Source organism: Alligator mississippiensis, chromosome 4, assembly GCF_030867095.1.
Source record: "Alligator mississippiensis isolate rAllMis1 chromosome 4, rAllMis1, whole genome shotgun sequence".
Classification (NCBI taxonomy): domain Eukaryota; kingdom Metazoa; phylum Chordata; order Crocodylia; family Alligatoridae; genus Alligator; species Alligator mississippiensis.
This window is the reverse complement of record NC_081827.1, coordinates 32,000,986-32,073,074: the sequence shown is the minus strand read 5'-3', so window position 1 is coordinate 32,073,074 and position 72,089 is coordinate 32,000,986. Positions and strand designations below refer to the sequence as shown.

General features: G+C 45.4%; 1 long non-coding RNA gene across 1 annotated transcript; it reads left to right on the top strand.

The window, feature by feature from the left end:
• The first annotated feature begins 44,313 nt into the window (after positions 1-44,313).
• LOC132249809 (uncharacterized) lies at positions 44,314-53,237 on the top strand. The gene is made up of 3 exons (XR_009461308.1): positions 44,314-44,396; positions 47,993-48,044; positions 51,886-53,237. It is a non-coding gene; the product is annotated as an uncharacterized LOC132249809 (long non-coding RNA).
• The last annotated feature ends 18,852 nt before the right edge of the window (positions 53,238-72,089 follow it).

Below are 72,089 nucleotides of genomic sequence, written 5' to 3'. Positions count from 1 at the left end.
TCACTACGATGCTGAGGTACATGCAGCGTCCCGCAGGAGCATGCGGGGGGGGGGCTTCACGTGCTCAGTGATGAACCCAGAAGTGGACCGGAAGTACTTCAGTCCACTTCCTGGTCTGCTGGGGAACACACACAGCACCCCCCTGGCTTGGCAACCTGCCACAGGGGAACCCCAGCGTGCTCCCTGGTGGACATGGAAATGGACAGAAAGTGCTTCTGGTCCACTTCTGGGTCTGCTACCGAGGGTGCTGGGGATCGCCCTGCACTTCTGTGGGATGCTCTATGTGCCCCAGAATCACAGCACTCACGAGCCACTTGGTATGTAGAAAAAACATTTAAAGTTGTGTCTATGTCCGAGTGTCCGGTTCTCTCTGAATTGATTCGGAGGGTTCCAATTCAATTCGGAGATTAAAGGGTCCTCTGATCCAATTTGGATTCAGAGATTCAGCCGCTGAATCAGGCCAAATTGAATCAAGGACTGTAGCTTCACACAGCCCTATTGGATAACAGGAGCTTGTGCTCTGTTTCCTGCTTCCATTCTTCCTTTAATTTATTTCTTTATATTACCATCCTGCAAAGTGAGTCACTTGCATAAAATTTGTGGTGTTTATTGTTATATGAGGTCCTTGCTTTATTGCTGCCTTATTTACCTGCAGATCCTGCATTTTATACACATTCACTTGCAGTCTGATTTTCTTTGCTTCATTTGGTAGTTGGGTATTCAGAACTTCTATCTCATTCATATTTTCACTTATGAGAGCTATATCATCAGCATATTTGAAGACATTATCCTTCCCCATTCAGCAGACCTCCTCCTCTTGTGTTATTTATGCTCCTGATTATTTTTTCCAGTTCCAGGTTCAATAGAATCAAAGACAAACTATCTCCCTATCTCAACTGGCTTCTAATTGTGAAGAGGTCAGATTTTCTTCGATAGGCACTTATTTAGTTTCTTGATTCATGCATACTGGGTACATCTACAGGTGTAATTAGCAAGGAGCAATAGACTGTGGCACAGTTCACGCCAGGGTCAGCAGCTCCCAGGCATAGTATATACACACACACCCAGGACTACAGCAGTTAGAACCAGGGCAGAGAAGCTCCAGGCTCCAGATTGTGGCATCGGGCAACAGAGGGGCTCACTGGGAATGAGGGTGCTACAGTGTGGGGAATAGCTGGCAGGCAGCCCCCTGCACTGTAGCAACCTTATACCACAGCCAGCCCAAGTCATCATCTACATGTGCAATGAGGTAGTGTAAATTACTGTCCCGTAGGATAATACTTGTTCCCAGAAAGTACTGTACTATCCTATGACAGAGTTAATTAATTTACTGTACCCTAATATGGATGCATGTCTACACAGTGATTCTTTACTGTGGAGCTAATTAGTCTACTCTGAAGTAACGTGCACATGTAGATGAACCCACAAACTTTAATCAGTTCAATTAGTTTCCTGGGAACTCCTAATTCAGCTAATACAGACCACAAACCTTCTTTCTATTCTTTCTGGAAGTCAATGAGGAGAATATGTATGCTTTGATTATATTCCCATTTTTCTGTTATTTGTCTTAGGCCCCTCTCCATGTGATAAATTGCATTCCTTGGGCTTTTGACAAGTGGTCATTGAAGTCTCACTTTTAGCTGTCATGTAGGCTGAAGAGCATTTCAGAGGCTTTTCTCTTTAAAGTACTCATTTGAGCAGCAGAAAGACCTTACTCATAGGTTGGGTCAGGGTAGGAGTGACAAGGCTTTTGTGTTGGTCAAAAGAGAAGAAGTTTGTGAGTATGGCACAGGTTAAAGGGAGAAAAAAAATGTGTGGGGGGGAGAGGGTGGCAGGTAATTCATCTCCTGGTCAACTTGCATGGATGTTTCCATGTTCAGTATTTTATTTAAGACCCAACTAGACAAATTCTTGGCTGGAATGATATAACTGAGAATGGGCTTGCTTTGAGTAGGGGATTTTACTAGATGATCTCCTTAGGTCCCTTCCAACTCTAATTTTCTATGATCATATGGGTGCATCTACACATTGCCCTACAGCAATGTAATGATGTGCTATGTCACTGTACAGCACACTATGGCGATGTAGAAGCAAAATCTAACCATGAGCTGTGTGCACAGCACAGTAACCACCCATATTGCATCATGCTTCAGTACTTCCAAAAGGAAATACTAAAGCATGGCACAGTAGGAACATCACCGTACAGCAAGATGTAGACACATACGATGTGCGGGTAAAGGCACAATGGGATCTAATGCATGATCTACACACTTGTGCCTTCTGCCATGCCATACATGCACAGCAAGAGGCATGACTGTGGGATCACATACTAGGTCCCATCAAGCCTTACTGAGGGGCTCCTGCCATGAGGGTGCCCCACACAGGCCTAGAAGCTTGTGGCTGCCATGAATCTTCCAGGCCCAAGGGTTTCATACACCCTGGAACTTTGGGGATCACAGCTACTGCGATCCCCCAGGCCCACAGGTTTCATGCTGGGCATGGTGTAGCCCTGCGGCTGGTAAATGTACAAATTAAAGATGACCCTCTTCCTCCCAACTCTGGTGGTTTCTCCATGTATGCAGACCCCCCAGATGGTTACAGACAAGTCCTGAAGGGGTGCAGGAGCAGTCAGGAAGCGGGAGGGGGCACAGCTCACCAGGTCACTGGGCCAGGCTGCCCCTAAGGATACATCTGGCAACAGAACCTAACAGATGGGACTCATCCATCCAAAAGGCAGGAGGTTCAGGGGGGAGCGCTTTTGTTCCCTGTGGCCCCACTTCTGGCCTGGGTCACACTTTGGGGGATAAGAGCCACCTTGGTGGGTATCCCCACCAAGCCCCCTAGTTCCATCTTGCTAGGTGACCTGATCCCCAGATGTGGCCAGGGGTCATGGGCCCAGGGTCCCCAAAGAGGAAGACTGGGCCCCAGGGGCAGAGAGTCCCATAATGGAGAGTCAGGAAACCACATCCTCCACTATGCTAATGCATTTCACCCCACTGCCTCTCCTCCCCCTGGCCCAGCAGCCACCTCACAGCCCTCTCAGGCACAGAGTAGGTCCAGATTCACACATCTGTCCAGCTCCTACAGGGAGAAGTCCTTGGTCTTCACTCCCTAGTCCAGGACCTACTGTGTATAACCCCCTACCCTGTGTCACTCTGCCAAGGTTCTGTGCTTCTTAATTTGAGAACCTGTGGCATGTCCCCAGAACCACCCCCCACATCATTCTAACTGCCCCTTCCAGGTTCATTTGCCCCTTTCCCAAACTCCTCTCCTCACCCTTACCAGTTTGCTAGTTTGGGAAAAGGGACCAAGTTCTGCAATGGGTAATGTTTAACAGGTTTTCTTTGTTAAACAAAAGAACAGTTTGGCATCTGCAACATTTGAACCTGAGGCACATCACTTTCTTGCACTGCATTGCCACCCACCCCAGTATGTACCCCCGGGGTGAGTGGGGGAGGGGAGGAAAAGGGGAACAGTGTCCATAAAGCTTTGGTTATGGGCAACAATGCCCAGAATGCAGGACCAGAGGATCCCAGAAAAGAACAAAACCATGGCTTGTTCCAAGAACAAGGTCCCTCAAAGCCCTTTGGCCCTGCTCATCTGAGGAGGGATCCTGGTCCTCAAAATTAGGAGATAATTCGCCAGGGCTTTACAGATCTGGACTGCCTGACACTGTGTAGTGCCAGAGCCCCCAACAGCAGCAGGGTGTTCACCCTCTCTCCTATCCCTGAGCCACATAAGCTAGAGCTACAATACCTGGTCCATGTGCTTGACCTCCTCAGCCTGGACTTTGCTGAAGACTTTCCCCCAGTCTCACAGTTTTTATGGAGGATACATGCAGTGGCAATAAGTTGTGGAAGGTTCTCCTTGTCTACTCTGAGGTGTGTGCTAAGAACCTGCCAGCATGCTTTGAGGCAGGCAAAGGCAACCTCCACCATCATCTGGCACTTGCTCAAACAAACAGTAGCTGAAGTGCTCCTTCTGGCAGTCCAACTGGCCACCATAGGGGTTCATCAGCCATGTCATGGGGTAAGCCAGGTCCCCAGTGATAAGGGGGGAATGATGATGATTTCACAGAGGATGAAATCAGGGATCCCAGGACCATAACTCCTGCTCTCCATCAGCCCAGGTAACAGTGAATTTTGGAACATGCAGGCATCATGGGCACTGCCTGTCCAGCCAGTGAAGATGTGTTTGAAGTGGCTCTGGTGATTGATGATACCCTGCAGGATAATGGAGGAAAAGCCCTTGCAGTTGATGAATGCCAGCCTGGCCTTGGCTGACCTGAGGATTGGGATGAGGGTACCATCCATGGCACTGATGCAGTTGGGAAAGCCCATGTGGCTGAAGCCAGTGACCACCTCCTGTGGGTTGATGAGGAAGGTAAAGAAGTTGGCCAGTATGTTCTGAATAACCACACATACATCCTGGATGACCTCTCTGGCCATAGACTTGCCTAATGCTGACCTGGTTGGCAATGTAGCAGTAATTGCCAAGAGTAGCCAGCTTCATGATCCTCCAGAGTGAAGGATGGCTGTATGCTGATGTCCTGCATCAGATTGGGGGGGAGGGGACAGCTGGGTGACAATGTCCAGGAAGGTCACCCAATGCATGCAGAAGGTCTGGAGACACTATTCATCCCACATGCCCAAGACAATCTGATCCCACCAGCCAGTGCTGGTGACATAGGCCCAGAACCAGTGCTCGATGGTCTGGAGGTGGTGCCAGAGCATCCATGGTGTCCTGGATAGCCTTGTCCTCATAGGCCATGTGAAAGTCAGTGGCACAGTCCAGGATGCTTGGCAGGTTCAGGGTATAGTAGAACGCCCCATATGGGGTGGCCAACTGCCAGGTTGGGGACATCAAGGTGTATACCATGCTGACAAACTGCTGTATCATGTTCAAGTGGATGTGCATGATGTTCCACAGGCTCCAATGAGAATCTAGGAGACTGACATGAAGAACATGCCACAAGTCCTGGGTCTCCATGTTTGGATGCAGATAGAAGGATGCCATGGCAGGGTGTAGGCAGTTCAGGACAGAGAGGCCAGTACAATTCACAAATGAGAGCAATCTGAGTCTCTCCTGAAGGTCTCTAGCTGTGCATCAGGAAATCTTCCAGTTGAAGGGTCAGGGGCTGGCAGCATGCCTGCCCATGCCTTCAGCCAATACAACTGGTCCAGTCAGTCAGCCTTCTCTGTGATGCTCCTCCCACCCCCTCCACAGCCAGTAGACCCAAAACTAAGGATGGGGTTTGGGAAAATCCCCACAGGGCTTCCTTCCACCAAGACAACCGCCACCCAGGGTTTAAGCTGGGGGTTTAAACCCCGCTGCCCCCACCCCCCACTATGCCAGCCCCAAGCCAGGGTGTGGCCATGATCCTTCCTCCCCCACTCTCTGCTTGAGTGGGAAAGGAACTAAATCCTTGCAGGGGCTGTCCTCCCAGCCCAGGAAAACCCTGGATGGAGTCCAGGGCCAGGGAAGTGGTTTAACCACCCCCCGACACACACAACTTCCTGTCTCAGCATGCAAGTCCCAGGCCAGGGAATAGCCACACCCACTGTTCTCCACTGAATCAAAGGAGAAACCCTGGCAGGGGGCTGCCCTCTTTTCTCCTTGAACAGAGGGGGGGGGCAGAAGCCTGGCAGGGGCTACCTCCCCCCCAGACCCAGGCTGGGGTCCTGTGGGCCATGGAGGGGGTTTAAATCCCCCCCCCACCTCAGTATGCAGGCCTGTCAGGATGTGGCCATGACCCCCACTCTCTGCTTGAGTGGGGAATGAGGCATGAGGCAGAGGGGGGGCAAAGGTCTGTCAGGGACTCCCCCCTCACAAGGAGAACCTGGGCTGGGGAAACTCCCTTCTTGAGAGCATGGAGGCAAAAAGGGATCTTGGAGTCATCATTGATCCCAAGATGAACATGGGCCGACAATGCGAGGTCACGGTCAGCAGGGCTAACTGGACCTTATCGTGTATCCACAGGTGCATCTCAAGTAGGTCCAAGGAGGTGATCCTCCCCCTCTACGCGACACTGGTCAGGCCACATCTGGAGTACTGTGTCCAGTTCTGGGTGCCCCACTTCAAGAGGGATGTGGACAACATTGAGAAGATCCAGAGGAGGGCCACCCGCATGATCCAGGGACAGCAGGGCAGACCCTACAATGACAGCCTATGGGACCTGAACCTGTTCAGCCTTCACAAGAGAAGGCTGAGGGGGGACCTTGTGACCATCTGTAAACTCACTAGGGGGGACCAGAAGGGTTTGGGGGAGACCTTGTTTCCCCTAGCGCCCCCCGGGATAACAAGGAATAACAGCCACAAGTTGTTGGAGAGTAGGTTTAGATTAGACATCCGTAGGAATTACTTCACAGTTAGGGTGGCTAGGATCTGGAACCAACTTCCAAGGGAAGTGGTGCTGGATCCTACCCTGGGGGTCTTTAAGAAGCGGCTTGATGCCTACCTGGCTGGGGTCATTTGAGCAGTTTTCTTCCTGCCCAGGCGGGGGGTCGGACCTGAAGATCTACAAGGTCCCTTCCAACCCTACTTCTATGATTCTATGATTCTGTGATCAGGAAGAGGGTTTAACCCACTCCCCAACTCAGCCTGCTGTCTCTGGGTGGGGCATGGCCACAGACCCCACTCTCTACTCAAGTGAGGAGTGGGGTGTGGGGACAAAACCATAGCAGGAGCTGCTTTTCCCTCTCTCCCTTGAGTGGGGGGTGGGGGCAGAAGCCTGGCAGAGGCTGCCCCCCCTAAAGACCTGGTTTAAACCCCTCTCCCTCTCCTCCACTTCAGCCTATGGTCCTGGGGCTAGCATCTGGCCATGTCCATCCACCCGCTCCACTTGAGTGGTCAGCAGGGAAAAGCCAGGCAGGGGCTCCTGTGCCGAGGCAGGGAAACCCCAAATAGGGTCCCATGCTGGTGGGGGATGGGGTTTAAACCCTCTTCCCTTCCCTCCTCTTCAGTGTGCTGGGCACTGGACCCATGAGTAGAGCAAAGCCAGGCAGGAGATGCCAAGCCTCTGCCAAGCAGACCCCAGCTCAGGTCCCAGGGGTGTTTAAAACCCCTCTCTCACTGACATGGTACCCCATTTGGGTACCAGCAGCCCCTCCCAGGTTTTTCCCTGCTCCCTGCTCAAGTGGAACCATCCCTGGACTGGAATGCTGAGGTGGAGGGGATAGAGAAGGGGTTTAATACCTCTCCACCCTCCTTCCCCTCTGGCCATGCCTCCACCCCGTCCACTCGATCAGGGAGCAGGAAAAAGTCTGGCAGGGACCACTGCACCCTTGCCAGGAAAGCATCCCAAGCTGGTGGGAGAGGGGGTTAAACCTACCTCCCTTCCCTCCACCTCAGCATGCCAGCTGGGCCGGCATCTGGCCATGCTCCCTCCCCCTCCACTCAAGTAGGAAAAAGCCTGGCAGGGGCTGCTCCATCCCTACCAGGCAGACCTGGCTATGGTCCCAAGCTGGGTTTTCCAGCCCCACCCATTTCTCAACCAGGGTGGCCATCATAGAGGACATTCCGATTTTCTGTGTAATTTCTGTCCCTAGCCATAGAATAAAAGCCAACTTCTGTTTCTTAATTTTTTTCAATCTTCATTTTTCTAATCACTAGCACTTCTTTTATTATCATAACCATTATCTAAGTATTTAATTTTATAGTAGCATCCAGTCACAATGAGAAAAGCACAGTGCTTGCCTCATCTCTGTTCAAAATGTTATATTTTACTTAAGCAGCCAACTCTTTGAAAAGAGAAATATTCATTGGATTTATTTTAATCTCAATAAATTATGCTACTATATAAATAAATACGTAATAATTAGGTCTAACCTACAGAAACACTAGAAATGAAAGATATGGGAAAAAATCCACTATGCTATTAATATGCTGAATAAGAAGCAATCGTACTTTGTGCCCTCATTTCCATAAATCACAAGAAGGGTAATCTCATAAGCAAAATGCTTCTAGTCTTTTTTCCTCCATTCTTCTTTTCACTTCCATTTAAAAAAAAACAACATTCTTTTCTTGTCACTGAGCTAGTTTCATTTTCATTGTGAGGCTGCTTGACCTCATTATGCAGATGCTGACTCAGGTTACTAAGCAAATGACATCATCCAGGATTCTGAACAAAAGTTAACAATTGCTCTATCCCATCAAAGAGTTGTAAGGAGTTGATATTTGCATTTAAAGTCCTTTAAAACACAAATCTGAATCATTAACTCTAAGTCAGCAGAGTCAAATCCAGCCTGAATTCCCTCTTTAATTACCTGGATAAATGCAGTTCGGGCTCTTCCATATACCCACATTCATTCGTAAATCAAAGAAGCTTTTTTCCCTTTCTTTCCCCCAGTCCATAAGGCAATTGAGCTCTTTGAAGTTTGTTACTTTAAAATCTAAGTTACCAGTTAGTTGTAACAATATATTATCAATAACATGGAGAAACACTGTATGCTATAATAGCTTGCAGAGTTGCATGTCCGCTTGAAACTAGATTTACATGTAACCCAGGTCCTGCATCATCATATATTAAAACATATTCATTATGATTTACTTATAAGCTTTACTTACCACAATCAAGGCCCACTTTTTAATGTGTGGAGTCAAGTAACTCCAAACTTCTAAAAGGGTCTGTAAAGAGAAAGATTTACTTGGTAAATACCTTTTACTGGGTGAACTGAATAGTTGGCAGATAGTTTAGGCAAGCTCTTGGGAATAAAATATTCTTCCTCTGATATGCTTCATTCCTAGACCTGAGGAAGGGCATTTTGTGTCTGAAAGCTTTATAGACATCTCTACCAACTTCATCCAATAAAAGATGTTACCAAACAAATGTTGCTTCTCCAAACTAAAGAGCAAAGTCCAGCAGTAAAAAAATGCAGTCTTTAGTAATCAAAAGTTTCCATTGAATAAAAGCAGGTCATGTTCCTATATCAATGCTGTTATTTTTCTAAAATATTTTGTAATGTAGTTCAACCAGTTTACAACCACCTGTATGGAGTCATAACTGTATACCCTTATATATTTGAAATATTTCTTCTTAGAGCTTGTCTACATGAAAAAGTTAAACAGGTATAACTCAAGATGTGAATTTAAACAAACATAAGTAAATGGATCAAAAAGACTGTATGAGCATATTTATCTTGATATAAAACTTACTTTTTAAAGTGAAATACACTACTCTTACACTAAGTTAAGAACATTGATGTATCCTAGGGGTAGGAATTTATTTTGGCTGGAGGGCTGCTTAACAAGTTTTGGTGAGGTATTGAGGGCTGCAAGGATAGCCCTGCCCCTTAACAGGTGCCCTACCCCCCACCATCCTGGGACAGAAGTCCCTTACCTTGCCTCCAAAAGTACTTTTTTTGGGAACCAGAAAAAAATCAATTATATACTAAAAACTAAACATCTACAATAACATAATTTAATTTTATTTCAAAAAAATATTTTGTCCTGTTTTATGTGTTTGCATCGCGTATATAGAGGTGGTTGCATAATAGCTCAAAATAAAGTCTTGTTCTTATATATTGAGGGTGGGGGGATGTGGGAGGGTGGGCCAGGGTGTGTGGGGGGTGGATTTGAGAGGTTTGTAGGGAGTGTGTTTGTGGGGATGTGTGAGGGTGTGGGTGGGTAGGTATGGGGCTTGTGGGGGCTGTGGGTATGTGGGGAAGGTTGTGGGTGTATGGAGGGGGAAGGTGGTTGGGAGTGTATGTAGGAGGGGTGAGGGGCTGTGCATAGGGGGTGAGGGTGCATGTGTATGATGAGGTGTGCATGTGAGCCCCCCCTACAAACACCCCCCCCCCCACATTGTGTCCAGCACCTGCTGCCCGGGGCAGCAGCAGGTGGAGCTCCCCAGTGATGCATGGTCTCAGTGATCCCCAGGACTGCATGTGGCCAGGCCACCATCTCCATCATATGGGGTGCATATGCCTAAGCCCCACACCACTAGAGTTGAGCCCTATGTAATGAAGTCAGCAGTGCAGGTCATGGGGCTCAGCAGGGGCAGCAGGGAGAGGGATGGAGCCAACCTGGCTCCATAGCATGAAGCTCCCTGCCATTCCCCATGACATGTGGATAGAAGTGAGTGGGCTGGGCTGCCAGCTCCATTGCACTTGGCTCTCCCCAGAGGCCCGTGGCTTGGGCACAGAATGCAGGTACTGCATGTGAACCGCATGTAATGGAGCCAGGTGGATACCGTGCCCCCACCGGCCTGGGCTCCACACTCCTGCTGCCCCACCTTGGGTCCCTGCTGGCATGGGCGCAGGCTCTGTACTCCCACCCAGCTGTCACTTACTCCCACCCGCCACCGCCACTCCTCCCCACATGCCTGCTACCGCCATCACTTCCCCTGGCCCCTCACACCACCGCCATTCCCTTGCTGCTGCCCTATCTTCCCACCCACCACCAGCCCCTGCCCACATGCCACTGCTGCCCTTCCCTTGCCCACTGCTTATCCCTTGCCCATGGGGCCAAGGTCAAAGCCATCTTGCAGATGAGGGTGGGAGTCAGCCCCATGGGACGCCCATGCCCGCTACAGGGCCAGGAAGTCCGAGTGAGGGTGATCCCCTGCCCTCCATTAATGCTGACTTTCTGAAGGAACATCTTGAGAAGCTGGATACCTTCAAGTCAGCCGGCCCTGACAATCTTCACCCCAGGGTACTCAAGGAGCTGGCGAGCATCATAGCCCAGCCTCTAGCACGGATCTTTGAAAACTCTTGGCACCCTGGTGTAGTGCCCGAAGACTGGAAGAAGGCCAATGTGGTGCCTATCTTCAAGAAAGGGAGGAAAGTGGATCCGGCTAACTATAGGCCCATCAGCCTGACTTCTATCCTGGGGAAGATCTTAGAAAAATTTATTAAAGAGGCCATCCTTAATGGACTGGCCGACGTCAACATCTTAAGGGATAGCCAGCACGGGTTTGTTGCGGGTAGGTCTTGCTTGACCAATCTCATTTCCTTCTACGACCAGGTGACCTATCACCTGGACAAGGGAGAAGAGATTGATGTCATATATCTTGACTTCAAAAAAGCCTTCGATCTGGTGTCCCATGATCGCCTCTTGGAGAAACTGGCCAATTGTCACCTTGGGTCCTCCACGATCCACTGGCTGGAAAATTGGCTCTGCGGTCGGACCCAGAGGGTAGTAATTGATGGAAGTCACTCATCATGGTGTCCTGTGACCAGTGGGGTCCCCCAAGGCTCTGTCCTTGGACCCATACTGTTCAACATCTTCATTAATGATGTGGACACTGGAATCAGAAGCGGACTGGCCAAGTTCGCCGATGACACCAAACTTTGGGGCAAAGCATCCACACCAGAAGACAGGCGGGTGATCCAGGCTGACCTGGACAGGCTCAGCAAGTGGGCAGATGAGAATCTGATGGTGTTCAACCCCGATAAATGCAAGGTTCTCCACCTTGGGAAGAAAAACCCGCAGCATCCTTATAGGCTCGGCAGTGCTATGCTGGCTAGCACTATGGAAGAAAGAGACTTGGGGGTCATCATTGACCACAAGATGAACATGAGCCTGCAATGCGATGCTATGACTAGTAAAGCGACCAAAACGCTGGCTTTCATCCATAGATGTTTCTCAAGCAAATCCCGGGACGTCATTCTCCCCCTGTACTAGGCCTTAGTGAGGCCACAGCTGGAGTACTGTGTCCAGTTTTGGGCTCCACAATTCAAAAAGGATGTGGAGAAGCTTGAGAGAGTCCAGAGAAGAGCTACACGCATGATCAGAGGTCAGGGAAGCAGACCGTACGATGACAGTCTGAGAGCCCTGGGGCTCTTTAGCCTGGAAAAGCGCAGGCTCAGGGGTGATCTGATGGCCACCTACAAGTTTATCAGGGGTGACCACCAGTATCTGGGGGAACGTTTGTTCACCAGAGCGCCCCAAGGGATGACGAGGTCGAATGGTCACAAACCACTACAAGATCGTTTCAGGCTGGACATAAGGAAGAATTTCTTTACTGTCCGAGCCCCCAAGGTCTGGAACAGCCTGCCACCGGAGGTGGTTCAAGCGCCTTCATTGAACACCTTCAAGAGCAAACTGTATGCTTATCTTGCTGGGATCCTATGACCCCAGCTGACTTCCTGCCCTTTGGGCAGGGGGCTGGACTTGATGATCTTCCGAGGTCCCTTCCAGCCCTAAGGTCTATGAAATCTATGAAGCACAGCAGGAGCAACCTGGGGCTGGGCTGGATACAGTGAATTGATAGGCACCCGCCTATGGGCCAAATTAAATTGCCTGGTGGGTTGGATCTGGCCTGTGGGCCATATTTTGCACACCCCAATGTATACTGTATCCGTTTAACTATGTCAGTGTAAAAGAACGTCCAAGATATGCGAATGAAATGTTCTCATGCATATAAGCCCTAGTATTATTATTATTACTATTATTACTACTATCATTATTATTATTAACTGATGCAATCTAGAGTGGCCAACAAAATAAATGGTAAAAACAAGCATGATCTAACTACTATACAACCATATCAATATGCACATTTCAGGTTGTGGCCACACAAGATTAGTACTGCTGAATAATTTACCCTGGATTTCGCTCCATAGTAAGTTTATTTTATACTAAGTAGTATATATATAACTAGTTTGCTGTTTTCAGGCTATGCTATTACAGGACTTGGTTGGCAGGGGAGCCAGTTTGCGGTGCACTGTGATGATCCACCTGATTGCCTTGTCTATGTCTTCCTGCGGTTTATCTCAGCTCTCATGTGCCACACCTTTATTAATTTCAGTGTTATTAGTCAGGAGGTATTATTACCGCAGTAAGACACTGGCAATCTATCGAGCTTCCTTTCCATGATACAACCTAGTCGATGGCTCACACAACCGACACCACAGATTTTTCGTCATCAGTCAAATCTCAGTTTTATTGGGGTTGAACAATTCTCTTTATTATCCTTTCTTCTTTTACATTCACAACTATATATAAACCACATAGGTATCAAGACTCTTTTTTCTAATGGTCTTTTATAAACAACTCTTATGAAATTTCTTCTTTGGTAATACACTACACTATAAATAAACTATGGAACAGTTTCTTTAACTACACAAAAAAAAATTACTTCCAGTTTCTTCCTTTCTTTCTTTTTATATAATATTTTTTCTTGTTAATCCCTTTAGGCAACTCCCGTATTCTTTCTGTTAGGGTGGCGAAGTAGCCTCCACTCTGGCTCTCTCTTCATGTTCCCCTCAAACCCCTTCTTAAGAACAGTTTGTCCCCATCAAAGTAAAACACTGAAACCAAATCAGAGTACCTCAACTTGTTTTTGTTTGTTTGTGTCTTTCTTTCTTTCAGGAGCATCCTCAGCTCTTTCTTTCTCCTGACTTCTCTCCATCCCCACACATCTCTTTTTTCTTTCGCGTGGTTGGGGAGTCAATTTGCCTGCTCCAGAGACTCCCAGCCTCCTTCCCCAGTCGTGTCTTCTCTCTCTCGCTGGGTCAATCCCCGGGATCTGTCCAGCCCAGCTGTTTTCTTCCAGCTTTCACTCCCAGTGTCCTCTCTCACTCCCATCTCCTCCTCCAGGCTGCACCACCCTTACCCGGGCTTTTTTATCTGCAGGGAACCGCTGCTTCTGAAGCACCATTCTCCCTGCTCAAACTCCTTTCCTGTTTTCTCCATTTGGTTTTTTGTTATTACCTCTTCACATTGGCAAACAGCTACCCTGGGATGAAATTAACTAGGAGAGTAGACACAGCATTGAAGCACCCATACAACCTTATTACACAGTTACTTCTCGTTTCAGGGGGGGAGGGGGCGGTGAAGAGGGAATAACTTACAGAAATGTTAATGTGTATGCAGTCTATCTGTTCCACTTTTATCCCAGTGTAAAATCAAATTACTCAAAAGTAAATGTATTGTATGTCCACATCCAGAAATACTGTCCTTATTGTTTAAAATAAGATGCCATATTAGCTAACTAGGATGGAGGCTTTCCTGTTTTAGATCATGGAATCAAGTAACCTCAGCCAGTCATGAAGATAAATTAAATTAAAAATGAAACCCCATCTGAGACTAATAGTGAAAAAAATATTTTAGGTAATATGACTCATATTTAGATTCTTTTTAAAATTATTCAACTTTGCTCAGCCACCAGCAAATGTCAGATGCTTAGAATTAAAAAAAAAAAAAAAAGAAAATTAGGGCTGGAAGAGACCTCAGGAGGTCATCTAGTCTAACCCGTAACTCAAGACAGGATCTTCCTTACCTAAACGATCCTAAACAGGTTATAGTCTAACTGCTATCATCAGGGTGGCCATCATAGAGGACATTCTGATTTTCTGCTACTCTGTCCTCTATCCTCTAATGATACAAAACCTGACGCCTTTATGTCCTCTATTTCTCTCTTCAAGAGAAAAGTAGAGGACATAAAGGCATCCAGGCATGCCCTGGAAAAGGGACTGCACAGTGAAATCTCAAAGTCAGCAGACAATGCTAAATGCTTCCAAGTAGTCAAATTCCAAGCTGATTAGGAGCTGCAGAAACATTGTACAGACTAAATGAGTGGGCAAAAATGGGCAGAGCAATATTGACAAGTGCAAAATAATGCACAGGGGAAAAACAACCTGCCTTACACATGTACAGTGCTAGGCTTTGGACTAGTTATTATGACCCAGGAAAGAAACCTAGGAGTCATTGTAGATGGTTCTCTAAATGTATAAGCTCAATGTGCAGCAGTGACTAAAAAAGTCAATAAAACAGTAAGCATCATTAAAAAAGGAATTGAAAAGAAAACTGAAAACATCATCATGACACTATATAAATCAATGGTAAATCCCCATCTTTAATACGGTGGTGCAGTTCTGGTCTCCTCATTTCAAAAAGTATTTAGTGGAAGGAAAAAGGAAGAGAAAATGTCAAGAAACGTGATCATGGATATGGAGCAGCTGCCATAGCAGAGGAAATTGAAGAGACTAGGATTCTTCAGTTTGGAATGGAGAAGGCTGAGTGAAGAGCAATATGAAGTCTGTGGGTGGATAAAGTGACTAGGAAACTGTTATTCAACAAGCCCCAGGACATAAGAACTTGGAGGTATCCACTGAAATTACCTGAAGGCAGGTTTAGAACAGGAGAAATATATATATATATATTTTTATGCAGTGCATTGTTAAATTATGGAACTTGCGGATAGTAAAAACAGTTTCAAAAAGAGATTAGATAAATTCATGGAGGAAAGTTCCACTAATAGATATTAAACAGAAGTCAGGCTTATATCCTCTGATATCCCTAGACTAATGATTTTGGATATCAGGGAGGGTATAACAAGGGATGAATCACCTTAGACTTGTTCTGTTTATATTCTCTCTCTCTAAAACATTGTCAGGGACAGGATATTGGGTAGATGGACCTGACCTAACATGTCACTGCTTTTGTTCTTATATTCTATTCTTAAAAACTTTAAGAACACCCATCACTCACAACTACCAGCCATAACGACTGAAATATCAAAAGCGGCTTTTATCTTATCACAGGTAAAGCAGGAAGATGTGGCATTGAATTGTCCATGTCCTGCCATGGCAGGGCCCCCCACACCACCCCACTGAAAGCAAAATCAGCGTGACATCCAAGTGTGAATCTAATATTAAATTACAAGATTGAAAATAATATGCTATGTTTATACCACTGTTTTTTCTTGGTGTTAAACCCAGATATAACATTGTTTGAAAATAGGATGACACAGTCCATCAACACAATTGTAACAATTTACCTGTAGTTATATACCTCGTAAAAATTATAATGTATTTGACCATGATGTAATCAGGAGGATCTCAATGTAAGCTTATGTTCTCTGATACACTTCTGGAGATCAGAATGTATTTCTTTTTTAATTTAAAGTGAGAATATTTATTGACAAATACTGATAGCTCACATAGGTCATGAAAATAATAATCCCCATGTTAATGTGTGCAAGGCTATGCTATATTTGTGAGATTTTAATGAAAAAGAAAATATACTATGTTACCTAATATCCAAATAACACAAATCAAGAAAGCAGAATATCTGTGTGGAGAACACTATGACCGTAATGAGTTTTAAAACTATAGAAACAAGTAACTAAAGACTGCAGGTAAAAAAAAAATCAGCTATAAATGTCTGTGGCCATGTCTACACAAGACACTGACTGTGCAGTTGTTACTGTGCAGCAGTTATTTATTACTTGCATACACAAGTACTAAATTACTGTGTAGTAACCAGAACTACTGCACAGTAGTGTCCCCAACTGACTTTCTGGTGATGCTGACTGAGCTGTAACTCCTTGCTACTGCACAGTAATGTCACATCACACTTCATGCCACATGGTGCTACTGCACAGTAGTAACAAGTTACTGAGAAGTAGTAATGAACTACTGCACAGTCAGCGTCTCCTGTAAATACAGCCTGTGTTTATTTAAATGAACTTTAAATTAAAATTTAATTCAGTCCCCTACATCAAGCTGCTCCACTGCTATACCCACAAAGATGCATCACCATCACTTGATCATAGCTTATTGATGTACCATTTTGCCATTGTTGAATGATAGCATCTGTACGTTGGCTGTCAAAACTGACATAAAAAGTGACAGAACTAGATCTAACAGTGACAAGCATTAACTTCAGTGGAAAACCCCTTGTTTTCAAAGGTAGAAAAATCATAGAGAGTGGGTGCATCTACACATGAACTTTACTGCAGAGTAAACTAATTAGCTTTGCAGTGAAGCATCACAGTCTACACCTGTGCCAGGGTTAGGGTGCAGTAGTTTAATTAAATCCATTCTAAAATACTACTGTTGGGAATAGTACTATCTTACAGTGAAGTGCTTAAGTGCAATCAAACATGTAGACTGTGACAGTGGCTAGCTGGGGCATGAAGGTGCTAAAATATGGGGGCTGCCTGCCAGCTAGCCCCACACTGTAGCACCCTTGTGTCCCAGCCAGCCCCTCTGCCACCCAACACTGCCACCTACAGCCTGGGACTGACACCCCGGTCCCCCTGCCAGTCCACCCTGGTTCAAACTGCTGTAGTCCCAAGCACACATGTAAATGCTGCACCCAGGAGCAGCTGACTCCCACACAAACTGTTATAGGGCCACAACACAAACTACGCTGGAGTTTATTTTATCACATTCATTATTTGTGTAAATGCACTCAGTAAGTACTGTTTCACTCCCTTGGATTCATCAGATCTAGATTCTATTTCAGGTACATTTATCAACTCATTCTGTATTATTGGGCAAATTACAACAAACCTTTGTGTCCTTCCTGCTCTTCCCCTCATCTGTTTCATGTATTTCGATTGTAAACTTTTGGGGGCAGGAGGACTCTTTCTTATGATGTATCTGTACGGGACCTTGTTGAGGCTTGTTAAATGGACAATCATACACTGCAGAGGGAGGAACTTAACATGCAAGATCTGCCTTTTACCTCCTCCCCACCATGCTCATGAGTCATATTTAGGTTGTCTTGGCTGCTTCTTGTACCGCACCGGATGGCAGAAATCATATGGTCATTCCTAACAACAGCAAACAGCATCACTTGTATAATTAGTCAGGTGGTATCAGGTAACATATGAACAGGAAGCTTAGGTTTGCAAAATACAACTAATGCTATCCAAAAGGAATAAAGGAATTGTTTCAAGGTCTGTTTTGATTAACAAGATTTTCTTCCTGTTATAGCAGCAATATGTGTTTCATTCAGTTTTACTTGTTAGATTTTATCTTTCCTCTGGCAATTGGTCTGTCATTTTTCTTTAAGGGTATTACTAACCTTTCAATCTCAACATATATCAAATCTTTAAAAAAAATACAGGCTAAACTTCCACTAAGCTCATCACTTCACATGGATTTCCTTCTTTATTTGATTCATGTGCACGTGCATTAGTTAAAAAAAATATTGTGTACAAATTAATGTGTCTTTACTTCAAGAAGGATACCAAATTACTAGAGGGAGTTTGAAAAAAAAAATCATATGTGGCTGAAAAACAAGCCATACAATGTGAAAATTAATCACCTCAACTGATCCAACTTAGTAAAGTGAAAGTTGATGGGTGACTTGCTTGTTCATCTAGGTACTTACACATTAAAAAAAATGATATCTGATAGTGGAGAGATTTTCAGCCTGGCTGACAAAAGCATAACAAGATCCCATAGCTAAAAGGAGAAGTTAGACAAACTCAACCTTGAAATAAGATTCAATTTTCTAGTTGTGAAGGTAATTAAATATTGGAAGAGCTTATCAGGGGAGGTGGCAGACTTACAATTGCCTGGAGTCTAATACAAAATTAGGTATCTTTTTAAAATATATACTTTAATCAAGCTTCTAGGAGAAATTCCATTGCTTGCGTGTCTAAAGTAGTTCAAGTGGTTATGGTGGTTCCCTCTGTTTTGGAATCGGTAGATCTGTGACTCCACGTGTTTATCCCCTTCCTTTAAGGGTCTTGTTCAGAACAAAATTATTTATGGTGTTCTTGACATTTTGATAGCACTTGAAGATCTGAATTCCGACTGCAATTGCAATCAGTTTTTTGTGCTTGAGGGGTTTTCTTGCTCACCTGTGGGAGATAGAAAAAAAAAATTCCCCCCATCATGGACAGTTAGATATATTCTGGGCTGTCTCTTCTCTTTCTTTGAAGCAGAGATTATTGGCAGCTGGAGATGAGATGATGAGGTCAAGTACTGCTCTTTCATATAAAATAGAATAGTCTTTCTAGATGCCTATCTGGTATTGTTTTGCTTAGATTCTCATGGTCAGAGCAAGAATATTGGGAAGGATTTTATGTCAGTTTAAACTGGCAAGAATAGTATATTCTTGCTTTTCTCTGCATCATGAAGAATAGTTCATGTACTATTTTCACCTGGGCACACTTCTATTAATTGTCTGATCCTCCAATGACTTTGAACATTGGTGCCACCTTGGTCTCTTGTCTTCTTCCTGTAGCACACAGTTTAGTGTCTCAAGGACAAAAGGCTTTAGTTTAATTCTTTGTTTTTATAGGGAATCGCTTGATGAAATGTGTGGCCTTTAATGTAAAGAAAGTTATAAACTTCAGAAGAATATTTTTGAAAGATGTCTGTGTGAAGTCCTTGAAAATTGGAAAGTGAATGTGTTTTCATGCTGGAAAGCATATATCCAATGCCATATTCACCTCAAACATGATTATACTATAATTAGGAGGGGAAAAAACATTATTTCATAGATTTCATAGACATTAGGGCTGGAAGGGACCTCGGAAGATCATCGAGTCCAGCCCCCTGCCCAAAGGGCAGGAAGCCAGCTGGAGTCATAGGATCCCAGTAAGATAAGCATACAGTTTGCTCTTGAAGGTGTTCAATGTAGGCGCTTGAACCACCTCCGGTGGCAGGCTGTTCCAGACCTTGGGGGCTCGGACAGTAAAGGAATTCTTCAGCCTGAAATGGTCTTGTAGTAGTTTATGACCGTTCAACCTAGTCGTCATCCCTTGGGGCACTCTGGTGAACAAATGTTCCCCCAGATACTGGTGGTCACCCCTGATAAACTTATAGGTGGCCATCAGATCGCCCCTGAGCCTGCACTTTTCCAGGCTAAAGAGCCCCATAGCTCTCAGCCTGTCATCATAAGGTCTGTTTTCCTGACCTCTGATCATGTGCATGGCTCTTCTCTGGACTCTCTCAAGATTCTCCACATCCTTTTTTAATTGTGGAGCCCAAAACTGGACGCAGTACTCCAGCTGCGGCCTCACTAAGACCAAGTACAGGGGGAGAATGACGTCCCGGGATTTGCTTGAGAAGCATCTATGGATGCAAGCCAGAGTTTTGGTCGCTTTACTAGCCGCAGCATCACACTGCAGGCTCATGTTCATCTTGTGGTCAATGATGACCCCCAAGTCTCTTTCTTCCATAGTGCTAGCCAGCATAGCACTGCCAAGCCTATAAGGATGCTGCGGGTTTTTCTTCCCAAGGTGGAGAACCTTGCATTTATCGGGGTTGAACACCATCAGATTCTCATCCACCCACTTGCTGAGCCTGTCCAGGTCAGCCTGGATCACCCGCCTGTCTTCTGGTGTGGATGCTTTGCCCCAAAGTTTGGTGTCATCGGCGAACTTGGCCAGTCCGCTTCTGACTCCAGTGTCCACATCATTAATGAAGATGTTGAACAATATGGGTCCAAGGAAAGAGCCTTGGGGGACCCCACTGGTCACAGGACACCATGATGAGTGACTTCCATCAATTACTACCCTCTGGGTCCGACCGCAGAGCCAGTTTTCCAGCCAGTGGATCGTGGTGGACCCAAGGCGACAATTGGCCAGTTTCACCAAGAGGTGATCATGGCATACCACATTGAAAGCTTTTTTGAAGTCAAAATATATGACATCAATCTCTTCTCCCTTGTCCAGGTGATAGGTCACCTGGTTGTAGAAGGAAATGAGATTGATCAATCAAGACCTACCCGCAACAAACCCATGCTGGCTATCCCTTAAGATGTTGGCATCGGCCAGTCCATTAAGGATGGCCTCTTTAATAAACTTTTCTGAGATCTTCCCTGGGATAGAAGTCAGGCTGATGGGCCTATAGTTAGCCAGATCCACTTTCCTCCCTTTCTTGAAGATAGGCACCACATTGGCCTTCTTCCAGTCTTCGGGCACTACACCAGAGCACCCCAAGGGAAAGTATTTATGCTAGTTTTTGATCTAGGAAAGGCATATAATCAGGTCCCAGGAAAATTAGTACAGTATGTTGAAATTTGCACCAGAACGATATGTCCATCTTATCCAGTAGGATGAAGAAACCTTCACAGTCAAAACTAAATAGAACTATAGTAGATAATTCAATAGTATGACAAAATTTACTATTGAGTTATCTACCATAGTTCCATTTACTTTTGTTTTACAAATCAAAGCACGCAACTCATATTTTAATATCAGTAGTCTTACCTTACAAGTACAGATATTCTTGATTGTTCTGCAACCTTTCTGTGGACCACCTGAGTGGAGCTTGTGGACCAGTGGCAGTCCGCAGAACACAGTTTGAGAACCTCTACGCTAAATGAAGCTGAATTAAATCTTCCCATTTGAAATGTCCCATTTCTTTGAAAGGGCTGCAAATGCACATCTGACTGCACCTTCAGTTTTTCATGGATCTAGTCTTAACTATGCTTCTTATAACTCAAGTCTGCTGAAGAGTGTATGGTCACTGTTTAGAGAAAAATTGTAAAATATTTCAATCTGTGATCACTAGAAATAGATCTGTACTTGTAAGGTAAGACTACTAATATTAAAATATGAGTTGTGTGCTTTGATTTGAAAAAAAAAATTATTAAGTGGTCACCAAGACTCTCAGCAATTTTCAAGTTACCCATGAAAAAAAAAGTTTGAGAACCATTGATCTAGGGTTTAGGTTGGAGTAGTCTGGCTACATTTGCATCATTCTCTGCTCATTCACACATAACAGTTAGAATGTAGCAGCTGCTCTAAATATACATGTGTCCACCCACAGACAGATCTAGGATTTTGAAAGGGGGGATGCAGGTAGTGTGATCTATCATCACATGTAACACAACATATATTTTTCTCCTTTTAAAGGAAAAAAATAGACGCTTTATTAATACATTTGGGGCCCAGAACTATATCATTCAGTTTAAGTTCAAATAAAAAAACAAATACAACTTTTGTTGGAATGTGTACTAAACCTGCTATCTTATTGTAACAGGGAACCCCTGCCCCTGTTATTAGGACGGAACAAAAGGATAGAAAACTCAGAGGTAGGAAGGGCAGCAAGGAATAGCTGGGCAGGTGGACTGAGCCAAGGCCTAAAAAGGCCAGGAGGTTAATGAAGCAATTAGCTGCACCTGGTCCCTGGGTGCTGAGGATCCGGTCACATGTCTGGAAGAAAGTTGGGCTTTGGTATGTTAGCCTAGTCTCTGACAATACACAAAGATCTTTTCCTGCATGTAGTAGCAAAAGGAGCTCCCAGGACAGACGGGCTGCTGGAGACAGATAAGCAGGCAACTAAGCCATATAGGGGAGTTAGGTAAGGTGATTTCAAGGAAGGTATGGCTTGTGGACAATATTAATCCTGACTGAGAGAGTCTCCTTGTTTTTGAAGCAGCTTTCTTGTGTTTATGTTCCATTTTGAACTTGAGACTGGAGGACTGGGTTGTGGTGCAGAGGAAGAGGAGGCCATGAGTTGAGGTGACTAGGTGGCACTCCCTACTATAAGTACCAGAAGCTAGCCCCAAACAAGACAGGCTGAGGATGGGAGCTGAGTTCTTAAGAGAGTGGGCCAAGGCTGAGGGTGCAGCCAGAAAGAAGGGCGCCAAAGATGTGACACCTAAAGCCCTGACAGGTGCTTGGAAGCCTGATGGAGTACTACCTTTGAGAGGCAGTGCTTGAGGGGAAAACACAGGCCCCCAGGTTGGGCAGACCTAGCTAAGAAGGCAGACCTGACTGGCAAGTGGACCAGTGAGACTACCCTGGCCCCAGGGACTGCCTCCCCAACCAACCAGATGAACATCAAAGTTGTAGCAGGTAAAGCTGGAGGTAAGGTGAGGGATGAGAAAGAGCCAGTAGACAGGGGGGGTAGGAGGTACCAGGGTAGCAGACCGCCAAAGGTGCAGTATTTTGGTGCATCAGCTGAGAAACCTTTGAAGAGTGATTCAGTTTATCTAGTTAGTAAAGAAGGATCACTGAGCCAAATGAGGACTGACAGGCTTGAAAAGGACTGTTAGAAGTGGCTTGAGAAGCCACTTAGAGGAATAAAACTATGATATGAACATGGAACAGCTAGTATGGCTGTTGGCTTAACAGCAGACTAGTGCTAATGAACAACATAAATGGCAAGACAAGAAGACCCAGAAGTGGGAGGCAAATATGGAAGAGATGATGTGCAATTTCAACAGGCTCTGCAAACACTAGTGTTGGAGAACCAGAAGGCAGTTGCAAAGATGCTCACCCAAAGTGCAGGGAGTGCTAGGCCAAATATTGCACCTTTGGGGGTCTGCCACCAGCACCTGCTGCCCCCCCCTGCCTCCCCATGTGTTCTGACCCACCCACCAGCTTCTTCCCAACCCCTACCTTACCTCCAGTTTTTTGCCTGCCATAACTTTGATGTTCTCTTGGTTTGTTGGGGAGGTGGTCCTGGGGCCAGGATTAACCTCACTGGTCCACTTAACAATTAGGTCTGCCTTCCCAGCTAAGTCCATGCCCACCTAGAGCTTATGCTCTTCCCTCAAGCACTGCCCCTTTAAAGAAGTGCACCATCAGGCTTCTGCGCACCTATCAGGATTTCAGCTGTCACACTCTTGGCCCACTTTTTCTCTGGCTGCACCCTCAGGCTTGATCCACTGTCTAAGGCCTCAGCTCCCAGGCAGCATCCCTGACTTGGCAGCAGCACTTCTGAGGGGTCCATTATATATATAGTTTAAATAAAACGCAAAAAAATAGACAAAAATAGTCCAAAGACATTGTGTTATTAAGTCCTGTTGTCATTATAGTCAAATGGTTAACTGTACATCTCTTTTTTTCAGATTTGTTAAACAAAATCTAGTCTTTTTGAGCATCTGGACAGTACACCCAACACTTATCTGTCAATCATCTCTGTACTTCAGTTAATGTGACTAAGTTAATATTATCATAGCCAAGTTAAGATTTTGATCTAGAACTAGAAGCAGATCTGCAGGGCTGTGAAACAGGAGAGAGACATTACCAGGAATAGCTAATAGACAGCAACATTGCAAAAGGAAGGATAACTTGATAAATGGAACATCAATACCATTTAAAAAGAAGAGTCCTTAACACCTGTGGAGTAAAGAGTAGCAGGAATCCAGCACACCAGCTGAAATTTTTAACAAGTTCTTTGCCTCTGTATTCTTGGACAGGGACCAGGACAGCTCTCCCACCACAGGTAGGGGCAATCTTGGGGATAGCACTGCCAGGCCTCAGGCCTGTGCAGAAGTAGTTAGGGATCTTCTGGAAGGGCTGGTTGTTTTTAAATCTGTGAGCCCTGATGCCCTCCACCCACGGGTGTGAGAGAGCTGGCGGGGGTCATTGCTGTGCCCTTGGCCCAGCAGTACGAGTAATTGTGGTCCATGGACCAGGTGCCCAGAGGTTGGAAACTAGCTAATGTGGTCCCCATTTATAAGAAAGGGAGAAAGGAGGACCCAAGTAACTATAGGCCCATAAGCCTCACATTGGTCTTGGGGAAAATCCTTGAAAAAATTATCAAGGATCACATCTGTGAGGGGCCAGCAGGCGAGATCATGCGCAGGGGAAATCAAAATGGGTTCATCAAAGGCAGGTCTTGCCAGACCAACCTGATGGCCTTTTATGACCAGGTAACTAAATCCCTGGATGATGGTGTCCCCATGGACGTAGTCTTTCTGGACTTTAAGAAGGCTTTTAACACTGTCTCTCACCCCATTCTCTTTAATAAATTAAGCAACTGTGGCATTGATACCTACACAGTTGGACGGGTCAGAAATTGGCTGATGGGACGCACCCAGAGAGTGGTGTTGGATGGGTCATACTCGACCTGGTGGGATGTGAAGAGTGGGGTCCCCCAGGGCTCGGTCCTGGGGCCTACACTGTTCAACATCTTCATCAGCGACTTGGACAAGGGGGTGGAAAACACGTTGTCCAAGTTTGCCTATGACACCAAGACATGGGGAGAGGTAGGCACACTTGAAGGGAGAGAGAGGCTGCAATTAGATTTAGACAGACTACAGAAGTGGGCGGATGGTAATAGGATGGGCTTCAATGTGGATAAGTGCAGGGTACTACAGCTTGGGAGAAGGAATCCACAGCATACATACAAGCTGGGGAACTTTCCCCTTGAGAGCACAGAGGCAGAACGGGATCTTAGAGTCATTATTGACTCCAAGATGAACATGAGCCACCAATACCAAACCGCAGCCAGCAAAGCCAACAGCACCTTGTTGTGCATCCAAAGATGCATCTCAAGCCGGTCCAGGGAGATGATACTTCCCCTCTATGCGACATTGGTCCAGCCTCAATTGGAGTATGGCATCCAGTTCTGAGCACTGCGCTTTAAGAAAGATGTGGCCTGCCTTGAGAGGGTTCAGAGGAGGGCCACCCACTTGGTTGGAGGGCAACAGGGCAGGCCCTATGAGGAGAGGCTGAGGGACCTGAACCTGTTCAGCCTCAGCAAACGGAGGCTGAGAGGGGATTTGGTGGCTGCTTACAAACTTGTTAGGGGAGATCAGCAGCAAATAGGAAGGGTCCTATTCCCCCCAGCAGCACCTGGGGTGATGAGGAACAATGGCCAGAAACTGCTGGAGAATAGGTTAAGGTTAGAGATTAGGAGACACTATTTCACTGTTAGGGTGGCTAGGATCTGGAACCAACTTCCTAGGGAAGTGGTCCTCGCTCCTACCTTGGGTAAATCCAAAAAGAGGCTGGATAAACACCTGTCTGGGGTTGTGTGATCCCAGTGTGTGCTCTGGCCAGTGGCGGGGGGTCAGACTAGATTATCTATTTAGGTCCCTTCTGACCCCTAACTACTATGAAATTGTGAAACATTATAATAAGCCACAATCAGTCAACTCTTTTACTGCTGCCTCCAAGAGAGTTGGTTTTCGACTCTGGGTGGAACAGAAATCAGAGTGGTTCAACTGCACCCTGTCTGGATCTGCCCCTGGTCCACCCCCTGGATAATCTTGAACCACAATAGAAGTTATTACTGGAAGGAAACTTAGAAAAATGAAAGAATTTGAAAACTTTGGACTAATGTTTGCTGACAAAATGTCATCCTTTACAGTGATGCCCAGCATCTCAGGAAAATAAGGCTTATTGTAAATGATAAAGCCTAACACTAATTTGCTGTTATTAAACATGGCAATAAAGTTGGAATTTTGCCCCATTCTAATGTGCTGACTGGTCAGCCACAAGAGAAGAAAGTATCTTTTTTTTCTGTGATAAAGAGCATGATGCTGAGGGAGTCAAATAGTTGGTCACTGACACAGAAAATAAAATTAGGAAGTGGAAGAACTTATTTGAGTTTATGTAGTTAAGGACACATTGAGAGGGTCTAGGCCAGTGTGCCGCAACCCAAAGGTTGGTTGCAAGAATATTTCAAAGGTTCACAAGCAAGTGCCAGAAAAACACGTAAAAGCATGGAATTCCCCTTGTAGTATGGCAGTGTTCCAGCCTGCAAGGGGTTTCCTGGGGCATGGTCAGCATGCAGCCAGGCAGGGTTGTGGGAGCAGCCCCAGCCTAATGAAGGTAAGTGTATGGGGAGCAGGGGTTGGAGGTCCAGGGCTTGGGGACTGTCAGGGTGGGAGGGGGTGTGTGTGCACATGACTGGAGGGGATGGGTGTGGTGGGGTGAAAGGAGCCTGCCGGCACTGAGGGAAGGTGGCTGGGTGCCGAGGCTGCAGCAGGGCAGGGGGGTTGGGAGATGGGTAGGGCCGGGGGGTTGGGACAAGCCATCGATCTTTGCAAATGGGTCACAGTACAAAAAAGGTGGAGAACCATTGGTCTAGGTGATACTGGTATGAATATGTCCTAACAACTATAATGGCGGTATTGTTTATTGTTCTTGCAATGCCATAGAAGAAAGACCAACAAGGGGGGAAAAAGGAGAAGGATATTGGTGGGCATCAAGGATATAATCTGCACAGACTTGTACACAGCCATGAAGTCGTGGCATAAGGCTACAAAAGTCAATAATCCCAAAATAGGAATGACAAGAAAGTAGATAATATATTGTAGAACAGGCAAAATTACCTCATGGTCTCTCGTGGCTTCAACTCCATGAAAATGTGAAATTAGAGTGCTCTGAAACCCCATCCGTACATCAAAGTCATCAAAATATGATGTAATTTTCAGCAGATCTCAATAATTGCTGTCCTACCTACTTGCAGTCTAGAATTTTCTGTGACTTCAGCCCTGGTGTAAGAAGGATGAGATCTTGATGAGTTCTTAATTTATGGCACAAGGTACCTTTAAAATTTAATTCTTAAATTCCCTCAGTTTGTCCTCATCTCTCCTCCTTCAATATTGGCAATCCATACAGGTATTGCAACACAATGAAAGAGAATAAGGAATAAGTAAAGGAACAGCTACAAAGCATGCTATATTGTCACATTTAATTGTTTTGAATAAATAAGGGAAATAACCACAAAAGAAAAAAAACTTTCTTTTCCACAGAAATTGTATCCAATAACTTGAGTAGTACTCTGGCTAGTCATATTTAATACTGCAACATTTATGTATGGGCTAGCCTGGCTAGAATAGTTTTCTCTGTATGAAATATATACTTGTTCTATGAGAAATAATGGAAGTCTACAAAAAAACCCCCACTGATCTCACTTCCCTTAGTGGTAATGGAAGACTTGCTATAACTATAAATGAAGGCGAATTAAGTCCTCAGTGAAATTGTTTAGATATGTCAATCAATAATAATAGTTTTAAGATTCCCAGTCCAGTGCTCCAACTACTGCCTTTCTTTATATGACAGGAACTTGATCCGCAAAAGTTTGTTCTATTATAGGGAGAAAAAGAACAGCACTTTAGAAGATTTTCAAAGTTCCTTTAAACATTAATTTTACTCATTTTTAAACCCTACTTCTATTCTACTCTTCATTTCATAAGCCTTTCAAGTCGTTAAAATATCTTGTATCCTAATTTCATGAATTAGTTTAGAATCTGCATTAAGTTCTGAGTACCTGCTTATGCTGAGAAAATTAACAGCACAGAACAAGTCATTGGATGATTATTATTTTCATGTAAAAATGGTGCTTTCTTCTTTAAAGGCATTTTACCATTGCAACCTAGCTCCTACGTGACGTTTGTGGTACTCTCATTACTGAGTTAGATACAGCACAGGAAAACCTAGGCATCTAAGAACAGTAACATCAGAAAGTAGTTTTATGGGGAACAGTCTAAGCTAATCAAGAGTGAAATGCAGAGGAAAGGGACAGGATTTAGGCATTAAGTTGGAGACCTCAACTTCTGTGTTTTTATCTTTCTCCAAGCAAGTACCTTTTCCAATTCACAATCCTTAGCCAATCATCTTCAAAAGTTAGTTACCTAAACAGTGTTTGAAAAAAAAAAACAAGTGGCCAGAGATTCCCAACCCAAATACATCCAGGTGATTGATGTTGACTAGAGAAATATGTGTTCAAATCCTTCCTCTGCCTGATTTAAAGCAGTAAATTGAACTCTCCATCTTCCACGTGAAGACCCTGAGGAATGCTTTAATCTATTGGGACATCTGAAGTAAAGTCCTGTCACTCTCCTGTAGGAGCCATTCCACATTATAGAAATTAAACTGATGAGCCAGGACTTAACTTTAGTCTCCTACACAACAAGCAAGTGATCTAAATATTACACTAAGGAGTCAAGTCACCTTGGATCCCATAAAAACTTACCTTGCAAAGAAGAGCATACTTTCAGTGAGAGAAGCACGATAAAATAGCACAAACCTGTTGGTTAGAGCTGACATATGGTAGACCTGGACCCAAATCTCTGATCAAAATCAGGCATATCCTATAAAAATTATAGTCACTAGCCTAATGACCCTCACATATCAAAAGATGTTCTAGGCTTTATTCAGAGCACATGTATGGGATCAGGTCCCACTGGTGATAGAATTAAGAAACACGTATTTCAAGATTTCACTTCTGGACCCTGGGATTCAGCTTGAAATAGGACTCACAACAGTGCATGACCTATGGGGAAATGCGAGCATTCAGGCAGTTTTACATGTGCCTATTGTGGCAGGACAGGCCCTGGGGTGGCTGTAGTGTAGAGTCCCCTTGGGGTCACTCTAATCCTGCCCACACTCCCAGTCCTCTATATTACCTTCCCTATTTATTTTGCTTGCCATGCCTTGTTATTCTTTTGTATATTGACTGGAGGGCTGTCCCTTGGGTTCTCTCACCAATGTCTAACCAACTTCTTGGGATTTCTGGGTCCTCTGCTCACTAACCCACAACTTTCCACCCACAGGTGTTTCTTGTGCCCTGGCAGATCTCCTGGTACCTGGCTGACACTACTGTGAGCCACTACTCTGAGCCTTACTAGGCCAGATTAGGCCTTAGGAATCTTAATCGGGGCCTCCAGCCTCCACCATAGCCACATCCATGACTCAGATGATACTCCATCACTGTTTACCTTCCTGTATAGACTTCATCTTTCTTAGCTTTAGCCTACAGGTTCCTTTGGCTGTATACTGGTAGCCTAGACCCACTTGTTCTAGCCTGACCTTCTAGTCTCAGGCTCTCATCAACCTCAAGCCACTCCTGTTACCCCCTCTGGGTTCAGACTCTGGCCCTCTCAACCTCTGCCTTCCTGTGCTTTGCTCTCAGGGTCAGACTCTGTCCCCTCAGCCTCCACCTGCCTGTGCCTCAAACCCTTGCTCCTGGCAGGGCTTAAAACCTGGCATGTCCCTCAGGCACACCTGTGGCTTCTTTCTACCCCTACAGCTACCAACCAGTCCTCTGGCATAGAACTAAAAAAAAAATGCAAGCAAACATTTTAAACTCAGACATTTGAGCCACCCTTCTGGGTCATCATACCACTGCCAAGACACTTCCCTAGTCACTGGCTTTCTTAGTCCTGGTGGTACCAGATATGACCTGCAGTTCCCACTCCTTGCTAGCCTGAGCTGGCATAGTGCTAAACATAGTGGAAACAGGGCTGCACTGCCCATTCTGCCTCAGGAACCCAGATGTATATCCTCTGGTCCCCTTGCTTTCCAGTCAGGTACTCTCCTGACCAGCGGCAGGTGCATCCCCTCAGCCTCCAGATCAGCCTATTGCTGTTTCCCTGGTCAAGCTGCTAGCCACACAGTAGGCACTTGCAGCCCATGGACCCCTGGGTGCCTACCCCTCCTGCAGCTAGCCCAGATTCAGCTGCCTCCCCCTTCCTGAGGACATACCTGGAACAGCTTCTCCTTTAAAGAAGCAGGAAATCCTGGCTCCCTGTTACACTATCTATAGAAGTTTCAGCACCTACACAATTGGGTAGCATTTGAGCAGAATATTTGAGTATATTCATGGCACTTAAATGGAAGCAGATAAACGGATCCAGGTATTGTTTTACATTTCTTTAGTACTTTGGAACTGGATGACACAAGCATGAGTTCTCTGTACAGGCTGAGGGGGAAAAAGAGAATCATTGAATATACTAATTCAAACATGTTTCAGACATTGTTGCAATATGCTTTAAAGACTGCTGCTTCACTCTTGTAGATGTGATTGTCTACTTCAGTTGACTTTGAGACGTTAATGTAGTCTACTCAATACAGATTCAGTGTAATAACACTTTCATGTCCTGCATTGTAGGTGAAACTTTCCATGGGACTTCAGCTTTCATCAATCTTAATTAATTGTTTAATTTTGACCCAGCCTTGTGCTTGTAATTTCATAGAAATCTAGCAATCAATGCCTTGCATTTCAATACATTTTTTTTTTTAATATTAACATTTAAACAAAACCCTATGCTTGGCCCTTGCTTCCCTTCACAAGTGAAAGGTTGCTTTTACTTACATCATGCATGTTTTACATACCAAAATAACCTCACTTAGTAAATTCTGGTAAATTCCCAGATCGTGTATGTTAACAAAATAGCTAGACTGAAAAAAATAGTGGAATATTCCTATGACAGAAAGCATGGGGTCTGTACAGTGTACATTATTATTTTCCCTTGTTATGAAGTGCACAGAATGCAAGAAAAAAATGCACAAGTGCAGACACGCACACACGCAGAGTTTCTGCTTTGACCAGTTAATTAAAAAGTGGATCCATCCAAAAGAAAGTGTAATCTAATGCCTGCATCCCAGAACACTGGACAGAGATACCTCAAATGAGTTAGCTTACTGGTGAAGAGTGCATAAGTGAATGGAGATCAACAACTTTTGGCATTCTGGACTTGAGAGGGGAGAAAGCCAGAAGAGACTTCCAGAGGTACTGCAGAATAGCACTCCTTGTAAGGTGGAGAAGAGCTTTTACAATTTCACCTGAAGATGTGAACTAATTTAGTTTGGGAAAGGACTAAATCAATCTATCAAACATCTGTTTACTTTCAGAGTGCAGCCCTGGTGTTAGGAAAGCCCAGCCACTTGCCCCAGCCCTGGGCTATGCTGTTCCTACCCTGCCAACCCTAACTGGGCTATACTTAACCCCCTGATCCTATGCCCCAACAGACAGTCCCCCCTCCATCCTCCTTCCCCTCCATCCTTCCTCATGTGTAAGTTGCATGCAAAAAATAGCAGTATGTACCCCAAGTTTATTTTTTTCATAACAGAAAAAAAATCCTGCTGTTCACTGAATATTTTAAAGCAACACATTTTCTGTAATCATGTGGATGGGGGATAAAAAAACTTTGTTTTACTCTCCTTATAGTATTTCCAAAGTGTTTTTGTTTTTTCTGGTTCTCACTGTCAGTGTTGTGATACCTGTGGTCAGCTGATATTTAGCATAATAAGATCATGACTAGAAATACCAAAAAAGACCTGACAACATTGTTCCCACTCTCATCCATCTTGTTGTTTAATACCTAGAAAAGTCCATCCTTTAATACATACATTATATTTGGATGGTATTAAAATGTTCTGATTTTTAGTCAGTCTGGACTTCTTTTGTTTCCATATTGGTCTGGTAATGGGATTATTCAATACTATTGATTCTTTTTTTCCTGCTACATGCATAACATTTTCCTAACACACAAAAAGTGTACTGGCTTTCTTCTTGTACTTCATATTCTCATATCAGAGTAGAAACAGAGGCACTGAAAAGAGCATTCCTTTGCAATTTGGTGTTAATGTTGTACTGTTGGATGAGGTAAAGATGTCACATTTTTCTGCATATTCTTTAGGTAGTCCTTTTTCATTTCCTGTGTAGTAATGTATGATGGGTATGCTAAAAAAGGAAGAAAGAAATGAGCAAGGACTTTGGTGTAGTCCTAGGCTACATGTAATGAATGGCATGGGTTTTTCTTCTTATTTTGTACATCATTTGTTCTTTATACAAGGTTTTTATTTCTAAACCTCTTGTATTCATCCAAATGATATTATGTAGTGCAGGAAAGGAATGCATGGAGTAATGGAAGAGTTGTAAAGGATCACATTAAAATGGTTGCATTTGATGACTAGAAACTGGTATTTAGAGGTTTGCTTTTGGGAATTGGCTTATAAATAAAGTACATATGCATCCAAGTAATGGTCCAGGGCACAGCAAGGGTTAATTGGTTTCTAAAAAGCCTGCCTGTGACAGTTTTGTCAAGGCCCACTCTATCTGACAGGAAAGCAGCAAACAAACACACAGGCAGGGAAATAAAAGACATTTACTACACTGTTACATAACATGAGATAAGGTGGCACCAGGTCACAGTGCCCAACTGCAAGGCCCTTAAAACTTCCAGTTTTGGGGAACAGACCAAATTAGGAGAAGACTGGTAAAGCCCAAATTAGGATGGGTGCATGTGATGGGCTTGTGAAAGAAAGGAATTTGTGGACAGGACAGAATGTGGACACCACCAGTCTGTCTCATCCACCCCACTGGGGGAGAGGGCCTCAGCCTCCGATCTCCAGGATTCTGACATCTAACCTTCAAGACAGAACCTCAGGGTGAAGCTTGTTTACTGGTCAAATTTAACTTGACTCTGACAGCTCTAGGACTGGTAGATATAGAATTGTTTGCATTATTTTTATCTGCTATCACTGTGTATCAATAAAATTCGCTTATTATTAAATGGAAAGTTGGTGGTTGGCCTGAGGGTTTGGGTCTACTCAGAACAAGGTATCTGAGTCATAAATCCATGCCAACCGCTTCAAAGCCTGTACAACTTCACATAAGTTTCTCAGCAGCTTTACAAATTAGGCGAAATACTAAAAATCCATGAAAGAAGTATAAACAATACTTTGACTTATATATGCAAGTGCCAGGGAGAGTAAGCCGAACAAGCAAAAGACTCTGTGTGCAACATTTGTGGCATGGAAAAGCTAGATGCCTATAATGCATGCCATGAAGATAAAAGAAGGAAGCTCTGCAAAGGAGTGAAAGTGTTTGATGGTCATTGCCTGGGCCATGGGGATGGCATAGAGCTGGGGGAGGAAAGGTTGTTTATGAAAGATGTGTTTAGGATGAGACTACAGAATCAAAGGGAAACAGTAGGAGAGTTAGTCACAGGATTAAAAGTTAATAGTCAGGACTGTGGACATAGAATATTTGTCCTTTTGTTAAAGACTAGATTGCCTTGAGGTGTAACTAAAAAGAATCCTGGATCCAGAACTGATACTAGAAAAGGTGATGTGCTTGCCAAGAGGCAGAACTAACAGAAACATTAAAAAAAAAAGTCCTAGAGAAAGCACAAAGGAATTAACTATGAGTACCATAGCTAAATCAAGAAAGGAAAAGTTCACACAAATTAAAACTGACTGAGTAAGGAACAGGACGAAGCAGGAAACAAATGTCAACCATGTGGCAATCAGCATGAGTATAGAAAACTCCCTACAGTTGTACAAATAGGTAGAAATTTAACTACTAAACTAAAATGTGTGACAGAAGCTGGAAAGTGCATGTATTGTTGCAAAAGGGAATGTGTCAAGTGAAGAACAATTTGTAAGTACAATAATGGAGGAGCCTACGAACTCAAAGAAATAGGCTATCAAAGTATATACAAATGGTACACTAATGATATGTCAAGTAGATACTAGAGCACAAACAAATGTAGTAGAGCCCAGGAGAATATGAGGCACAAAAAAATTGGAAATGTCTGAAAGACTTAGATAAAACAACAATTCCTGAGAACCAATGTCTAGGGAATGAACACCTACAATAAAAATACAAAAAAAAAGTTAAAGCAAGAATTTATGGTAGTATAGAAAAAGCTGTGCCCTACTAATGTGTGGATTGCTTTGTCAGGTCAATATATAGATTCAGGAAGATATCTTAGATTTGCATACAAATATATCAAGAGTATTTTTTGAAGATGCAGCCAAAGGAAATGTGTGCCTCCTGAAGCATACCAGGAGATGAGATTAAAAGATGCAGAACTTTATAACCAAGTAAAGAGCTGAAAAAACATGAAATCATCATCTATCATTAGGAAATTAGCAGAAACTAACAGATGGTTGACTCCCTTGATGATAACAGAGGAAAAAGGAGGAGAGCAATGCTTCTGTAGATCTAAAAAGCTGAACAAAGACCTAAACAGAGATTATCCTTCACCAGTCCACAAATGAAAAACCATCTGAGATGGCAGGAGACAACCTCTCCAAAAACTGGATGCCTCAGTAGGATTGTGCCCGATTCCTTTGGACCCAGGGTGCTCCCAGACATGTACTCTTAGCACACCGTTCGGCAGATATGCTTCCTAAGACTGCCTTTCAGAATATGTTCAGTTCCAAAAGTATTTCACTGTACAGAAACCAGATGCTGGAAGTTTTAACAGATGTGGAAGTGTACCCTGGTGACATAAATATTTTGGTGCAGTCCCACAACTGAATATGAAAAGCAACTGAAGAGAGTACTGGAAACTATAACAGTTAAAACTATGTACTGAATAAATCCAATTGTCAAACAGCAAATAATGAAAATAATATTAGGGTGAGAGACTGACATCAAAGGAAAACTTGCCCCATCAAAAATTCAGAAAATAGTGAAACATATCGAAACCTGAAGACAAAAAATAATCTGTTAGGCATATTAGATTATGTCAGCAAGTTGAGCTGCACTGCAGGGTACCGCTCACCTTAGATGTCTTTGTCACTCTTACTGGATGGGCAGTGATTCCAGAACATGAAATATTCAGTCCAATTAGTACCATGGAACTGACTGATTACCAGATGCTCTATGCATCAAAAGCTATGACAGATACACAGAAGATGTGCAAAGAAACTGAAGAGACTAGTTCTAGCTAATGGATATAGGAGATTTCACAACTTTATGGATGTAGCTTCAAAAAAAACTAATTACAAACTAGTAATTTTACAATTCAGAATGAATAGAGGAAAAACATCACCTGGGATACCACAACTATTTTTGAGAATACTTTTTGAGAAGTACGAGTACTAAGAGTCTTAAGTTCCAACCCAGACACCACTTAGTAATAGCAGATATATTCTCAACAACATATGTTCCAACTGTCAATACAGTTTTATCATCTGGAATGAGCAGTAAACATACATGTGATCAAGATAAAAGCCTCATGTGGAGTATCTACAGGTCTATAGATGGAGAGACATATCCAGCAGAGTTTGCCCCTGGGCACACCCTGTGGGAGAGTGGGGGAGGAGGCACAGGTGGGGACAGCATCCCACAGACATCTGGGCTCCAAGAGTGGGGGGTGAGAGGGCAGGAGGGAGCCAGTCTTAAATATTCTGGGGACTCAGAAAAAGTCTCCAGTGGTGGGGGCAGCAGCAGCAGCAACTGTCGCTGCTGCTACCATATGTTCTGCTCGCCCCAACTGTTGCACTACTGCAGGAGCAATGCCATGAGGCTGTTCTTGTCACTTAAATGCAGACTTCACAGGATTGGGGGCGATTCTGTCACCTCTGAGTTGGTGCCCAGTGCTGGTGTTCTATTCATCAATCCCTAGTTACACTACTCTATAAATGAACTGGAGGCAAACAGTGACACTACCTACAAGTAAAGGAGAGAAGGAAGGTGAAGGGTAATAAAAACAACAAAAGGAAAGTTAGGGAAAATGTGGGTCCTTTACTGAATGGGGAGGCAACCTAGTGACAGATGATAAGGAAAAGGCTGAAGTACTCAATGCTTTTTTTACCTTGGTTTTCACAGGCAAAGTCATCTCCCAGACCACCATACCATGCAGCACAGTTTGGGGAGAAGGTGTGCAACCTTCAGTGATGCAGGAACAGGTTAGGGACTATTTACAAAAGCTGGATATGTACAAGTCCATTGGGCCAGATGCAGTGCATTTGAGGGTGCTGAGGGAGTTGGCTGGTGTGATTGCAGAGCCACTGACCATTATCTTTGAAAACTCATGGTGATTGAGAGAGGTCCCAGATGACTGGAAAAAGGTAAATATAGTGCCCATCTTTAAGAAAGGGACAAAGGGTGATCCAGGGAACTACATACTAGGCCTGCGCAAAGTGGCTAGTAATCATTTTGGATTTAGATTCGGCCGATTCGGGGGACAGCGATTTGATTTGGTGTTTTGAATCACTGTCCCAAATCAATTTCACTGAATCTGATTCAGAGATTTGGCCTCCACCAAATCAGCTGAATCTCCAAATCAAACAGGCCCCATCAGGAAAAAGAGGGAAAGGGGACAGGAGGCTTCCTTGGCTGACCAGAGAAATCCAGGGCAGCCTACGGGCCAAAAGGGGAGCACATAAAAAGGGGAAACAGGGAGAGATCACCAAAGAGGAGTATACCTCCTCTGCTCGCACTTGTAGGGAGGCAGTTAGATGGGCCAAAGCTACCATGGAGCTAAGGATGGCATCCCAAGTAAAGGACAACAAGAAATTGTTTTTTAGATATATAGGGAGTAAAAGGAAGGCCCAGGGAGGAATAGGACCCCTGCTAAATGGGCAGAAGCAATTGGTGATGGACAGGGGGGACAAGGCTGAACTCCTCAATGAGTTCTTTGCCTCAGTGTTCCTAAGAGAGAGGCAAGACAAGTCTCTTACTGGGGTTGTAGGGAGGCAGCAGCAAGGCGCCAAACTACCATGCGTAAACCCTGAGATGGTACAGAGTCACTTGGAAGAACTGGATGCCTTTAAGTCGGCAGGCCTGGATGAGCTCCATCCGAGGGTACTGAAGGCACTGGCCGATGTCATTGCAGAGCCACTGGCGGGAATATTTGAACGCTCGTGGCGCACAGGCCAAGTCCCGGACGACTGGAAAAGGGCCAATATGGTCCCCATTTTCAAGAAGGGGAGGAAGGAGGACCCAGGCAACTATAGGCCAGTCAGTCTCACCACCATCCTTGGCAAAGTCTTTGAGAAAATTATCAAGGCTCACATTTGTGAGAGCCCGGCAGGACAAATTATGCTGAGGGGAAACCAGCATGGGCTCGTAGCAGGCAGATCATGCCTGATTAATCTAGTCTCTTTTTATGACCAGGTTACGAAATGCCTGGACACAGGAGGAGGGGTGGATGTCGTATACTTAGATTTCAGGAAGGCCTTTGATACGGTATCCCACCCCATACTGGTGAACAAGTTAAGAGGCTGTGACTTGGATGACTACACAGTCCGGTGGGTGGTGAATTGGCTAGAGGGTCGCACCCAGGGAGTCGTGGTGGATGGGTCGGTTTCGACCTGGAAGGGTGTGGGCAGTGGGGTCCCGCAGGGCTCGGTCCTTGGACCGATACTCTTTAATGCCTTTATCAGTGACTTGGACGAGGGAGCAAAGTGTACTCTGTCCAAGTTTGCGGATGACACAAAGCTACGGGGAGAAGTGGACACGCTGGAGGGCAGGGAACAGCTACAAGTGGACCTGGACAGGTTGGATAAGTGGGCAGAAAACAACAGAATGCAGTTCAACAAGGAGAAATGCAAAGTGCTGCACCTAGGGAGGAAATATGTCCAGCACACCTACTGCCTAGGGAATGACCTGCTGGGTGGCACGGAAGTGGAAAGGGATCTTGGAGTCCTAGTGGACTCCAAGATGAACATGAGTCAGCAGTGTGACGAAGCCATCAGAAAAGCTAATGGCACTTTATCGTGCATCAGCAGATGCATGATGAATAGAACCAAAGAGGTGATACTTCCCCTCTATTGGGCACTGGACAGACCACAGTTGGAGTACTGCATGCAATTCTGGGCACCGCACTTCAAGAGGGATGCGCATAACCTGGAGAGGGTCCAGAGAAGGGCCACTCATATGGTCAAGGGCCTGCAGACCAAGCCCTACGAGGAGAGACTAGAGAACCTGGACCTTTTCAGCCTCCGCAAGAGAAGGTTGAGAGGCAACTTTGTGGCTGCCTATAAGTTCATCACGGGGGCACAAAAGGGAATTGGTAAGGTTTTATTCACCAAGGCGCCCCCGGGGGTTACAAGAAATAATGACCACAAGATAGCAGAGAGCAGATTTAGACTGGACATTAGGAAGAACTTCTTCACACTTAGAGTGGCCAAGGTCTGGAACAGGCTCCCAATGGAGGTGGTGCTCTCCCCTACCCTGGGGGTCTTCAAGAGGAGTTTCTAACATCTATGCATCTAACATCTAGACCCAGCACTCTTTCCTGCCTATGCAGGGGGTCGGACTTGATGATCTGTTGAGGTCCCTTCCAACCCTAACGTCTATGAATCTATGAATCATCCCCCCACCTGCACCCAGCCTCCTGGCTCTTTTTTTAAAAAAAAGCCCTACACTCACCGGCTTCTGCCAGGTGGGGGGGGCAATCCCTGCTGCCCCCCACTGCCCTGCACTGCATGGGGTGGGGGGGGGGGGCTCTGCCACAATCCCCCAGAGGCCCTGATGCAGCAGCCTGATGAATGCAGGGCTTTTTCTTTTTTAAGCTCCGGAATGCTTGGGCTGGGCAGGACAGCCATTGATGGAGCTGGGAGAGCAGGTGGGAGATGAGAAGAGACCCCCACACAGTGGTGGGCAGTGGGAAGCAGCAGGAATCGCTCTCCCCCACCACACTTGGCAGCAGTTGGTGAGTGTGGGGCTTTTTTTTTTAAAGAGCCGGGACACTGGGGCCAGACAGGGCAGCCATTGACGGGGCTGGGAGAGTGGGTGGAGGTCAGGGGGTGTTCAGGGGGGCTGGGGGAGCAGACAGGGGATGGAACCTGGTGGGGGTCCCCCCACAGTCCCCTCCCCCCTTCTTCAGCCCACCCATCCCCACCCCCTACTTACTGACACAGAGCCCGGGTCCAGCTTCCTGTGGCAGTGAATGGGGACTACCTGATTCATGAAGTCTCCACATCTTCTAGTCTTTTATGAATCGATTCGGAGGCTTCAAATCAATTTGGACCTTTTTATTAGTCTCCCAATTTGATTCAGATTTGGAGATTCAGCTGCTGGATTTGGCCAAATCTCCTCTGAATCAAATCAGCACCCAAAGCTTCACACAGCTCTACTACATATCTGTCAGCCTCATCTCAGTCCCTGGAAAAATCATGGAGCAGATTTTTAAGGAATCCATTTCTAATTACTTGGAGGAGAAGAAGGTAATTGGGAACAGGCAGCATGGATTCACCAAGGGTAAGTCATGCCTGACCAACCTGATTGCCTTCTATAATTAAATAACTGGCTCTGTGGATGTGGTGAGAGTAGTCGAAGTACCTTGACTTTAGCAAGGTTATTGATACCGTCTCCCATAGCATTCTTGCAAGCAAGCCGAAGAAGTAAGGGTTGGATGAATGGATTATAAGTTGGATAGAAAACAGTTTGGAGAGTCGGGCTCAATGGATAGTAATCAATGTCTAGCTGGCAGCTGGTATCAAGTTGAGTGCACCAGGGGACAGTCCTGGGGCTGGTTTTGTTAACTATCTTCATTAATAATCTGGAAGATGGAATGGATGGCAACCTCAGCAAGTTCATGGATGACATCAAGCTGGGGGGTGTGGTAGATACACTGCGGGGGGTAGGGTTAGGATTCAGAGTAACCTAGACAAATTGGAGGATTGGGCCAAAAGGAATCTCATGAAGCTCAACAAAGTCTTGCACTTAGAATGGAAGAATCCCATGCACTGCTACAGCATGGTGACTGACTAGTTAAGCAGCATCTCTGCAGAAAAGTACCTGGGGGTTACAGTGGACAATAAGAAGGATTTGAGTAAACAGTGTGCCCTTGTTGCCAAGATGGCTAGCAGCATACTGGGCTGCATTAGTAGAAGCATTGCCAGCAGAATGAGGGAAGTAATTATTCCAGTCTATTCTGCACTGGTAAGGCCACATCTGGAGTAGTGTGTCTAGTTTTGGGCCCCCCACTATAGAAAGGATGTGGACAAGTTGGAGAGAGTCCAGAAGAGAGCAACAAAAATTGTTTGAGGGCTGGGCGATATGACTTATGAGAAGATGAGGGAACTGAATTTAGTTTGGAGAAGAGAAGACTGAGAGGGGATCTGATAGCAGCCTTTAACTACCTGAAGGGTAGTTCCAAATAGGATGGAGCTAGGCTGTTCTCAGTGGTGACAGATGACAGAAGAAGGAGCAATGGTCCCAAGTTGCAGCAAGGAAGTTTTAGCTTGGATGTTACGAAAAACTTTCTCACTAGGAGGCTGGTGAAGCACTGAAACAGGTTACCTAGAGCAGTGGTGGAATCTCCATCCTTGGAGGTTTTAAAGACCCAGCTTGACACAGTCCTGAATGGAATGATCTAGTTGGGGATGGTCCTGCTTTGAGCAGGAGACTGGACTAGATGACCTCCTGAGGTCCCTTCCAACCCTAATTTTCTACAACTCTATGATTCTATGAAAAACAATCTAACAGTTATCACCACACAATCCGGCCACATAAAAATTACTTTTCAGGGCTTTAGGAGCACTCTGGAAGGGTAAAAAAAAAATCAAGGTTCCCACAATGATGAGTACGAAAACACTGAAACAAATACATAAATGGTACCTTGGAATAACTAAGTAAAAAAGGAGAGCAGGGAAGTAGTATTCTATTCACAAATAACTAGTGGCTTTGAAGAAATGGTGAGCAAGTATGAAATGTGTCACATACACACAGGTTCCCAACAGAAAGAACCAACAATACTACACAAAAAACCTCAGAATTCCAAGGGGCAAAGGCAGAACTGACATATTCAGCCTGTAAAGATGGGATGATATCATTAAAATGGATGCACATCATGTGCACGTGTCTGTGTTGCAGGGAGGACTAAATTTGCATGTCATAGATTTCCAAGAGCAGGAATAAGTGACAATGGAACACAGCTCAAGAACGAAACATTCTTGGACTTTGAGAGATATGACTTTCTTCATGAGAGATCTAGTCACAGGGATCCCAAAGTCAATGACTTGGCTAGTTAAGTGAAGCATTTGCTTTAAAACTGCAATGTATGAAAGAGAAGATGCATATTTAGCAATCTGTAAATAGCTTTGTAAATAGCAATTTGTAAAAGCTGCCTCACTACACTGTGGAAAGCCACCCACTGAACCACTACCACTGAACTACTACTCAGTTACCAGATTTAGGACAAAAACTGAAGATAACTAAGGAGCCTATGATAATGTAGAAAAAAAAATGAGACAATGTAAGCAGACAGTCAGTATATTAGAACAGGGAAACAAAACCTATTCAGCAGTTAAAAAGCAAAAATAAAAATATATCACTCAAGATACCTGATAATTTAATGAGGTATGATCCACATCATTCCTTGACTTCTGTCAAATCACTACTAAACCTTTGGTCAGATGCAAAAGGAAGAAAAGAGAATTGTCTGGCAACTATTCTAGGTACCATTTAGAGCCATCTACTTTTAAAGAAACAGGTAAACCACAAGAGTTCCACACCACACTTAACATCTCTCAGGGCTGTTATCACAGGCAGGAGTCTCTCAACCATATCACAGGTCTGTAATCCCATGGCATGCCTATCCTTTCCTATGGGAAGCTTTGATACACAGCAGACTCCCTAGCAGTTCCTGGCCATACCCAGGCATCCCTCAGTGAGCTGAATGTCTATTGTACTTTCTGGCTAGCAATGAGCTGAACTGCATACTGTCTTTTCAAATCTTCCCACCAGACTTGAAACATTATAAATATAGTGACACAAAGCTGTTAGAGAACACTGCAGCTCTTTAATTTTGTCTTGTAAAGGACAGGGTTTGTATAGCTCAAGTATCAGAAATGGGTGTCAGTTCTCACTTTACTGAAGTAAAAATAATTCACAGATTGATTCTTTTACTGATTAAGAGACTGAACTGTCTGTCACCAATGAGATGGTAAGGATTTGCTTAAGAAGGTTTGCATTACAATAAATGACCTCCAGTCTCAGCCCAAATAAGTTAGTGCAAAGACAATAGGAAAAAATCGATATAATTTGAGAAATAATTGAAAGCATACAAACTTTCAAGAGATTTATGTTCAGTTCATTGTTTTTAAGGTGCAGGGCTGGTTCTTCTCTCATCATTCACTAGTTTCAATTTAGGTGTTAAAGGGTACATCTACACAAGCAATTAATTCAACACAAACTCCAATGCAGTTCACAATGGAGTTATCTGCTCCCAGGCACATAATTTACACATGTGCCCAGGACAGCAGCAGTCTGAGCCAGGGTGGAGCAGCTCCAGGCTGGCAGGGGTGGTCAGTCCTGGGAACTAGGTGGTAGCAGATGGTGGCAGAGGGGCTGGCTGGGACATGCGGGTGCTACAGTGTGGAGCTAGCCAGCAAGCAGCCCCTACACGGTAGCATCCTCATGCCCTAGCCAGGCCCGCTCACCATCTACACATGCATTGCTGTGGTGTAAATGACTCTGCCTTAGCATAGTACTTGTCCCAGATGGTATTATCCTACAGCAAAGTTAATAAATTTACTGCACCCTAATATGGGCACATATGTAGATATTGATGCTTTACTGCAGAGCTAATTAGTCCACTCTGCAATAAAGCACATGTATAGATGCACCCAGAATTAATTAATATAATGTAATGACCATTTCAACTAATGTTTTTAATATTGAGCTCTGATCCTGTAAAACAAGGGTGGCCAGAGTTACTCACCCTGGAAGCCACATCCAATCCTCCACTGAAATTTGAGAGCCAGAGAGCTGGAGGGGTGGGGAGTGGTGGGGTGCTGAGTGACCTGGTGAGAGAACGGGGCGGGGGGGAGAGAGAGTGCAGAATGACCCAATCAAAGAGCCGGGGGGGGGGGTGGAAGTGCTGAGAGACCTGGTGAGAGAGAGACAGGGAGTTCTGAACGACCTGGAGTTGAAAGTCACTCCAGCTTCCCAGGGTAAGTGGCATGGCTGCAGCCCCCACCCCAGCAGGAGAAGTAGGCGGGGCTTCAAGAAGTAGAGCAAGAACCGCAAGTACTGTGCAGTGAGCTGCATGCAGCTCATGAGCCATGGTTTGGATACTGCTTCAGGACTCTCAAGAAGTCTAGGGTGTAGCCAGATGAGAGGATAAAAAGCTTTCTTGCCTTTTTGGTCTGTCTTCATACCCATAGTCAGTTTTTTTCTTTTTTCTTTCACTATAAATACTTTTTATTGGGGGGGGGGGCGGGGAGGGGGCTCTTTTCTGGTAGCCTGCAGAACAGTGATCTCTGGGCAACAGATATTCCAGGATAGCCCATTCTACAAAAAAAGGGACCTAACAGGACCTAACATCTCTTTCACAACCCAAAGTGCAGGCCACTCAGAGATGTCAGAGATTTCCTTGCTTCAGCTGTGGGGTCTGGTATAAGAGAAATAGAACTGGGGCTTGCAGGGATACAGGTTTGTTCTATGGCAACCTCAGCCTTTTCCTTAGGTAAATAGTGGGACAGCTGGGAGAAACTTGGGGTTCTGGGGCCGTCCATAGATGGGTCTGCAATGCTTACCATTAACAAAATTTGTAAGATATAACATTATATAAGTAAAATTACATTCATCCAAAATATTGTTAAGTACACCATATTTAGTAGCATACATCATGGAGCTTTTCCCCAAAAATCAGTCCTTCAAAATTGGGATGCATGACTTAGGTGGAGTAGCAGAAGACTAGAAGCAGGAAGACAGTGCTTCAAGATGACTGACATGCTTCTTCCTCTGTTAACCTTAGAGAGGGAGGAGGGGGAATTCACTCTTCAGGATTAGAGCTACAGTATTAACCTTCTCACAGCCTCAACCACGATAGTCAGGATCCTTTACAGTAAGCATTCAGCCATGACTGGAAATCTTTTTTTATAATTCATTCTGCCTTTCAAAGATAATGGTGCTTGTCTTGTTTGGGGAGTGAGAAGTGTGTGAGAAAATACAGTATTTGAAAATATTTTCTCCTTCTCTTTTTATACTTGTCTCTCTCAACTTCATGAATACAGATTTACTGTCCTTCGAATATTCCCAGTGTTCTAGTAGTAAAGTATGTTACCCGGCTTGACAAATCTTAATTCAGAACAGGTAGCAAATGCATGCAAAAGAGCATAATTTGAGGATTTGAGGTAATATTCAAATATTCAATAATCAAAAAAGTTCTATGTACATCAAAAACCAATTAAGAATGAAATCAGTCACAGTGTTGATTAGACAGCTCCATTTTGGACAACAAATGCCCTTGGAACCTACAATGGGGTTTATATGTATGTTTAGATGTGATTCAAGTGGAGTGTTTAGATACACTGTGGCAGGGCACCTGCAGTGCCTGCCACTTTAAGGTTTCAATTTGGCAGCCAAGCACCAGTGAAGCAGGTGGGTGCTAGCCTTATCAATGCTAGCACATGACCCTAGGAGGACCCTGGGATTGGCTGAGGGGGTGGAGCAGCCTCCATTTTAACCCAGGCCCTCAGAAAGAGAAGTAGTAGTCTGAGCTGAGCAGATATCAGGCTGAGCAGCTTTTGGAACACCTTGGAGGTAAGGGCAGGAGCTATGGGGATAGTTTGAAGGCTCCTGGTCCTGGGTATGACCTAAAACTGCACCCTACCAGGAAAGGATGGCCTGGTGGGACTCCCTGTGGTGAGGGAGTCCCCAAGAAATGCCAGGCCAGTTACCTCCCAAGTGAAGGGCAAGGAGGGGCTCCTGAAAACCCTATCCCCTGCCTATGGGTGGGTTACAATACAGGAGGAGAGTGGGGCCAGGCAAGCACAGAGTCAGGGCTGTCTGAGCCCAGTGTAGGGGGCCAGGCACAGCAGCAGCTACCTGAATACATGGGATGGAAGATCCCAGTGGCCTCTGTGAGGGGGAAGAGACAGAGTGTGGCCCTAGTGAAGGTGTGGAGCAGCCCAGAGAGAGGGCTGGAGAATAGAGTGACCCAAATGAGGGGATATGAGATGAGTGGCCCTGGTGAGAGGGCAGAATTACCTAATAGACAATGCACAATTAGCAAATGAAAAAACAGAATTACTGGATAAGAGAATGCTTGGTTACTGGATGTGACAAGGCATTGGTAAAGGCCCGGTATGTGCCCCAGGTTGGAGGCCGGGTGCTAGGCCGAATATGTAAGACCTGGTGTGTGCACCAGAAGGGAGGCCAGATGCTAGGCCTAGAAACATCTGCGAGGCATGGGACACATGTAAGGGAAGGTCGGAGTATGTACTAAGTAAGGCTCTTAGCATCAGGTGGGTGAGCAATAGGCAGCCTCCCATCTTATGAACAGCAGTCTTATTTCCATCAAGGCGTGGCAGAGGAGCAAAGCGGAGATTTTGCCCTGAACAGGTGGTGAGCTGGCACTGAGACCCAAACTTAAAAGGTCAGCCTGTTACGTACACCATAGCACAACTCCTGCCACAGCTCCTTTACTATTCAAGTTTGTACTGGGAGGAGCCTAGGTCCCAAAAAAGACCTCCACTAATACCAGAAAAAGCTTAACTTGTCTCAACTATATTGATACAAATGGCAGAGGCAACCACCCTTTTTTCAATTGCCTAGTTGTTAAAGTACTTTCCCAAAATCTTGAAGACTTAGATTCTAGAACTGTACCCCACAGGGATATGAATCCATGTCTCTCACTGCTAGGAAAATGCCCCAACTATAAAGCTATGGACCAGGATAGAAGAGATCACTCTGTAGCCCTCCAGGATCAGAACAAGAAAGAGGAAGTCTGTCTTCATTGGTGTTCCTCTTGGAAAGGAAAGCCTTGCATTTTGGGCCTTGTGGCCTGAGTTATTAAAAAAGGCTGTAGTATAAAATGTGTAAAATAGTAATAGAAAATCATCAAAGTTGAAGCCGGCAGGTCTGGAGCAGCTGCTGCAGGGGCCCTGTCCTCCTATGCAGGGCAGGCTAGGGCCATGTGCTCACTCTGGGGCTTAGGCCCTGCCCACATGGGTCCCAGTTATTCTCCATGGGTCCAGGACATGGTGGAACTTAGGGTCCTGCTATAGGCCAGACAAAATCCCCCCACTGGCTGGATCCATCCTGCAGGCCACATTTTGCCCACCCCTGTGTTAGACAGTCACTGGTTAAAAATAAAAAAATGGGCTAGACAGTAGAGATGGAATCCAAAACTCCCCTCTCCTACAGGAATACTATGAGCTCTAGCCTAACAAGGCAGTCCCATATGGCTGTTATTCTGGTGCTAAGACTCCTGCCTCCTCATCAAGAGGTATGGTGAATGCTATAGCCTGGTGTTTTTTCCAAGATGTGGAAAATGTGGGCCCCTCAAGCTCAATAGAGTGAGTCGCCTCCCATTTCCTGGGCATGTGCTAGGCAGCTGGGGAAAAGGTCAGTGTCACCAATGCCTAAAGCACCTATACCAAAATGTATACATCCAAAATCTTTCCCTCAACTGTACAAATGTCCCAGCCACCTAATTTAGTCCAATTGAATCGCCCTCTGGAACAAGGAGCCTAATACCACATTTACTTGAATCTAAGATGAGGGTTTTTGAGCCAGTCAGAATGAGAGAAAAAAAGCCCTTCATCTTATATTTACATACAAAGCCAGAGGGGGGTGGGAGGGGCATGTGGCTGCTGTGGTTCTGCTTCTGGCCTTGAGCCTAGGTCAGGGCCACAGTCGGACTCACAGCAGCCTCCTGTCCCTGCCCACTCCATCTGCCCTCTGAATCTTCTGTTCCCTCCCCCACCCCCCTGCCCTATGCCCTCTTTTGCTCCTTAGTGTCAGACGCAGCTTGGCTCCAGCTCAACCTGGATTCCCTCCTAGGCATAAGTACAGGGAAACCCAATCCCCTGCCCAGCCAATCAGCAGCGCTGATGCTACTGCAAGGCCCAGCAGGGGTTGCACTTCCTTGTGCTGCGCTCTGTGACCGAGGAGTGAACAGAGTCCAAGCAGCATCTGACAGTAAGGGGACTGGGGGGAAGGGAAGGGATTGTGGGGAATAGAGTGGACAGAGACTGTGAGGATCTGGGGTGGAGGGGTGCAGGTGGGGGGAGGGCAGGAATGCTTCAGGGTGAAGAAATGGGGTGGGGGTAAGGAGCAAAGGGGGCCATCTAACCTACCCCCCACCTCAGCTACTGCTTTCCTTGTTGTAGCAGTTGGGTGGGGGGGAGAAGGGATGACAAATGTAGAAATGTTCCATATAAATATTAGGGGTTAATTTATAAATAAATAAATAATGCAATTTATAAACATTCCATATATAGAATCTAATTATTAGAGGTCATCTTAAATTCAGGTTTATCTTAGCTTCAAGCCAATATGGTATTTAGGCCTTGCAATGTGTAAATACGAGTCTAAGCAACCACACTGATTCTCACTCAAGGTCGATTTTCTTAGTAGAGTTGATTCCCACAATTCAGCCTTTTATGTCCTCAACTTATTGCAGAACTATAATATACTGCACTACATATAAATCAGTGGTGTAGCAATGCAGCCAGGAGACCAGAGAACAGCAGCAGCAGCAGTGCCTTCTTGAGCTGTCATGCCACTAGCAACAACAATGTGGCAGCTGTTTTAATTTTGCCCCTCCCCTCAAGTTGGGGGCTGGGGTGGTTGCCGCAGTTGTGCGATCCTAGTTATGCCAGTGGTATTAATGATCTAAACACAGATACTGAATAAACTTAGCCAGAGAGCCCTGGATTGTTTAACAATGTCACTAGACAATTTGAAAAACAATCAGTTCTTAAAGTTGCTTCCATTTTTTCTTTTCTTCTATTTGTTATTAAAGATCTTTTAACCTAATTACTCTCTCAAAGTTATTAGATTTTCTCACTTTCTAAGTGTCTCTTTAAGACATTACTATTTCAAATGTTTATTGTTGGACTTATAAACTATAAGAAACCTAAATACACAATAAAAACTAGACAACAAACATAGGCACCAAGATTGCGATAACTAAGAGCCAATTAGCAAAAGCTGCCATGATAGGAATGGTGATAACTAGAGGCTATAAAAGGATACAATATATAGCATACCACAACAAGATACAGCAAAATTATTAGAAAGGATCTCCAGCAGGCGGTGTGCTTCAGACATACCTGAGCCACAGTTCCTCAGCTGTTTCCTGTTTGTTCCTGGGACTAATTATTTTTTCCATTTGTCTATAACATTACTAGATTGTGACTCTCCCCATTGTAGGAGAACTCTGCAACCTTCAAGATGGAAAAGGTAAATAGAATCTCTTATCTACCCACTCTTTCTGTGGAGAAGATGAGCAATTGTTGTACCTGCAGTCTCGTACCTAGGGTCCAGGTTACAGGGAGTTCTTATTCCTCTGGCCTACTCACACAGACATCTTGTCCAAGTTAGTCTAGCCTTCTAGTGATGTTGATACAAATCATCTGGCCAACAACTGAATGTGTGATTTTAATTTGAGAAGGTTATGTGTTGCTTCAGGTCATTTGTCAAAGATATTTTATTTCTGGGACAGCGTAAGGCTCTGAGTTACTAATAACACAATGAATCCTTTCCTATTACTTCTTCCTTCTATAAGCTTTTATTATTATTTTGTATGGACCACATGGGACTAAATTCTAAAATTTATAGATCTTGTATTTATAGCACAAGTCAGTGAACAAGCATCAGGAAACATCAATTTTATGGGAGAATTAAATGAAGTTGTTATAGTAAAATTTATTGTATAATCCACAAAAGCTCCATAGACTTCTAAAGGTTAGACCACCAAGTAATAAAGAGAGAGCATCACAATCATAATCTCAATAAGCAGCATAACATGACTATAAAATAAGAATGGACAGAAAGTGACAGAAATATTATATAGCTATGCCTAATACAATTTATAGTTCTACAGGCTCTGTCTATGAATTTGAGATAAGATTACTGAATTAGAGGCTGCCAGAAGTAAGTTTTAAAGCTGATTTGTTTTACTATTATTTATAAAAGAGATAATTTGGAAATATGCTACCAATCCACATGATCTTTACAAAAGAAAATTCTGTATCTGATACTCCAAAGAGCCACTTCAGCCAAATATAATGAACATATAACTCCAACACTTCCTGCTGAAACGTTCTCTGTTTCCAAATAGCCTGCACATCATTCTCTATTTACCATGAAACTATCATCTTTAATACTAGATGTAAAATAATCATTGGAACATAATAGGTAATTTGTGGCAAGGAGGGGAATGTAGTATTCTATACAAAAATATTAAATTTCCTCCTTTGATTGAGTGAAAACAACCACCTGAGTAGTCAGTGGAATCTTTAGAATTTATAGACTAATGAATACTTCCCTATACCACAAGAGTGAATACTGGAACAACATTCATCAGTCATATAGCTATAACATCAGTAGAATGAGTCCCTCCACCACAGCTCTACTGTGTCCTATGTCCACATAACAACAATATCAGTGAGGCACATGCTCCAAAACCTTGCAGTGGTGGAGAGGCTTGTGTGTCCCAGTGATCCTCAGAGTTATGTCGCCCAGACTGTCACAATTCTGGCAGTGTCACCCATGGTGAGTAGGCCTGAGGGGAAGTTCCAGAAAAACTAGGGTCCAATACCCAAAGTCCACAATGTTGGATCAGATGGAAAATTTCAGGCTCTCAATGGCTGTAAAGATGGAAGAAGGCTGCAGCAAGATGGAGGCCTCCTGTCATCCAGGATTCTCCCTTGCCACTGGGCTCAGATCTCCACCTTGTCAAGACTGTGTGGTCGCTGTTTCCATGCATGAGCTTCCTCATGTTAACCAAATTCACACACAAGCTTCTACCATGGGAAACAACGTGCTTTCTTGTACCAGCCTCCAAAGCCCTGTGGTGATGAATGAGTGGTGATGGAGACAGGACTAGTGAATCTATCAGTCTCCAGCCACAAATCTGTACACAGGCAGCAGTAGCCTGTTGGTCATCTTCCACCAAGGTTGAGACTGGGTTGCAGTTTGGCAGCTGCTACAATGACTGAGCAGTCCTGTTCAAGATCCCCTCTGCTCACCCTACATGGGGATGGGGCTTGAAAAGGTCCCCTAAGCATAAGCTGTTTTATCAGTTCCTGGCATCCAGTGAAATCGCTCTCTCTACAGTTGAAAATATCATTAGACAATGTGTGGAGCTTGCACCCCTCTCGCCACCCAGCCTATCGGGGTGTGGCCCCTCCCCTCAACTTGCCTGCCATGACTTTGATGTTAAATGCACTTTAAGAGGGGTCTGCAGTGGAGATCTTTCTCAGGTGGGCTTCCCAATAGATGGCGGTACTTACGATCGTCCGACGTGATGTTCCACGGGGCTCCGCCTCCCCTACATCCCGTCCACTCGCCAACCACTTGGTTATGTGTTAATGATGTTTTCTGGCCCGCTACGATGGCCACAGACCAGTCTACTGGGTTCCATTCACTATTTCTCCCCTCTTGGGGTAGTTTTCTTTTTCATAGAAAATATTCCTCTGAGTAAGAAGGGGCTGCAGGGCTGCCTTCCTTATCCAAGTCCCCTCTCAGGTTCTCAGGTGCCTCCTCTCCCCTACCATAGGCAGGGAGCTCCCCTGCCTCCTTGGTGTAAGCCTCTTCAGGTGGCTGTGCAGGTGCTCCTGCTTTGCCCCCTGCTTTGCCTCCTGCAGGAGGCTTAAAGCCTTTCCCTATGCTCCCTGCTTGAGCCTTGCAGGCTGGGTTACCTCCTCCCTGTGCCAGAGCCCACCTCATGAGCTGCCAGCCCGTGCTCTCTCTCTCTGGCTCTCCCCCCATCTCCACTCCTGTGGGGCTTTTAAACCTTCCTGCAGTGGCCGGTACAACCGCTGGGATTGGCTCAGCTGTTCCTCGCACCGGAACCAGCTGATGAAACAGCCGGCGTAATGCCAGTTCGCGTGGCTGCAGCCGCAGGCGTGGCTCCTGCTCCGGCTGCTCTGTGGGAGGTATGTTAGCCCCTCTGGGGACTTGCTCTCGGGGTCTGGGGTCTTTGGGGTTTACTCTCTCCCCCTCGAAAGCCTGTGGGCGTACCTCACCGCCACACAATGATTTTTGCACAATAGAATGTTCAGACCTTGATGGATAACCAAGGCAATGAAGAACTGCTGTCATCTCCAGGGAACTAGCAAGATGCCATATTGATATTTCCCCTCTGAGATGACTGGCATTGAGTCAGTGATCCTCAAGCACCAGTTTTACTGTATCTGACGCAGATTCCTGACTCCCAAACAAGTACTCTATTCCTGTCTTAGTAACAGCTTGAGATTTCATCGTGGCCAGTTTATTTGAAGGCATACCTCAAGAAAATAGATGCCAGTGTCAAGACTTGGGAGAAGCTGGCTTCTGGCTGACTCCAATAGTGCTGCAACTTCAACCAAGTGGCTGCCCACTTCTGGGTAAAGTGTCTTTTCCTCAAAGCATTAAATAAATAGAAGAGGAAGGAAAAGGAGCAAATTCTGGTCTACAACCTGCCCTCCACTGCAGAAAGACCTGCAACATCTGTGGATGGGTCTGCGGCTCACAGATTGGAATCTTAAGTCACCTCAAGACCCATTAATGAGCCATGGTAGAGATCAGCCCCTAACTGAGGGATTGCTGATGATGATACTGATCCTTGCTCACCATGCCCTTATCTGTGAAATGGCACAACAGCATCAACTCATGTACTCTTTCAGGTGCTTTATCTGGAAGGAGCACATAGATTTGTATGACACTGATGCATTCCAAAGCATAGAAGGGCTTCAACTAAAGATGAGGTTTGGGGTGCTTCACGTATACCTTTGTTAACCTAGGGGGATACTTACCCTGCAATCACCATATACACTCCAGTATAGCACTGATACACATGAGCTCACTTTAAACCAGTTCATTCAAGTACTAGTAGCAGTCTAGTCACAGCAGCGCACAGCTCAGCACCAACCTTTCTATCCATCCTGCTTCTCATGTAGATTTTGCAGCTTGTGCTGAGCTCTGTGCTGCTGTGGCTAGACTGCTACTCTAACCCAAGCTAGCTACTTTGGGTAGATCTACTTTACATTTGCAGATACAATAGAAACTTAAACCACCTTTTATTCTTGACTTATTTCAGGCCACCTTCAGTTCTTACTGATGTCATTGGGATTTTTCAGCTTCTGCTGTACTTGTGGATGAAAGTGAAGGCTGTAAAGAGCTTCTACATAGTTTAACATGCAGCACATGGTGACAAGCGTATAACAGCACCATGTTTCCCAGAATCAGATTCTGGTCAACAGGCTGATCTAGCAACTCCAGGAACTGCCTCTCTTGATGAAAGACTGATGTAGCAGGCTCACCTTTCAGAGCTTGGGTTGAGTCCCAGGCTTGAGATCCTGCTGTTTTGATTGGTAGAGCCCATCCACCAATCAGGAGACAGTAGGAGAAAACATCACACCCCTTTTCTGAGGGGAAAGGGAGTAGAGCTCCCTCAGACCTGATTGAAGACTAAACTGTCAGGTATGGAAGACTTCAGGGGTGGAGCCCTGGAGCATATAAAAGGAGCTGTGTTCCCAGCAAGAGGGCAGATGCAGCGAGGGTCTCAAGAAGAGCGGAGCCAAGAAAAGCTGGGGAGCTGTCCCTCAGTGGGCAAAAGGTCCAAGGCTCCTGAAGCTGCCACTGAAGGAGCAGCCTTGGGACTGGTGCGAGACCGCTCGGGCTGTTGATGGTGCACAGGGATGGTGCATGGAGACCCAGCCCTAGGAGTGATGTGATACTGCTCAGGCCCATCACGGTGCACAGTTCAGTGCACAGAGCCCAGGCTTTGGGAGCTGCAAGCAGTGGCTTGAGCCTGCAACCCCAGCAGGGCCTTGGGGGCTGCAGTAAGGTGGCTCAGGCCCCATCTCCCAGCAAGCGGCCAGGTCCCACGGTGCACAGGGCAATGCACAGGCCCAAGCCTTGGGAGCCAGGGAGCAGCAGAGGACAGCTGGCCAGAGCCTGAAGGGCCCAGCCTACACTGAGAGCCCTCAGTTTCGAGTCGGGGCACAGGGAAATAGTAGTGCTGCAGCGTGAGGCCCAGCACCCAGGCACCAGCAGCAGTAGTGCAACAGCTGAGAGGAGGTGAGCCCTCAGTGCCCAGAGGGGGCACAGGGTGGAGAGGAGCCCAGCAGTGCAGGAGAGACCTGGAGAGGCACTGCAGCAGAGGAGACCCCATCGAGCTGTGCAAAAATGTTTGGGGTGGGCAAACCCAGAGAAGGGGCTGGGTGAACATCCCCCTGCCTAGTCAAGACACTAAGGGGAGGGGCCCCAGGTGCTTCCTGGACACCCCCCAGGGACCCCATTGGAAGGAGGACTATTTCTTGCCATGCATCAGGGACTATATTAAGGAAATAGATGTTATTAAAATTGTTCATGTTTGCGCCTTATGTTTTGTAATTGAAATGTTGTATTGTGATTTTGTAAATAGTGTTATTTAGGGTTTGACCTTGGTTATTGGTTACTGTTCTCTGTGTAAATATACATATATATGATATTTAGTTTTATGTTTATGTATATTATAACTTAATAAATTGTAGATAGTTAAGAACTTTGGGCTTGGGCTAACTCTATAGAGGATAGAGGTATCTACTTGAAATTCCAGCATCCCTCTCACAACACCCCCTCCTGCCTACCCGTCCTATTCAATTGAGAATAGGGCACACACCCTTGGGTGTACCAGAGTTACACTGAAATTTGCTAAGCATTATCCAGGATTTTTGTGGTGGCTACCTTATACAGATGCAGATACAGGATTTGGCAAAGGGAACATGTGGGAACAGCCACCCATACTGCAGTGTAGCTACACCACTGTTCCCAGTTTCCTTTCCCTCACTCCCCACTGTGCCTGGACCCTCTTGGGATTTTTTTTTAAAGTCCCCAGAGTAGGTAAGAACCCCTGCTTCCTCTTTGCTCAGAGGTACATCCCTTTTCTTTCCCCTTCCTTCCCTCCCTCTGCTGCTGCTGCTACTACCTTTACAGCTCTCTAGGGGCAGAGGAAGGTTTAAAGTCCCTCCTGCCTGAGAAAGCCAAACTACAAAGTGGCTGGCTCATATGGAACAGGGCAGCAGTAGCAGTGGGAATAGGTGTGGACCACCCTACCCAGAAGCAGGTGTGGGAAGACGAAACACCCTTCCCCCCGCCCCTTCCCCTTGCTTCTGCTTCTGTCACTGTTCCCAGCTGAACCCACTCCTGGAGCGCAGAACTGGCCTTGAAGCTTCCCCCACCCCAGGACAGTGGGGGAAGAAGTAGCAGCAGGTGGAAGAAAGAGGAAGTGGGGAGAGGAGGAGATATGCCTTGGAGCAGTTGGTGGGGAAGGGAGAGGACAGGACAGGAGTAGGGAGGGGACAGGACAGGAGTAGGGATGGGAGGGGACATGCCTTGGAGCAGGAAGGGGAAGGAGGAGGATTCTTATGTATTTTGGAGACTTTAAAAATTCCCCAGAGGCTTCTGGGGTGTGAACAATCCAAAAGGAGGGTGAAGCTACACCACTGCACCCCCTCTGGATTCACCTGACCTCCTAATACTGGAAATGTAATTCTTCCATGAATCATCTACCTTCTACAGGGAAAAAAAAATACTGAGCACTTTCAATCACACTTGGTGCTGTGAGGGATGAAATTGCTGTCTACCTTGCTAGACCAAACTTGAAGATAAGCAACATGGATTTATTCCCTCATTACTCAGAGATGATGTAGGCATTCTCATGTCATAAGAGGATAACCATGGTCCCTGGACACTTGTGCATGGCTGACCCCAATATGAAGCCAGGTAGCATATGACCCCTGGTGCACAGCGTCTTATCTCTGAAATGTGGCAACTCTCATAAAAGGCTTCTGTCTATTGACTCTGTAGGGCCTGCATCTGAAACGAACTAGCGGCCCACATACAAGAGGCTGGCAGACGTGACCAGCTTGAGCAGTTCCAGGGCCAGGTGGGTGTCAGTGGACAGGGCTGAATGCATGCCAGTGTCGTGGTGCTCCAGGTGAGGCCAGAGCTGGCAGACCAGGTCAGTGAAGGTGGCCTGGGACAGCTGAAAGACATCAACCCACTACTCATTGTCCCAGTCCTGTTGCACCAGGCACTGCCACCAGTCTGGGCTGGTGCAGAGGCCCAGAGACAGTAGGACTGGAAGCCCAGGAGGGTGACGGTGGCCCTAGCAATGGCCTCCTGGAGCCCCTCATCAGTATTGCTGGTGGCAGCAGTGGCACAATGGCAGGGACCTTGAAAGGGTGCACAGTGGTCAGACAAGCCATTGCTGCATGTGGGCGAGGCAGGTGGAGAGAGATGGCCATGGACCAGGCAACGATGAGTGCAGTGGGAGAGCAGGGTGATCAGGGTGGCCAGTAGGATGGAGAGACCCTGTTCCTTGCTATCCTAGCAGGGCCAGGGTCTGAGGCAGCCATAGCTCAGGAACACAGAGAGGCAACAAACACAGCTGCCATATGCTGCCTCTGCACGTGTCAGGTTGCTCCAATGAGCACAGAAACTGGCTGCCCAGAGAGCACAGAGTGGGGTTGTATTTTAAAGATGGCTGCCAGTGCTGGCAGCTGGGGCCAAGGGCTGGAGCTCCCCACAGTGGCCACAGTAACACATGGCAGGGTTGGAGGGGCCTGGCACCAAATTTAGTGCCAGGTCCCTGCACATTTAGACACCTACCCAAAATCGCTTATTGCGCAGTAGCTTACTGAACACTAAATCTAGTCATGACTAAATGCACATGTATACATGCCCCTTATGTCTCACTAGCTTTTTTTCTTTTAGTTCCCTCATTTTCCCTCCTTTTTCCATCTCATATAGAATGGAAATATGAAACTTTCATGGATTGTGAATTGATTATATTGAATGAAGTTTCTATCTGTAGGCTTTATCCAACCTGAACTTTTAATAAAAAATATATGTTCACTCATATGTTCACTAAGAAAAAGGTTAAAAATCCTTTCTAAAGTCCTGAAGAACTAATCAGAATTACTGCACTGAAGTCAGTAATTAATATAATGTAACAATAGCAAACATATAATATATAATAAATTATTTAAACATGCATAACCTCTTGAGACATAATATAGAAAAGCAGAGGCTTATCAAAGCAAACTTGAACTGATTTGTTGCTTTCTACTGTTGGTGTTGAGCTATCACACTAATAAGCACACTGGTGATATATAGCTAGAAAGAGAAGACATAACCCTAGCAGATACAGAGCACCTTCCACTCCTGCTAATAGGCCTTAAGAGTGTTGAGCACTCTGCAGGATCAGCCATAAAAGGGCAATCTCCAATGGGAAAAGGCTCAGTAGGTTAGGGGTCTTTTTTTCCCCTTAGCCTGTTTCAATTAAATATTCATAGCCTTAACAGAGAGATTTTCAGATATTTCTGGTGAAGACGTTCAGAATATATTGATGTGATGTTCCAGAATATGTCAGGATTTATAGTATGTCTCAAGGTACATATTATAGAATCTGCTCTTCTTGAATAAATATTGATAATTGCATCAACAGAAGTCAGGATCTGCTAAATGTGGCTATAAGCCCACAATAATAGTATCCCTTCTAGCATCCTGTGAAATGTATGAAGACTATGAAAGAAAATAATTTAGTAAAATAAAATCATGGGTCATTAAATTTTAAGCAATATCAGTAAGCCAAGTATTAGAACCATGAAAAGCTTACTAGTAGTTGCTAGAGAGCAGTTTGGTGTTAGATACAACTAAATCAAATGTAGGCAGGATTTACGTTCCTAAATTCCAAGGAATTACCTAGTTTGGCCTGCTGCACCAGCCAAAGTACAGGAAACCCTCGCAATTTGCAGGTTCAGCATTCACGGTTTCAAATATTCACGAATAATGAACCTGCACCTTAAATACACTTAAAGGAGCTCCTTGGGAGCTCCATGCTTGCCGCTGCCATGCTCCCACCACTGCCATCATGCTCCCACTGCTGCGCTTCCACCACCACCAGCGTATCCCTTGCGAAGGGTGAGGGTCTTCTGCGCTCAGTAGGGTTCTAAGTTTAGGAATTGCTTCCTTCTTCGACTGTAAAGTTCCCTAGGCACCTACACTTGACCACGCTCAGAAGCAACCCACTTGGAACACTTCTGTCCCAAATTCCCACCCAAGCTTTGCTGAAATCCCTTTTAGTGCTAGGGAAGGTGTACTGCTCTCTAGAGCAGTGGTTCCCAACCTTTTTTGCTATGACCTCCTGCTGGGAGTGGAGTGTGGGGGCTGGGGTGGGGAAGCAACCCGAGGTTGGGAACCACTGCTCTAGAGGGACCTCATTCACTAAACATCCTTGCAGCAGGCCTAAGTCACATCAGTTGTATTGTGTTCAGCCCAAACATACGGCTTGCTTTCTTTTCCACACTAGCCTAGTGGTTAGCCCACTCACAAAGGAAGTGTAAAACCTGTATTCTAAGCCTTGCTAACCTCACAAGTGTCTCAATCAATATCCCCCACTTTCTGGAACAGTGCCCTGACCATCTGGTCATAAAACCAATTAGGTGAAGGCACTTCCAACCATTCTGTTGACTCTGATCCCCACTTGTGGCCAAGAGTGGAAGAGCCATGGGTCCATAAGGAGAGAACATGCCTCTGAAGCCTAGTAAGTATGGCAGTCTTGGGAGGTGAGTGGGAAGGGAAGTTCTAGATTCCAGTTTCTGCTCTCAAGAGTCATTGGTTTAAAAAGCAGTGGTCTCAGAGACTTCAGTCCAGGACTCTTCACTCTCAGGAGAGTCCTGTAATCATTATGGCCCCTTTTGACCTCAGGACTGTTTTTTTCTTTTTGGTACTTACCTCTCCACATTCTCTGTATAGATCACCTAGGTGCCTCAACCCAATCATATTGAAAGGTCTGAGGTGCCTAGATCTCAAATGCTCAGAGACCAAATATTGGCACATCTGAAATAAGGCTAGATTCAGTCCTAGGGGAATAAACTGCATTCATTAAAAATAATATTTTCTTTCCATTGTGTTACTGTTATCATCAGAACTGCTATGAACTATGAACCAATATCAGATCTGAATAGGTTTTATTCAAGCTATTTACATCCTAGCATACTTTTCAAAGGGCTGAGGGAGATACAGCTACATGTCCCAATTACTGGAAATTATGCTAGATATATATGGTCTCAGAATTTTTTTTTAATAAAAGTTCTTTAAAGCTCAGTTACTAGGTGGCAAGATTTAGAAATACAATTTACTATTTTATTATTACTGAAGACAAAATGACATAGTCACTTCCCTTAATTCATCCCAGAGCAGCAAAAAGGGGGGAAAAAAACCCTCTGAAATGTGCCTAGCAATAGTGCCAGAAGCAGGAAGCACACTTTCAGGCCTGGCACTATAGGACCCCTGAAAAAGCATCTGTCTATTTAACTATGTGTTTGTATGGCATCCATCATGCTGCTATATCAGCATGGCATTACCTTACTTCCTCTAGTTATGTTGCTGGGAGGTGAGGGAGGAAACACAACACCTGCATGTTGACTCACTGGCTCCAGTCAATACAATGTAATAATCTCATCAAGCTGTTGCATTGTGCTTTTCATTCATAGAATTGCTTTAATGAGGAAGATGTTTCACAAATAAAAATCTTAATTTTCTATATAGGGAACTAAGGCCACAAGAGCCCAAATGACTTACTTGCCTAAAGTCACAAAGAGCCTGTCAGGAACACAGCCCAGGTTTCTATGCATCATAAAAGGCTGCCAGGCAGGGGTGACATGTGGGGGTGCACATGGGTGCACATGCACCCCCTGAGCATGACGGTAAACCCCCTAAAAAAAGGTGCTAATTACACTGTCAGTAGCACCTGCATAGATTCATAGATGTTAGGGTCGGAAGGGACCTCAATAGATCATCGAGTCCGACCCCCTGCATCGGCAGGAAAGAGTGCTGGGTCTAGATGAGCCCAGCTAGATGCTTATCTAACCTCCTCTTGAAGACCCCCAGGGTAGGGGAGAGCACCACCTCCCTTGGGAGCCCGTTCCAGACCTTGGCCACTGTAACTGTGAAGAAGTTCCTCCTAATGTCCAATCTAAATCTGCTCTCTGCTAGCTTGTGGCCATTATTTCTTGTAACCTCTGGGGGTGCCTTGGTGAATAAATACTCACCAATTCCCTTCTGTGCCCCCGTGATGAACTTATAGGCAGCCACAAGGTCGCCTCTCCACCTTCTCTTGCAGAGGCTGAAAAGGTCCAGGTTCTCTAGTCTCTCCTCGTAGGGCTTGGTCTGCAGGCCCTTAACCATACGAGTGGCCCTTCTCTGACCCTCTCCAGGTTATCCGCATCCCTCTTGAAGTGCGGTGCCCAGAATTGCACACAGTACTCCAACTGCGGTCTGACCAGCGCCTGATAGAGGGGAAGTATCACCTCCTTGGGCCTATTCATCATGCATCTGCTGATGCACGATAAAGTGCCATTGGCTTTTCTGACGGCTTCATCACACTGCCGACTCATGTTCATCTTGGAGTCCACTAGGACTCCAAGATCCCTTTCCACTTCCGTGCCACCCAGCAGGTCATTCCCTTGGCTGTAGGTGTGCTGGACGTTTTTCCTCCCTAGGTGCAGCACTTTGCATTTCTCCTTGTTGAACTGCATCCTGTTGTTTTCTGCCCACTTGTCTAACCTGTGCAGGTCTGCTTGCAGCTGTTCCTTGCCCTCTGGCATGTCCATTTCTCCCCATAGCTTTGTGTCATCTGCAAACTTGGACAGAGTACATTTCACTCCCTCGTCCAAGTCGCTGATGAAGACATTAAAGAGTATCGGTCCAAGGACCGAGCCCTGCGGGACCCCACTGCCCACACCCTTCCAGGTCGAAGCCGACCCATCCACCACGACTCTCTGGGTGCGACCCTCCAGCCAATTCACCACCCACTGGACTGTGTAGTCATCCAAGTCACAGGTGGTCATTGCTCACCACCCCGCTGCCGACACCGCCAGTGGCATCTGTGGGTCATTCGCAATCCCCGCTGGCCACTGTTGATGCTGCCAGTGGCATCTGTGGGTGGTTGCTGACCCCTGGCCAGCACTCACCATCCTCCCCCCACTCCCCCCCCTGCCACCAACAGCACCGATAGTGTCTGGAGGAGCTTCCCCACTTACTGCCACTGTGCTCCTGCTACCGCTGTGCCCCCACCAGCCACTGGAGGCATGCATTGTTCATGCCACCAGGAGACCTAATCTTTAAACACCCTGTAGGTCAAGGGTTGGAAAAAATGGCCCAGGAAAGGGACCCATCCCACAAAGCCACTGGATCTGGCCCATGCAGCTGCAGGGCTTTGACTGGACTCATGCCTGCATGGGGCTGAGTAGCAAAAAGTTGCACCAGGGCGAGGGAACTAAAAGCTGTGCCTACATTGCTGCTGCTTGCCTCTGTCTCCCTTCCTTCAGGCATGGGCACCACTTCCAGCCAATGGGGTGCTGCACTGAGACCACGGAGCTGGGAGCTGTGCCCCCGTTGTTGCCACTTCTCTCTACCCCTTCCCCTCCCCCTTTCTCCAGGGCAGGGATTAGATAAAGCAGCATCAGTGGGACAAAGTCAGCTCTAGTAGGAGCACAAGGAAAGACCACCACTACTGATGGGCTGCGCAAGCCACCCACCCTGTATTGGACCACAGCCACGTTGTTCCAGTTTTCAGCTTGAAAAAGGTTGCAGTCCCTGCTGTAGATTACTGTTGATCAAGTTTTCAATCTTTGCAGCTACAAAATTTGCTTTCCCTTTAAAAGTAAACACAATGTTTCTGTCACAATTGTGTTTTGACAAAACATTTTATTTATAATGTAAGTAAGTTTGATTTGGTAATATTTTTATTGGACAAAACATATAGTGGGGAGATATATTAGACAAGCTTTCAGACACAGAGTGCCCTTCCTCAGATATGGAAAGAAGCAGCTACAACCTAAGGCATATCTATGATACTAACATAAGTTAATAGGATATTTTTAGACTGCAGCTGCTTCTTTCCCAGAATTTCAAAAAAAGACTCATACCCCTTGCAGATATTACACTTAAGGCACAATTAACCAGTTAACCCAGCCACACATCCATGCAATTACTGGCATGACAAAAAGCAAAACCAGCCATAAAATAATTACACAAGAACTGGGCAATAATTTTGTGGCTGTTTTTAATCACAACTTAAATGAACATGTGGCCAGATGGACTGCACACTTGGGCTCAAATGGTCCCTAGTGTGGTCTGTGCCAGCCACCAATCAGCTGATCAGGGCAGCAGGGTGACCACGTCAGAGGTCAAAAGGACTATGGTGCTGATCCTCTCAGCCTACCAATCAGCCTATTTGAGCCCTGGCATGGTCCCCATACTTCCCATGGTCAGCTGGTTGGTGGCCAGCTCCAGAGGCTCAAACAGTCCCAGTGGGTCTGCAGAGTCAGCCAACAATCAGAAAAGCATTAGGCACATTTGGCAGTGCAGAGGAAGCCTGGGATCATGACCCCAGGTCCTCCCTGTACTGGTAAACAGGGTCCAATTGATGTCTGGTCCCCGATCCCAACATTGTTGTGGGTGCCTACAGACATGCACTAATGCGTTCTAATGAGAGCACTCCAGAGTGATTCAGTCAAATGTATTAAGTGTCCCACATTTTAAAATGGCTGGAGCAGTTTAACTAAAATTTGTTGAATGAGCTTTAGTTAAAGGGCACCAGTGGCCATTTTGAAATGTGGGATGCTTAATACACATGACAGTGAGGTATTTCAATTAAAGCAGCTATTCAGGAACTGCTCTAAATAAAACGTCTCCCCCCCACTCTCAATCACATCCATGTATCCTGACATGAACATGCACTATGGCAGGAGGCATAATTGTTGGGATCATGGATCATATCCCATCACATCTTTAACTGAATGTCTGTCAGTAGCCTGAGGGTATCAGATAAGCAGAGATACAAGAGCAGGGAAAAGGGGAAAGTATGAAAACAGGATGTTAAGCAAGAAAAACACTACATGTATTTTACAGAAACTCTGACAAAATGTTACAAAAAAGATAGTGATGAGGAAGTTTAATTAATTTTGGAGATATCATTTGGCTTATTCTACAGAAATGGGAGGCGCAGAGGATTATTGGTACACATGAGCTCACATGAAGCTGTCTGACACCTCTCTTCCTGAAACATTCAGTGTTTGACACCTCTCTTCCTGAAATCTTCAGTGTTATTGACCTCTGTATTTCTCCTAATTTCACTGTAATATATAGAGTGTGGGGTCTCCAAAACATTCATGTGGTATTAACACACCAATAAATACGCAATACTAGTGCAGAATTCCATATTGATTCCTAATGGACTGGTTTAGTTTTTCTGAATAACTTTTTTTGCATTAAAATTCCTCACAAATTTGTGTCCTGCTATTTCACAATTATTATACATCAGCACCTTCCACTCTTATTTGTTATTTTACTTATTTGCTTCTCCATAATTCCCCACAAGATTTCTAATTTCCTTAGCTTGATGTGACTCAGGTAGCAGGCTGGCTCATTATCTCTGAAAAAAACTAGGGAGGAGAAGAAAAGGATAGATAACCCCTACCTCCGTAGTGAACACTTCAGAAGTAGTAATGAGTCTTAAGGTACTTCAGACACTTCATTTCCCTGTTGAGTTCATTAACTAGAGAGGATTTGTAAATATTTGTTTTGAGCTTCAATGAAGCTGTATTTCAAAGTGAAATTTAGGTGTCCTCAAACCCCAGGATCCAAACTTCAGGGTGAAAGTTGCAAAAGCCAGCACTTGAATTCCAGACCCTGACTGAAATTTGTGAGAATCTTGCCTTTGACTTCAATGGGCCAGGGTTCACACAATGCACTTTTCAAAGCCTCAGGCTTGCTATAGCTCACTATTGTTATAAGTGTTGTATTACAAAAGCTACTGATTTTCTTTTAAACTTATGCATAAAAGCTTAGAAGATTAGATGATTCTTACTGAATAACTATTTTTAAACATGTCTTCTTGTCTGGTTACAGATCTCAAAAGCCAAATACCTCAGTTTTACAAATGGGTTTATCAAAAGCTCATTTTTTCTTTGTAACCTCTTGCAGCCCCAGCAGAGCCTGCTAAGTTGCCAGTTCCCACAGGAAACATGGGCTCTACTGTTGCTACCACCCCCGCTCTCCCCAAGACAAAACACAAAGTGTTTGTTGTGGGAAACTCCATCATGAGGGGGACTGAGGGGGCAATCTGCTGCTCCAACCCCTTAGCCCAGGAAGTCTGCTGCTTCCTGGGAGCCCGTATCTGAGACATTGCAGAGAAGATCCCTAAGCTCCTCCACCCCACTGACCACTATCCCATGCTCCTTATCCATGTGGGCACCAATGACATGGCTTGAGGCACTCCCAGCCAGGTCATGAAGTGCTACAGGGATTTGGGAGCAGGGCTAAAGTATCTGGGGGCACAGGTGGTGTTTTCTTCAATCCTCCCAGTCTTGGGCTATGGGCTGAGGAGGGAGAGGAGGATCCAGGTAGTAAACCAAAGACTGTGGCACTGGTGTCATTGGGAAGGCTTTGGCTTCCATGACCACAGTCTGCTCTTTGGTGAGAGAGGCAGCAAGCTTCTGGGAAGGGATAGCCTCCACCTCTCTCCACTGGGAAGCAGACTCTTCTCAGCCAGACTGGCTGACCTGCTCCACCGGGCTTTAAATTAAGCCCACCGGGGGACGGGGGAACTACTGCCACTGCTGGCCCACTGAGCAACCCCTGCAAAGCCAACAGGCCAAGGCACTTATGGGATCCCACCCATGCCCCAGCCCTGGAACAATTTGTAGGCAAAGCAAGAGCCCCCAAGGGGACCCTTGCCTGCCTGTACATGAATGCCAGGAGCTTGGGGAATAAACAGGAGGAACTTGTCCTCCTGCTTAACACAAATAATTACTATGTCATAGGGATAACGGAGACCTGGTGGGACTCCACCCATGACTGGACCATGGGTATAGATGGAGAGATCGAGTAGACAAAAGGGGTGTAGCTCTCTATGTCAAGGAGAGCTACGCATCCCTGCACGCTGATATTGATGACCAGGGTGGATGACTGAAGACCCTCTGGGTTAAAATCCATGAGGAACATGGTACAGGGGACACAATGCTGGGACTCTACTACAGACCTCCCACCCAAAGTCAAGAGCTTGACCAGGAGTTCACCAGGGAACTGGCTGAGGCCACATGCTCCCAGTCAATGGTTGTCATGGGAGACTTCAACTACCCAGACATCTCATGGGAAGAGTGCTCAGCAAAATCTGAGCGGTCTCAAAGCTTCCTTTGATGCATGGATGACCTCTATCTGACACAAGAGGTCTACAGGCCAACGAGAGGTAAACCGCTGCTCGACCTGGTACTGGCAACCAGGGACAACCTAATCAGTGACCTAATGATTGATGAGAAGCTGGGTGACAGTGACCATGAGCTGATCACCTTCACCATCCACCATAAAGCTGGCAAGTCAGTCAGCAATACAGAAGTCCTTAACTTCAGGAAAGCTGATTTTGACAAGCTCAGGAGGCTTGTCAGTGAGGCCCTAAGGGACCACAACCCCAAGGGAGAGGAGTTCAGGATGAGTGGTTCCTCCTCAAGTGAGTGATCCTCAATGCACAAGCTAATGCTATTCCATCTCAGAGGAAAGGCAGCAAAAGGGCACAGCAGCCCCCTTGGCTCTCCAGGGAACTAGCAGACCTCCTGCAGCAAAAAAGAATGGCCTACAAAAGATGGAGAATGGGATCTACCTCCAAGGAGGAATATTCCACACTGGTCTGGACCTGCAGGTAGCAAACCAAGAAAGCCAAGCCTGTGACTGAACTCCAACTAGCTACAAGTATCAAGGATAATAAAAAGTCCTTTTTTAGATATGTGGGGAGCTGGAGGAAAAGCAAGGGCAACATTGGACCCCCGCTAAACCAGACAGGACAACTGACAACCGACGCCCAGGAAAAAGCCAACCTATTAAATGGGTACTTTGCATGGGTCTTTCATCAGTCCCATGGGACGCCCCTGCCCGTTATAGATTCATAGATTCATAGAAGTTAGAGTTAGAAGGGACCTCAATAGATCATTGAGTCCGACCCCCTACATAGGCAGGAAAGTGTGCTGGGTTCAGATGACCCCAGCCAGATGCCTATCTAACCTCCTCTTGAAGACCCCCAGGGTAGGGAAGAGTACCACCTCCCTTGGGAGCCCATTCTGGATTTTGACCACTCTGACTGTGAAGAATTTCTTCCTAATGTCCAGTCTAAATCTGCTCTCTGCTAGCTTATGGCCATTATTTCTTGTAACCCCCTGGGGAACTTTGGTGAGCAGAGCCTCACCAATTCCCTTCTGTGCCCCCATAATGAATTTATAGGCAGTCACAAATTCGCCTCTCAACCTTCTCTTGCGGAGGCTGAAGAGGTCCAGGTGCCCTAGTCTCTCCTCGTACAGCTTGGCGTGCAAGCCCTTAACCATATGAGTGGCCCTTCTCTGGACCCTCTCCAGGTTATCCACATCCCTCTTAAAGTGTGGTGTCCAAAATTGCATGCAGTATTCAAAGTACAGTCTGACCAGTGCACGATAGAAGGGAAGTATCACCTCCTTAGTTCTGTTTGTCATGCATCTGCTGCTGCATGATAAAGTGCAGTTAGCTTTGCTGATGACTTTGTCACACTGACGACTCATGTTCATCTTGGAGTCCACTAACTTTGAGATCTCTTTCCACTTCTGTGCTGCCAAGCAGGTCATTTCCTGGGCAGTGGGTGTGCTGGACATTTTTCCTCTCTAGGTGCAGCACCTTGCATTTCTCCTTATTAAATCGCATTCTATTGTTTTCTGTCCACATGTCCAACCTCTCCAGGTCTGCCTGTAGTTGTTGCCTGCCCTCTGGTGTGTCCACTTCTCCCCACAGTTTTGTATCATCCACAAACTTGGACAGAGTACACTTCACTCCCTCGTCCAAGTCACTGATGAAGACATTGAAGAGTATCGGTCCAAGGACCAAGCCCTGTGGGACCCCACTGCCCACACCCTTCCAGGTTGATACCGACCCATCCACCACCACTCTCTGGTATGACTCTCTAGCCAATTTGCCACCCATCAGACTGTGTAATCATCCAAGTCACAGCCTCTTAATTTGTTCACCAGTATGGGGTGGGATACCATATCGAAGGCCTTCCTGAAGCCTAAGTAAATGATATCTACCCCTACTCCTGCATCCAGGCATTTTGTAACCTGGTCATAAAAAGAGACTAGATTAGTCAGGCATGATCTACCTGCTACGAACCCGTGCTGGTTTCCCCTCAGCATAATTTTTCCTGCTGGGCTGTCACATATATGATCCTTAATAATCTTTTCAAAGATTTTACCAAGGATGGAGGTAAGACTGACTGGCCTGTAGTTGCTTGGATCTTCCTTCCTCCCCTTCTTGAAAATAGGGACCACATTGGCCCTTTTCCAGTCCTCCAGGACCTGGCCTGTGCACCACGAGTGCTCAAATATTCTTGCCAGTGGCTGTGCAATGACATCAGCCAGTGCCTTCAGTACCCTCGGATGGAGCTCATCCGGGCCTGCTGACTTAAATGCATCCAGTCCTTCCAAGTGACTTGGCACTATCTCAGGGTCAACGCTTGGTGGTCTGGTGCCCTGTTGTTGTCTCTCTATGATCCCATTGTGAGACTTGTCTTGCCCCTTGTTTAGGAACACTGAGGCAAAGAGCTTATTGAGGAGTTCATCTTTGTCCCCCCTGTCTGTCACCAATTGCTTTTGCCCATTCAGTAGTGGTCCTATACCGCCCTGGGCCTTCCTTTTACTCCCTATATATCTGAAAAACAATTTTTTGTTATCTTTGACTTGGAATGCCATCCTCAGCTCCATGGTAGCTTTGACCTTTCTAACTGTCTCCCTACAACTGCAAGCTGAGTAATCATACTCCTCTTTAGTAATTTCTCCCTGTTTCCACTGCTTATATGCCCCCCTTTTTGCCTTTAGGCTGCTCTGGATTTCTCTGGTCAGCCAAGGAATCCTCTTGTCCCCTTTCCCCCTTTTCCCCCGCATTGGGATTGTCTCCCTCCGTGTCCAAAGGATTGCTTCCTTAAGGCACAGCCACCCTTCCCAGGCTCCCATCTCACCAAATCTCTTACCCTGCAGTGCATCATTGACTAAATGCCTGAGCTTGCTGAAGTCAGCCTTCCTAAAGTCTAGCTCTTCCACCCCACTAGTTACCTTTCCCACTCTATGCCTTATGGTGAATTCTATTATTTGGTGGTCACTGTCCCCCAGGTCACCAGTGATCTGTAGGTCCCATACCATGTCATCCCCCATTTCCAGTACCAGGTCCAGTAAGGCATTCCCCCTAGTGGGACCATGTACCTCCTGCATCAGGTGGAGGTCTTGCACACAGGATAGGAACCTGCATGAACAGTGGGAATTTACTGTCTGCATCTCCCAGCAGATGTCAGGGTAGATGACTACCACTTCCCTAGTCTTTATGGTCTCCAAGAGCTGCCTCAGGATTTTCAAATCTAGTTCTTCCCCTTGCTGTGGGGGTCTGTAGCAAACCCCTACCACCAAATCCCTTTCCCCTTGACCTCCATGTATCCTAAGACACAATTCTTCTACTTTGTCCTCCTCCAATTCCATTTTGATAAGGGTCAATGTATAATGCTCCTTGACATAGAGTGCAACCCCTTCCCCTCTCCTCCCTACCCTATCTTTTCTATACAGCTTATAGCCCTCAATGTATACTGCCCAGTCGTGGGTAGAGTCCCACCAGGTTTCTGTTAACCCCACTAAGTCGTAAGTGTTTTCTGCAAGCAGGAGTGCTAGTTCATCCTGCTTGTTTCCCATGCTCCTAGCATTAGTGTATAGGCACTTGAGCCCTGTGACTGGCGCCTTTGTTGCCCCCTGGCTCTGATGCCCAAGGGCCCCTTATTGCTTACTTGCTTATTGCTTACCTGTGCTGTACTTCTGGATGTCCCATAGATTGCAGGTTCCTGATGTTCTCCTTCTTCTGCCTCCCCATCCCCCATCTCCCTTATGGGACAGAGAGGCCTGGGTGAAGGAGATTCTTTGCCGTCCATCAATGTTCCTTGTGGAGGAACACCTTGAGAGGCTGGACACCTTCAAGTCAGCCGGCCCTGACAATCTACACCCCAGGGTACTCAAGAAGCTGGCTAGCATCATATTTCAGCCCCTCGCACAGATCTTCAAGAACTCCTGGTGCTCTGGGGAAGTGCCCAAATATTGAATAAAAGCCAATGTGTTGCCTATCTTCAAGAAAGGGAGGAAAGTGTATCTGGCAAACTACAGGCCCATCAGCCTGACCTCTATCCTGGGAAAGGCCTTAGAAAAGATTATCAAAGAGGCTATTCTTAATGGACTGGGTGATGGCAACATCCTGAGGGATAGCCAGCATGGGTTTGTTGTGTGTAGGTCTTGCTAGACCAATCTTATTTCCTTTTATGGCCAGGTGACCTATCGCCTGGACAAGGGAGAGGAGATTGATGTCATATATCTTGACTTCAGAAAAGCCTTCAATCTGGTATCCCATGATCACCTCTTGGCAAAACTGGCCAACTGAAGCCTCGGGTCCACCATGATCCACTGGCTGGGGAATTGGCTCCATGGTCAGATCCAGAGAGTGGTGGTTGATGGAAGTCAATCGTCATGGTGCCCTGTGACCAGCAGGGTCCCCCAAGGCTCTGTCCTTGGACCTATATTGTTCAAGATCTTCATTAATGATGTGGACATTGGAGTCAGAAGTGGACTGGCCAAGTTCGCCGATGATATCAAACTCTGGGGCAAAGCATCCACACCTGAGGACAGGAGGGCAATCCAGGCTGTTCTTGACAGGCTCAGGAAATGGGCGGATGAGAACCTGATGGTGTTTAAGACCAAAAAATGCAAGGTTCTGAACCTTGGGAAGAAAAACCTGCAGCATCCTTATAGGCTTGACAGTGCTACGCTGGCTAGCACTATGGATGAAACAGACATGGGGGTCATGATTGACCACAAGATGAACATGAGTCTTCAATGTGATGCTGTGGCTAGTAAAGTGAGCAAAATGCTGGTTTACATCCATAGATGCTTCTCAAGCAAATCGCAGGACATCATTCTCCCATTGTACTTGGCCTTGGTGAGGCTGCTGCTGGAGTACTGCGTCCAGTTTGGCCTCCACAATTCAAAAAGGATGTGGAGAAGCTTAAGAGAGTCCAGAGAAGATCCACGCACATGGTCAGAGGTTTGGAAAACTGACCTTACAATGACAGGCTGAGAGCCATCCTGGAAAAGTGCAGGCTCAGAGGCAATCTGATGGCCACCTATAAGTTTATCAGTTGTGTTCACCAGGATCTGGGGGAATGCTTGTTCACCAGAGCGCTCCGAGGGATGAAAAGTTTAAATGGTTATAAGCTCCTGCAAGACCATTTCAGGCTGGACATAAGAAAGAATTTATTTACTGTCCAAGCCCCCAAGGTCTGGAATAGCCTGCCATTGGAGGTGGTTCAAGCACCTACTTTGAATACCTTCAAGAGAAATGTGGATGCTTATCTTACTGGAATCCTATGACCCCAGCTGACTTTCTGCCCCTGGGGCAGGGGGCTGGACTTGATGATCTTCAAAGGTCCCTTTCAACCCTAATGTCAATGAAATCTATGAAATAATAATTGCAATAAGAATCAGACAATAGGAATCCCCTTGAAGTATGTATTGTTCTCTGGGCTTAAAACTTGGGAACAACAAGTCAATGATGCGCACATTTTCTATAACTTCCACTGGTTAACAAGAGTATTTTAGTTCCCCAAAGATGTGATATCTAAGGATCTGTGCTTGCAAACTGAAATGTGTGTATAAACCTACTTGAAATAGACAAGGTTCTTTGGGTAAATGTGGTATATTTTATTAGACCAACTAAATCATTGGAAAAAATGTTCTTTGCAAGCTTTTGGACACAAACACCCTTCTTCAGGCATAGGGAGAGTCTGCTGGTATTTTGTGTTCTCCTGGCTGGAATAGAAGCCAATATGCAAAATGCCGGCCTGTGAAAATGCAAATGCATAGCAGTAAGGGTCAGAGACCATAGGATATGCTAGGTGTGAGACAGGGAGGTCGGAGAAAGGAGGGATATTGACCTGGTGATAGAATGCAGGTGGTAAAATGTAGAGAGTTTACCTGGAGTTATCAGATAGCAGACAGGTTATAATGTGCCATAAAGCCAATGTCTATATTTAATCCATGAAATAATCAACAACAAACACCACCATAACAACCTCTCCCTCTCAGAGAAAAGGGTCATAAAATCTCTAAGATCCAACCACCAAATAGTAATAAAACCAGTAGATAAACGAGATGCTATGAAGACTACATAAAAAAGCCAACAGACATCTCTCTGACACCACCTGCTATGAAAAACTAGAGGAAGATCCAACGCCCCTTTGCACCTTAAAACTCAAAACCACCATCAAATCATTTCCATCTAAAATACAAGAAAAACTACAAACTTGATCCTCCTACCCCCAACCCAGGGACTTTTTACATGGTCCCTAATATCCACAAACAAAGGAACCCAGGCAGATCTATAATATCCAATCATGGAACCCTAACTGAGGAAATATCAGGTTTCATTGAATCCATCCTAAAACCTGTTGTCACCCACAGAGTGAGTTTTGTCCAAGACACAACCAACTTTCTACAAAAACTTAAAAACATAGACCACCTGCCCAGCAACACCCTCCTAGCCACCATGAATATTACCAGCTTATATACCAACATCCCACACCAGGATGGCATCCAAGCCTGCCTGCTTGGAAATAGAATTCCTTAAGAAATGCACCAAACCCATGCTATACTTGACATATATAGATCACTTCATCATTTGGACCCCAAACCTGCAATCTCTATTGATTTCCGTCACAAATTCAGTAATCATCACCCCTCTGTCAGACTATCTCCTGAACACTTCAGCACCAACATTTCCTTTTTAGACACCATGATCAATATCCAGAATGGTAAAATACAAACTATCTATACAAGAAACCCATTTACCAACCTAAATATCTGCACAGAATCAGTAATTAGTCTAAACACACCTAGAAAGCTGTAATATACAGTTAGCCCTCTGATACCACTGAATTTGAACTGAGGAGAATATCCGTGATCGTCACCTCACAGATCTCAAAAGGGCTTTTACCCAACAAGGACATTCCTACAGAGATAAATCATTCTTTTGAAAGAGCCACCAGGATACCACATGAAGAATTGCTGTAGTACAAAAAAAAAAAAATCCCCACGAATTGCACACTATTAATTTTGACATGCCATCCCTCCCTGGAACCTATATGGAAAATCCCTAAATAATTGCAACCCATACTAGAAAAAGACCCAGTTCTTAAAGAGATCTTCCCAGAACCACCCATCCTAGCCTTTAAACAAGCACTGAATCTTGCCAATCTCATCACCAGAAGCAAACTTCCTATGCCCCAAAACACATTGAATGGACCATGCCATGACAAGAAATGTAAAACCTGCCAACATCTCCACCACTCCCACAATAACTACACCCCACAACAGAACCATCAGCATTCCTGAATCTTACATCTGCACCTCCAGAAATGCAATATATATCATCTGTGCACTAAATGTTCTGATGGAAAATATGTGGGAGAAAACCAAACAACTGCATACCAGAATGAATACCCACCAAAAATCTATCAATAAAAATATCCATTTACCTGTGGGTATACACTTCTCACAAGACAACCACTTTTTCTCCAATATCTCAGTTCTAATCATCAAAGGGAATTTACAAAACACTTTTTGTAGACAAGCCTACAAAGTTCATTTCATAAATCTACTGGATACAAAAAAATCATGGACTAAATATAGACATTAGATTTATGGCAAATTATAACCTGCCTGCCATGCTATAACCCCAGGTAACCTCTCTACATTTTACCACCTACATTCTATCACCAAGTCAATATCCCTCCTTTCCCCCTCCCCTCACCTACCTGTCTCCCATGGCCTCTGATCCTCACTGCCACATATTTGCATTTTCACAGGCCTGCATTTTGCATATTGGCTTCTATTCCATCCAGGAGAACACAAAATACCAGCAGACTCTCCCTATGCTTGAAGAAGGGTGTTTGTGCCTGAAAGCTTGCAAAGAACAATTTTCCAGCTAGTTAGTTGATCTAATAAAAGATATCACATTCACCTAAAGAACCTTGTCTGCCTATGTCTTTAAACCAACATGGCTACAACTAACACCCCTATAAACCTACTTGCATGTTTTTTAGGATCAAGGCTAAGGAGGTTAATGACAGGAAGGAAGACCAAAGAACAAAGCAAATGA